The sequence below is a fragment of the Schistocerca serialis genome, chromosome 5 (genome assembly GCF_023864345.2).
Source record: "Schistocerca serialis cubense isolate TAMUIC-IGC-003099 chromosome 5, iqSchSeri2.2, whole genome shotgun sequence".
NCBI lineage: Eukaryota > Metazoa > Arthropoda > Insecta > Orthoptera > Acrididae > Schistocerca > Schistocerca serialis.
The window spans coordinates 221,536,322-221,608,410 of NC_064642.1; positions in this window are offsets into that span (position 1 = coordinate 221,536,322).

The following is a 72,089-nucleotide window of genomic DNA, read 5'->3' on the forward strand; positions in this document are numbered from 1 at the left end:
TGGACTATGACACGACATAAACATTAAGCGAAATTTAGCTCTCTTTTGCCCACTGTGTGTGTAACTTCCTCCTTTTCTAGCATAACGACAGAAGCAGTTTACAAAAATACCAGACACATGAGCAGCAGCCCTGAATGAACTGGTGGAAGCTATCATGGAGCAGATACCCGTGTTGTTGGAATCTACAGTGCAACAGGGGCAATAGGAGAATAGAACAGTGGGAAGCTGTTGGGGGGGGGGGGGGGGGAGGGGGGAGAGAAGGAATATTTGATTCAGAGGGATTCTATTTGTGTTTATCTGCTCTGCATAGTAACTAACAGTTCTTGATAAAACTTTACGTAGTTTTCGTGTTAGATTTCTTAGTGTTTTCTTGATCGTTTAGAACAGAAAGCGCCCTAAAACCGTCTTATGTTTGTTTCGCGGCCGTTAGCCACTAGTCACTTGAATCAGCAGTTGTCTTGTGACAGCCAGAGCGAGAGCACCAGCAGCAGCGAGTACGGTTTGTATAAAGCGTTTTTGTACTTATTTGCTGCGCTTAGCTTTTAAATAGTTTTTCTGGGAAAACCTAGCGTAGTTTTCGCGTCTCGTATTTCAGTGAGTGTTTCTTGATTATCAGAGTAGCTCATCAGAAGATTAACTTGGGAATTTGTCACCGTATAGAGTAGGGTAAACATAGTCATGTGTAGGGACTGTGGTTGTTGTGAGCGGACGCAAGGAGAATTGGCCACTCTTCGGGGGCAGGTGGAGGCTTTGTCTGTTAGGCTCATCGAGCTCGAGGCGCAGGCGTCGGCTCGTAGTGGCGTTGGGGCAACTGTGGTGAGACCTATGCCTACTTCGGTGGCCTTGGAATCACATGGAACCCCTGATGTCGCTGCGTCTTCCGGCAGTGAGCATCTTACCGGTCAGCCATCACTCCAGGGTGAATGGCGGACAGTGGTGGGCTCGCGCGTGCCTGGCCGAAAGGCGAAGGTGGGATCTGGCCGCGTGGCAGCTGCCTTACCCCTTTCCAACAGGTACGGGGTGCTTCCTAGTGGTGATGACATCGTTTCCGAGCCACCACAGGATGCCTCGCATGTTGGGCCAGTGGCCGATTCTCCGGCAAGGTCCCGACAGTCACAGAGGGCGGGCCTATTAGTTATAGGGAGCTCCAACGTTAGGCGGGTTATGGAGCCCCTCAGGAAAATAGCGGGTAGGTCGGGGAAGAATGTCAGTGTGCACTCGGTGTGCTTGCCGGGGGGTCTCGTCCGTAATGTGGAGGAGGCCCTTCCGGCAGCTATTGAACGCACTGGGTGTGACCGGCTGCAGATAGTAGCACATGTCGGAACGAATGACGCCTGCCGCTTGGGTTCTGAGGCCATCCTTGGTTCCTTCCGGCGGCTGGCTGATTTGGTGAAGACAACCAGCATCGCACGCGGAGTGCAAGCTGAGCTTAATATCTGCAGCATAGTGCCCAGAGTCGATCGCGGTCCTCTGGTTTGGAGCCGTGTGGAGGGTCTAAACCAGAGGCTCAGACGACTCTGCGACTATAATGGTTGCAAATTCATCGACCTCCGTTATTGGGTGGAGAACTGTAGGGCCCCCCTAGACAGGTCAGGCGTGCACTACACACCGGAAGCAGCTACTAGGGTAGCAGAGTACGTGTGGCGTGCACACGGGGGTTTTTTTAGGTTTGAGGGACCCCCCCTTGGGCGAAACGATAAAATACCTGACGGCTTACCAGAGAGGACATTATCATCGTTGATAAAGAACGTCCGTCCTCAGAGACCAAAAACAGGAAAAGTTAACGTAATATTGGTAAACTGCAGGAGTATCCAGGGCAAGGTTCCTGAATTAGTATCTCTTATTGAAGGAAATAGTGCGCATATAGTATTAGGAACGGAAAGTTGGATAAAACCGGAAGTGAACAGTAACGAAATCCTAGACACAGAATGGAATATATACTGCAAGGATAGGATAATCGCCAATGGTGGAGGAGTATTTATAGCAGTAAAGAATTCAATAATATCCAGTGAAGTTATTAGCGAATGCGAATGTGAAATAATCTGGGTTAAGTTAAGTATCAAAGGTGGGTCAGATATGATAGTCGGATGCTTCTATAGACCACCTGCATCAGCAACCGTAGAACGTCGTGAAGAAGTTTCGTGATCATACTATTGTAATAGGGGGAGACTTCAATCTACCAGGTATAGAATGGTATAGTCACAGAATCAGAACTGGAGCCAGGGACAGAGACTCTTGTGACATTATCCTGACTGCCTTGTCCGAGAATTACTTCGAGCAGATAGTTAGAGAACCAACTCGTGAAGCTAACGTTTTAGACCTCATAGCAACAAATAGACCGGAACTTTTCGACTCCGTGAATGTAGAAGAGGGTATCAGTGATCATAAGTCAGTGGTTGCATCAATGACTACAAGTGTAATAAGAAATGCCAAGAAAGGAAGGAAAATATATTTGCTTAACAAGAGTGATAGGGCACAAATCGCAGAATATCTGAGTGACCACCATCAAACGTTCATTTCTGAGGAAGAGGATGTGGAACAAAAATGGAAAAAATTCAGAAACATCGTCCAGTACGCCTTAGATAAGTTTGTACCGACTAAAGTCCAAAGCGAGGGGAAAGATCCACCGTGGTATAACAATCATGTACGAAAGGTACTACGGAAACAAAGAAAGCTTCATCATAGGTTTAAGAGTAGTCGAATCATAGCTGATAAGGAAAAGCTGAACGAAGCGAAAAAGAGCGTAAAGAGAGCAATGAGAGAAGCATTCAACGAATTCGAACATAAAACATTGGCAAACAATCTAAACAAGAACCCTAAAAAGTTTTGGTCATATGTAAAATCGGTAAGCGGATCTAAATCCCCTATTCAGTCACTCGTTGACCACGATGGCACCGAAACAGAGGACGACCGAAGAAAGGCAGAAATACTGAATTCAGTGTTCCGAAACTGTTTCACTGCGGAAAATCGTAACACGGTCCCTGACTTCAGCCGTCGCACGGACGCCAAAATGGAAAATATTGAAATAAACGATATAGGAATTGAAAAACAACTGCTATCACTTAGTAGCGGAAAAGCATCCGGACCAGACGAGATACCCTTAAGATTCTACAGTGATTATGCTAAAGAACTTGCCCCCTTTCTATCAGCAATTTATCGTAGATCGCTGGAAGAACGTAAAGTACCTAGCGACTGGAAGAAAGCGCAGGTCGTTCCCATTTTCAAGAAGGGTCATAAATCATATGCGAATAATTATAGGCCTATTTCGCTTACGTCAATCTGTTGTAGAATAATGGAACATGTTTTGTGTTCACGTATTATGACGTTCTTAGATAATACAAATCTCCTTCATCATAACCAACATGGATTCCGCAAACAGAGATCATGTGAAACTCAGCTCGCCCTATTTGCCCACGAAATTCACAGTGCCGTAGACACTGGCGAGCAGATTGATGCCGTATTCCTGGACTTCAGGAAGGCATTTGATACGGTTCCGCACTTACGTTTAGTGAAAAAATTACGAGCTTACGGAATATCGGACCAGGTTTGTGATTGGATTCAGGATTTCCTAGAAGAAAGAACACAACATGTCATTCTTAACGGTTCAAAATCTGCAGATGTAGAGGTAATTTCGGGAGTACCGCAGGGAAGCGTGATAGGACCTTTATTGTTTACAATATACATAAATGACTTAGTTGACAACATCGGTAGCTCCGTGAGGCTATTAGCAGATGACACGGTTGTCTACAAGAAAGTAGCAACATCAGAAGACTCGTACGTACTCCAGGAGGACCTGCAGAGGATTAATGCATGGTGCGACAGCTGGCAGCTTTCCCTAAACGTAGATAAATGTAATATAATGCGCATACATAGGGGCAGAAATCCATTCCAGTACGATTATGCCATAGGTGGTAAATCATTGGAAGCGGTAACGACCGTAAAATACTTAGGAGTTACTATCCGGAGCGATCTGAAGTGGAATGATCACATAAAACAAATAGTGGGAAAAGCAGGCGCCAGGTTGAGATTCATAGGAAGAATTCTAAGAAAATGTGACTCATCGACGAAAGAAGTAGCTTACAAAACGCTTGTTCGTCCGATTCTTGAGTATTGCTCATCAGTATGGGACCCTTACCAGGTTGGATTAATAGAAGAGATAGACATGATCCAGCGAAAAGCAGCGCGATTCGTCATGGGGACATTTAGTCAGCGCGAGAGCGTTACGGAGATGCTGAACAAGCTCCAGTGGCGGACACTTCAAGAAAGGCGTTACGCAATACGGAGAGGTTTATTATCGAAATTACGAGAGAGCACATTCCGGGAAGAGATCGGCAACATATTACTACCGCCCACATATATCTCGCGTAATGATCACAACGAAAAGATCCGAGAAATTAGAGCAAATACGGAGACTTACAAGCAGTCGTTCTTCCCACGCACAATTCGTGAATGGAACAGGGAAGGGGGGATCAGATAGTGGTACAATAAGTACCCTCCGCCACACACCGTAAGGTGGCTCGCGGAGTATAGATGTAGATGTAGATGTAGAAATAAAACCGTGTTGAGTCCACTCGCCCATTCTAACGACCCCGCAACATCTAATCTCAAAGCGACTTTTCTGGCGAAAATGATCGAGGATGTATCTGTTCTTATTACTGATAAATAGACTGACGACAAATTAGGAAACGGTCAGAAGAAACGTCCTTAAATACGGCTAGATATATAATCAGTGGAATCGTACTCTGACAGGTTTAGGAAGCTGAGCTCTCAAACATTTGAACTAATGCAGAATGCGAAGACCAATACTTTTATTCTCCACGGGGCAGAGAATAGTACTTATAAGGGGTATTTTTGCCGATATATTAAGGAGTGTCAGAACGGAGAACCCAAGTGACTTCTCTGCTGCCATTAGGACTGGAGGAGATCGACATTGCTACACTAAGAGAGAGTGATCACAGTGTTTTTTCTGCTGAAGTGAAGTGTTTTAGATGTGAGCGTACGGGCCACATCAGAAAACATTGTCATCAGCCCGAATGATATGAACGTTGGGAGGCAGGTCACAAAGTGCGCAAGTGTTGGAAGAAAACACAGGATACGCAACGTCCTAATTATTGGTTTTTGAACAGCCTCATCCGTCGGACGACATTCCCTGTAGAACAAAATACTGCTGAAAAGTTTGCAGAGAGATGTTATGCTGCTTGCTAGGTAAAGTAAATGGTTGGGAACATACATTTCTAGTGGATACAGGGTCACATGTCAGTAGCCAATCTGGTAATCTTGGGCAAAAAGAGACTGAGGTCGTCATGACACAGGTTACGTGGAGTAGGTGAAATTGACGTGAAGTAATTGTGGAGAACGCAACTCAGTTTTATCGTGGGAAATATGTGTTTTCGAGAGCACGTACGTATATTGCCGCTTGTTAACGAGGGGTTCGCCTATCATAAAGGTGGTACCCAACAAATAGTGGACACAGGCGTTGAAGTCCAGTTTGCAGGATATGATATGTCAAAGTACAGGGAAGTTCTTCTCGGTTACACTAGATACGCACCTACCTAATCGTTTATTATATGCTGTAGAGCCACTGGAAACTAATGAAGAATTGAATAAGTAACATCGTTTCTTACACAGAAGTATAGCATGCGTCAGTGACGACACTGGAGATTTTACGGTTCCTGTCAGTCAGGATAATTTTGGTAGGGACCAAGTGAGTGTGCCATTTTGCTAATTTGGATGTTTTAGACGAAGATGATGTGGATAGGTCAAGTGAGGACCTCTGCCTCAAGCTAACTGTCAATGCATTAGCATTATCTGAGAGAGTGAAACATTTACAAAAGAATAATAGGTAAGCAAATGAAGCTTTGTTACTGTAGTTCATGGATTTGTATAATCTGAGTGGTCTGATACTAGTAACATCACTCCCGCAACACACAGAATACGAACAGGGAATAATGCTCCGTTGTACAAAACCCACATCGCGTTCCAAGATGTATGCAACTGATAATAGAAGAATATATCGACCAACAGCTAACTGCCACGGGGGCACCCGTAATTCAGGTCCTGAAGAAGTGTCCAGATGACACTAAAAAATACAGATTTTGCTATGTCTACCGATATCTCAATGCACAAACAATCATTGATGCATATCCACTACCAAGAGATTCTTGACAACTTGCGCCAATGTAACTATTTCTCCACAATCCATTTAAAGAATTAATATAATCAACTGGAAGTAGCACCATAGGACCGGCAAAAGGCAATTTTTCGTTTCCTGGAGTCATATTCAATTTTGTCAAATGCCATACAAACTCAGGAATGCACCTGCCACGTTTCAGAGATTGCGAGGAAGTGGACACAGGAGTTCAAAATTTTTCTCCCCCAAAGACAGTTAAACAGTTGCAAAGTTTCATCCATCTCTGTAATTATCATTGTCAATTCGTGAAGTAGTTTGCCATAATTTACAGAACATTTCTTATGAAAAGGAGCAAAATATGGAAAGTCTGCTGAATGGCTTTCAAGCAAGCACTGAAATCGGATCCAGTTTTGATATTTCCCAACTTTGAAAAAGAATTCATTCAATTTTGTGATGAAAGTAATATGGCTCTTGTGTGTGTCTTGGACAGAATATAAAAGGTAAAGTGCAGCCTGTGGCGTGTGCATCCCAACAGCTGAACAAAGCAGAGCAAAATCTTTCCTCTACTGCAAAAGAGTTGTTAGCAGTAATCTACAGTGTAATGTACTTCTGCTGCCCTTTATATGACCAAAAGTTTAAAGCAGTGACAGAGCATGATGCTATCAAATAGCTATTTAGATTGAAATATCCTTGCAGCAATGTGGGTACTCCGCTGATATGAATTTGATTATGAGGTACTACATAAGCTATGAGAAACCATTCCAAAGAAACGGTTTGAGTAGTAAAACTGCAGTTGTGTGAAAACTCGGCAGGAGCGTTGATGGACGGCGAAAAGCTCAAGCTGATGATGCTCACTATCAAGAATCCACATCACTACCTCGTTATGTGATGCAGGTTCCTATGTAGAATAACAAAGTGCAGACAACGAGTGGCAGAACCGGCACCTTTCCAGAACAATAGTGAGATGTCAATCAACATATAAGGAACTGAATACCTTATGTGAAACGGGCTGACTTTAGCCGCTGACCAATTCTTTTACAACGTCTACCAGAATCGTCTAAATCATTTAATATGACTGGGATTGACATTTTACGCCCAATCACCAGCAGAAAACAACGCATATTGACTATAATTAACCATATCTCACATTATACAGTAATTGTGGCAATTCCTGACCAAAAAGCAAGTACAGTTGCTAAAGTGTTAGTAAATAATTGGTTGCTCTCATTTGGCATTTAGCTTTACCAACCGAGGTACCAATTTCATGTACTATCTTATGAAACAACTGTTTCGATTACACTGAATTAGGAGGCTGTAAACAAACCCGTTCCACCATCAAGCCAATGGGAGAGCAGAAATAATTCATCACACGATTTCGATTATGTTGAGCTATTACGTTAATAGTAATCATGAAAATTGGGGTGTATGTTTAAATTTTGTAACTGAAGCATATAATTCGATAGTCCATATAACTACCAGTTATTCACCATATGACGTAATACAGGGTGTGATCAATAAGTAGTAGGACTGAATTTCTGTAGCGATAACATGGTGTTGAAGGAGGAGGGGGCGGTCGCGTTTCAAGATGGAGAAAAATCTCGAGCAGCACTATGCCATCAGATTCTGCTCGAAACTTGAGAAAACCGGAATGGAGGCCCTCATAATGACGAAGGACTCCTACGGGGATTCTGCCCTGAGCTGCTCAACAGTGTTCTAGTGACACAATCTGTTCTTGGAGGGGCAGGAGCTCGTCGAAGACGATTAGCGAGCCAGTTGCCCATCAAGGATTGATGAAAATATGACCAAAGTGAAGGCGTCCTGGACTGCGACCAGTACTTAAACATTCGTCTGATGGATGATGAGCTGGGACTTTCATATGGTACCATCCGAAAATCTGCAACCGAGGATTTGGTCATGCGAAAGGTATGCGCCAAGTTTGTACCAAAAATCCTGAGTGGTGAACAAAAACTGAATCATGTGCAAATTCCCCAGGAAATTCTGAACTGTGTTCAAATTTTGTTCACACTGTGATTACCAGTGATGAATCGTCGTGTTTTGAGTGCAACCCGGAGACCAAACGCCAGAGCACTGAGTGGAACACCACCAATTCCCTGCATCTGAAGAAATCCAAAATGAGTAAGTCAAGAGTCAAAACCATGGTCATCGGCGTTTTTGACCATCATGGTGTGATGCAACGGGAATTTGAGCCCCCTGAACAAACTTTGAATGCCAAATTTTATGTGCAAGTGCTTCAAAGGTTGTGCAAACGTATCCTCCAAGTGGGGCCAGACATCGTCACTTGTTGGAAACTGCACCATGACAACGCGCCGTGCCACTACATACTACAGGTGTGGGAATGCTTGGCCAAGCACAGGGTTGCACGTTGCCCCATCCTTTCTACTGTCCAGATCTGTCGCCAGCGGACTTCCTCCTCATTCCCCGGCTCAAGCGAGACCTCCACGGACAGCTATCTGGTTCCGAAGAAGACGTCTAAAACGCCTCGACGGCGTCTCTAAAGAGGATCGCGGAAAGCGAGTTCCAGAAGGCGTACGTGCAGTGGGAATCGCGTTATGCGCGTTGTACCAAAGCACAAGGCTGCTACTTCGAGGAAGACTAACGATTTGTACCACTTAGTTCAATAAAAAAATTTAAACTAATTCAGTCCTTCTACTTATTGATTACATCCTGTACATGGGAGAAAGATACCTCCGCCTTTCGAAATGATTAAACTAAAAATTAGATATTATGTCGAATTAGTAATAAAATTTGGTAAGAAATTAGAAACAATTTGTAACAAATAAAAGAGCAAATATGAAACTCTTAGAACGACAAGAGCAGATACAACAACATATAGGGAGGCTACCACAATAAGGGATTGGCCAGTGGGAATCAGTAACGAATCCATCTACACCAAAAAGCAAATTGAAGAAATATCTGAGCCGATACCATGGAATATAACAAGTAGCAGAAATGACGTCACCTGTCAGTGTCGAAGTACAAATAACATCGAAGACTGATTATTTATGTGGAACTTGTTAAGCTGTTTACGAGGGCAGTTCAATAAGTAATGCAACACATTTTTTTTCTCGGCCAATTTTGGTTGAAAAAACCGGAAATTTCTTGTGGAATATTTTCAAACATTCCCGCTTCCTCTCGTATAGTTTCATTGACTTCCGACAGGTGGCAGCGTAGTACGGAGCTGTTAAAATGGCGTCTGTAACGGATGTGCGTTGCAAACAACGGGCAGTGATCGAGTTTCTTTTGGCGGAAAACCAGGGCATCTCTGATATTCATAGGCGCTTGCAGAATGTCTACGGTGATCTGGCAGTGGACAAAAGCACGGTGAGTCGTTGGGCAAAGCGTGTGTCATCATCGCCGCAAGGTCAAGCAAGACTGTCTGATCTCCCGCGTGCGGGCCGGCCGTGCACAGCTGTGACTCCTGCAATGGCGGAGCGTGCGAACACACTCGTTCGAGATGATCGACGGATCACCATCAAACAACTCAGTGCTCAACTTGACATCTCTGTTAGTAGTGCTGTCACAATTGTTCACTAGTTGGGATATTCAAAGGTTTGTTCCCGCTGGGTCCCTCGTTGTCTAACCGAACACCATAAAGAGCAAAGGAGAACCATCTGTGCGGAACTGCTTCCTCGTCATGTGGCTGAGGGTGACAATTTCTTGTCAAAGATTGTTACAGGTGATGAAACATGATTTCATCACTTCGAACCTGAAACAAAACGGCAATCAATGGAGTGGCGCCACACCCACTCCCCTACCAAGAAAAAGTTTAAAGCCATACCCTCAGCTGGTAAAGTCATGGTTACAGTCTTCTGGGACGCTGAAGGGGTTATTCTGTTCGATGTCCTTCCCCATGGTGAAATGATCAACTCTGAAGTGTATTGTGCTACTCTTCAGAAATTTAAGAAACGACTTCAGCGTGTTCGTAGGCACAAAAATCTGAACGAACTTCTCCTTCTTCATGACAACGCAAGACCTCGCACAAGTCTTCGCACCCGAGAGGAGCTCACAAAACTTCAGTGGACTGTTCTTCCTCATGCACCCTACAGCCCCGATCTCGCACCGTCGGATTTCCATATGTTTGGCCCAATGAAGGACGCAATCCGTGGGAGGCACTACGCGGATGATGAAGAAGTTATTGATGCAGTACGACGTTGGCTCCGACATCGACCAGTGGAATGGTACTGTGCAGGCATACAGGCCCTCATTTCAAGGTGGCGTAAGGCCGTAGCATTGAATGGAGATTACGTTGAAAAATAGTGTTGTGTAGCTAAAAGATTGGGGAATAATTTGGTGTATTTCAATGCCGAATAAAACAACCCCTGTTTCAGAAAAAAAATGTGTTGCATTACTTATTGAACTGCCCTCGTAAGAGAGCTGCCGATGCATAGCCACAGATTACAATGGCCACTGCAGTACAGAATGCGAACCCGCATGGAACAAAGAAGAAACAGACAACCTGAGAACATAGTACATCTAAAACACCATAAGCCATTAGGCCATGCAGATAAATAGGATTTAACATTGTTGTTTGTCTGTATTATACTTAACTTGAATGGATTATTACGAAGTCATGTGGTTTTAATTTGTTCCATTTGTAATATGTTTTAAAGTGTGTGTTTATTAGTCATTGTCAGGAATCGATACAATGTAGTTTTGTACATGAAAGTTGTATAGTTTGTCTGGGTAATCTCGTCCTCTGAAGGGAGGGAGAGATAGTGATAGACGTTCCTTTCTCTTAAGTCGCATACTGTACTGGAGTCCTGAAAGAGTGTCGTGTCATGGTGATGCTGCATCTAGCAGAAGGCGAGTAAGAACTGGTGTTATGGGTCCAGCCTCTTGGATCTTTAGTAATGTTCTCCAGGCAACCAGACATCATGCTGAAAACCCATCTGTCGGTGCTTTTACTTACTTTCAGTGCATGGGAGGTTAGGAATGAAGTGCATAGATCGCAAGATGCATTTGAGGAGCTGCATCAAGAAGTACAGGTAGAGGGACTATTAACTACAATAGAAAGGGATTACTGAGGTTTACAACTCCCGTATGAAACACTAAGGCAATAACTTAGGCAGTTAATGGACTTGGTAACACGACTCCTGGTACATAAGAGGGGCTCGCTTGATGCTAGTGGAAAACTACTAAAAACAGGTGTTTGGCCCTGGTGACAGTGAAGACATCCGAAATTTGAACGACATAATAGAGCAAATACAGGAACTAGCGGAGGCTAATAGATCCACAGCGCAATGGAATAACACTCAGCTGTCGAACATGGAAAAGCGTATGCTAAACAATAACAGGACAGTACGAGAATTAACTGCCGAACTATTGCAAAATATATGAGATTATCAGCTCACAGCACATTTCTTAGAAAAAATATGTTGAATTTAGGAGACTGTATACCAAAAAGTGAATGTGGCAATCTATCTGTAATTTATGGTTTATGAGAACGAAATTCTTGTGGTTCTCAGAAATAACGTACTTCAGTATGTGTCATCATAGTTCGTGACATTGTTTCTGACTTAGTTGCGGTTTCTTGTAAGCATATTATGAAGTTAAGAAATACCTAAAGGAAGAGTGGGGAATGCTATCAGCTACATCGTAGGATGACATTTCCGGTATCAGAGATCCGCGGTTCGTTGACTAACACATTTAACTTGATTTGCCACATGTAGCAAAGCTGATATGAAACTTCCTTGGCAGATTAAAACTGTGTGTCAGACCGAGACTCGAACTCGGGAACTTTGCCTTTCGCTTGCAAGTGCTCTACCAACTGAGCTACCCAAGCACGACTCACCCCCTGTCTTCACAGCTTTAATTCTGTCAGTATCTCATCTCCTACATTCCAAACTTCACAGAAGCTCTCCTGCGAACCTTGCAGTACTAGCACTGCTGGAAGAAAAGATATTGCAAAGTTCGCAAGAGAGCTTCGGTGAAGTTTGGAAGGTAGGAGATGAGGTACCGGCAGAATTATAGCTGTGAGGAGGGGGCGTGAGTTGTGCTTGGGTAGCTCAGTTGTAGAGCACTTGCCCGCGAAAGGCAAAGGTCGCGAGTTCGAGTCTCGATCCGGCACACAGTTTTAACCTGCCAGGAAGTTTCACATCAGCGCACACTCCGCTGCAGAGTGAATATTTCGTTCTAGAAAGCTGGTATGAATTCAAGGGAATTTTCAAGCCTGCGGATACTTATCGAAGATAGCTGTGGAATTGGATCCACGGTTTGACTGCCAAAATTTTCATCTCTGTCACTCCGTATGATGATTTTGTAGTATAGCTTTAAGTTACATTTCATCCTATTCCGTCGTAGAATAGTTTACAAAGTCCATTTGGTTTAATGTCAATCGAATTAAAGTTAAATCAAAATTATCTTCTTCAGCTATATCTCTTTGGTTAATTGGTGCTTCTGTTTCTATGTTATTGCGCCTATCAGTTCGGACAGGCTAATGTTCTTGTTTAAAGGCTGAGCAGATCGTTATGCTTCTACAACATTACGCAAAGCTTAGGCCATATGTCACAGTATTCCTTACGAATGTTATGTCTGGTAGTATTTATTATGACGTGAATTTATCACGTCCAGAATCATACGGACGTCGCCAGTAACTAACAATCCACAATCCAGCACAAATTTAAGCTGATTTACTCAACGATCCATCAACTAGATTATGATTAGAATGTAACAGTTATTACTATAATGCTGTACTTTCTCCTGCAGTTAATGTGAATACGTTCCTATCCACGATTATGAGGGCTAATCTATATATTGATGTAAATGTAATACGTATTCACTATGACCACTGACTGACACATAGCAAAATACACCACATAAGGTTATTTCGTTGTTATTCTTACCAAACATACGCGCCGGCCTGAGTGGGCGAGCGGTTCTAGCCGTTACAGTCTGGAGCCGCGCGACCGCTACGGTCGCAGGTTTCGCAGGTTCGAATCCTGCCTCGGGCATGGATGTGTGTGTTGTCCTTAGGTTAGTTAGGTTTCAGTAGTTCTAAGTTCTAGGCGACTGATGACCTCAGCAGTTAAGTCCCATGGTGCTCAGAGCCGTTTGAAACAAACACAGGCAAAGACACTACCAAAACATTAAACAGAATTACTTTATATGTACCCTGTATTTCCAAAAGATGGCGATAAGTTACAAGTGAATGTGTTGTGAGCATGCTGCATTGTGATCCCCGCCTGAAGAATGCCTGTAGGCGGCATGTTATCACTTCAATGTTCACTTGTAACGATAATATTAGCACGAAAATATCGAAAGTACGCCTGCATAAGGATGAAATTTTTGCCAACATAGCCCACAGTTACATAGAAATATCTCAGTATTAGTTTCGTAGCGCTCGGTCAAGTGCTCGTTGAGGTAACACTCTTCATTTCCATTAGAGTAGTAAAACCCATACTCAATGTAAAAGTTTCCCATAAACATACTGAGAAGTATCTATTTTCAGGCTTCGTGGGCCGATGTTTGCAGGCCCGTCCTCTACAGGGTTGTGACTCAAATGTTCAAATGTGTGTGGATTCATAAGGGACCAAACTGATGAGGTCATCAGTCCCTAGACTTACACACTACTTCAACTAACTTATGCTAAGAACAACAAACACACCCATGCCCGATGGAGAACTCGAACCTCCGGCGGGAGGACCCGCACAGGGTTGTGACTCGTCGGCTTTATTAGAAAAATAAAACAAGCCTAGCCAGCTCCGAGTGGTGTATAGCAGGCGGTGTCTTCGTCCTCGCCGTGCATGACGTAGGGCCGTTGCTGTATCTCCATGCGCAAAACAAATAGCCGCCAGGGGTGACCACTTTATTTCCCGCAGCCGAAATTGAATTGGCCCCCGCCCCTCGCCCCCTCCCTTTCCATGCGCCATAAACAGGCGACTATCGGCGGCAGGTATCTGCGAAGACGCTCCATATTAGCCGCTGCGTGACGTCAGCCCTCGCCCATGCGAGCTATCGTATCGCTCGCGTCGTCGTCTACTATCGACTATCAACGCCTGCCGCATGGACCGCACCGCCAATAAATTTTACTACTCTGCCTGCTCGTAAATACGCAATAAATCGCCGCTATATTTCCATTAACTTCTGTGAGAAATTTTTTGCCGCTGCCGTCAGCTGCGAGGTTAATTTCGCGACGGAAATTTTCCCGTCCTGATGCATGTGTACGACGAAACCAATTATCGGCGTAAAGAAAACAGAAAAAAATGAAGCAAGGGGGAAAGGTAACAAAGTAGGCCGGTCAAAATATCAGACAAACACACACACTCACTCACTCACATACACACGTATATACTGTGGTGTTCTAAATTTACTGGTTTCATTAAATTTCTTGATAGCTGTATCGAGCTAGAAATCGTGTGAATTTATAGTTCGTTGAAAAAATAGTTGGCTGTTTGCCTTGTCTTTCATATTATAGGGTTCCTTTTTTCAATGTTTTCAAGTGGACCTGGTACAGTTCTTCATGTGATGCGGTTCCAAGTACTAAGTAATGTGACTTCTTATGCATCTTAAAGTAACTGTCAAATCTGTGCAGTAATTTCCTCCACTGTTATACGGACAGTGTACCATTTTTCCGCTCACCGAATACTAACATTTTGACAAATCACTTCGAAAATGTGAGACCCGCATCCTATTATGCCTTAAATGTAGTTGTCGAATAAAGAATTCCTTAGAATCCTGCCTTTACTGTTTGGTATCGCACTTCTGATTTTGAGAGCGTGTCAAAATTTGCACGGTTGTCGCAGTGATGACGTTTTTTATCTTGTGCGTGAGACATGCCCTAACAGACTCATACTCTCACTAACCACGTAACTGTTGCACTAATACCACAAAAACTGATAGTGAAGGCCTCTTGAAATCAGAAACAGTTTGCCTTAAACACTGACTCTGTTATATTTTCAATTCATAGAAAATATTCCTAAGATATCATATCTTCATCACATCCAACCAGCATTCACATGACGCATAGCTTCACTAGGCTTAGCCACTGCCTTTAGGCTGAGCAGGTCGCTGTAAGAAATTACACGTTTTCTCTTATTCACACAGAAGTAACTTGACTCAAACAGTTGTTACTCTTCGCTCCCTCAGACTCGACTGCCACATCGGTATGCGCCAAAACGCATACACGCCAAGATGGTTGTGCATCTCGGCGACCTCTGTTGGCTCCTGTCCGTCAAAAACGAGTAAGGTAATGTTTCTACACATAGGAACTTCATCCAAATCTGTAGCCTTACAAAACAAGAAAGCTTCAGTAAGCACGTTGTATGAAAACGTTCTCTAATTTTTGGCAGAAGTGTAGCAACATGTTGAGACAGAACATTCAAAAGAAAGGTAAGGAATGCCTCAAAGATTATTCTTCTGCCATTAGTCCCGATGTCTTTTTGATAAAACCTTCTCTATTAACATTGATTCAGTACTTTGTCTTCTTTAGCTTTTTGTTGTACTACGGCTACACAGAGTACTGAGATACTGATCAGCAGTGGTTAATGTTCCTTCGAGCTCATATTTCTGTCATTATCTTGTTCTCATCTACTCACCTTTTTACCTAACAACGTGATTGTACGGCTGCTTTGCACAGACTGGCTATGGTGATCCATTCCTGCACAGACCACTGGAAAGTGCTCTGCATTTCTTTAGGACAAAGAACATAATACATTAAACAACAAATAAAATAGAAAAATCAGTTGAGTTTGGCAGGTAATTAATCTGCAAAATATTTTTCACAGTGATTGGAAGTTCGTAACATGAAATTAAATTCATAGATCCTCATAAATTATCTTGGAGAATTTTAAATTTATAATTATATCAGTTATGTTATGCAATCAAAATGAAATGATAAGTTCAAGAGGAAAGAAAGGCATTACAAGAATCCATTTCATGACATACCTGTAGAAAGCGATGTTTTGGATTAACAAATCGAACGTAAGGAAGAGAAACACCAAAAGTGGAATGTAAACTTAAGAGTTACATACAGTCTTTGAAAATTTACCGTCAGAAGTATCATGTCACTAGGATGACTACGGAATCTCAATATCTCAGGCCGTCCAAAATATTCGAATAAAATTGACACGACATTTGATGTAATGATATGTATGAGAATGTCAGATATAAATTTTTTTAAAAAATAGTGGAAATTAGTGAATCCTCACAAATAAAATCAAATAGCAAGATGGTAAAACAAAAGTTTTAGTTTGTCAGAATGGCAAATGTAAATACACCAAGAAAATCAATAGATGTGATGTAGATGTACAGCCAAACAAATGGTTACAATTTCAGAAAAATTGGATAATTTATTCAAGAGAAAGATTTTCACAAATTGAGCAAGTCAGTAACGTGCTGGTCCATCTCTGGCCCTCAGGTAAGCAGTTACTCGGCTTGGCATTGATTGACAGAATCGTTGGATGTAATTCTGAGGGATATCGTGCCAGATTCTACGCAACTGGCGCGTTAGATCGTATAATTCCAAGTTCGAATGATGGTCGTGCCAGTTGTTCTCAAACTTCCTCAGTACGTGAAAGATCCGTCGAACTTATTGGCCAAGGTAGGGTTTGGCAAGCACGAAGAAACTGTCACCGTTTGCGAACGGGTATTACCTTCATGAAATGTAAGTCCCGGATGACAGTAAGATGCGCCGTAGAATATTGTGACGTACCGCTATCGTGTAAGGAAAGCGCGGATAACAACCAAAGGGGTCCTGCTATGAAAAGAAATGACGCCCCAGACCATCACTCCTGGTTGTCGGGCCGTACGGCCAGCGACAGTCAGACTGCTATACCATCGCTTTCCAGGGCCCCTCCAGACATGTCTTTGGCCTGGAAGCTCATTGACTGGAGTATTATTGTCTTCAGTGTTCGGTCCCACATAGAGACTATGCTACGATAACCACTGAAGACGAGCCTGGAGACGTCCCAAAGAGACGTGAGTTGCCAGTTTTGGGGCAGTGAGTGGCTGACCCATCATGTGGCAGTGAGTGGCTGACCCCTCATGTGGTAGTGTGGAAACGTGCTCACGTACTGGATCTGGATCTGGATCATGACTGAGTGGACGAATATGCTTTTCTTCTTGACAGAAAGCATTAGCCTTTTAAATCAAAAGAATATCTGAAAAAAGACCAAAATACGAGTCAGATTGTGGTTGCATCTTTGTTTCTGGTAGCGTCCTGTTTCATGTGCATACTAATTTGTTGTGATTTGATGACAAATTACGCTGTGAGTCCTTTTCTCTTACACATTTCTTACCATTTCTAGACGCCAGACCACTGAAGGTAAATTAACAGTTACTGGAAACTGATTCTAAGATGACTTCATTGTCCATAAAACACGAAAAATAAGTAATAGTTATGCATCTCTTAGACACGCTTGGTCTGGGTGTGACATTAATTGTTTATCAGTTAATCTGTTTGGTCCCTTAATGCAGCTATCTGATACATGGAAAATTTTGAGTGAACAACTTAGTGAAATATAACTACAGTGAAAATGTAAGTTCCTTGCCTGTTCCGGGCTAACTGGATGGGGAGATGTTCAAAAAAATGGCTCTGAGCACTATGCGACTTAACTTCTGAGATCATCAGTCGCCTAGATGGTTCAAATGGCTCTGAGCACTATGGGACTTAACTTCTGAGATCATCAGTCGCCTAGATGGTTCAAATGGCTCTGAGCACTATGGGACTCAACTGCTGAGGTCATTAGTCCCCTAGAACTTAGAACTAGTTAAACCTAACTAACCTAAGGACATCACAAACATCCATGCCCGAGGCAGGATTCGAACCTGCGACCGTAGCGGTCCTGCGGTTCCAGACTGCAGCGCCTTTAACCGCACGGCCACTTCGGCCGCCCTCAGTCGCCTTGAACTTAGAACTAATTAAACCTAACTATCCTAAGGACATCACACACATCAATTCCCGAGGCAGGATTCGAACCTGCGATCGTAGCAGTCGCGCGGTTCCGGACTGAAGCGCCTAGAACCGCTCGGCCACCGCGGCCGGCAAAAGACTAAGTGACTAAGTATGTGTCATTACTGTCACATATCGCCACGCGGTATTGATTCATGTCTGAAATTATTTCGGGGTTTCTTTTGCGCGCAGGAGGCGATCAAGTAAGGGTAACGCCTGCTTCGTGTTTTTGTAGTCCGAGCCGGGCCTCTCACAGCCCTGAGCGAAGGGCACTGTGTTGCCATGCCATCCACAGAGAACAATGGAGCAAGACTTTTTTGCTCTTCTCTTGGGATATCAAAAGGCGAGACACCGGTACGCCTCCTGACCATTGTGGGATGGTGCATTGATTTCACCCAAACATTTGGTGGATCCAGTCGAACTGAGTAGGCCCGCCATAGTGCTTGGTACAAAAAAAGTCGACCTCTCGAGACTGGTCCATCCTACTACAATCCTTTTATTGGTTAAGGTTCATTTGTATGCCATTTCTACAACGTTCCTATTTTTTCATGAAATTATCGGTATTCTCATCCATCACGTTGGCAACAGCATCTACATGATTCTCTTTTTAATAAAGTAAAGAGTTAAGGAGACATATGTTTCGTGGTCTTTTGCTCGCTGCCGTTATGAGTCATTTATCTTCTAACCACTGTTTGGTGTTGATGGATGCATTGTTTGTCGATTTTTGAGAATGTAAGCCTGACAGTATTACCCATTTTCTGAGCAGCTGGCTACTTGCTCACTCTGCCACGCAACTTGTGTTGCTTACTTCGGTTATAATTTGTCGTATCTTGTTAAATCGTTAACTTTGATTTCGCGAGCTACCCAAATTAGCAGATCGTGGGACACTTTGTCCACACAGACTTCCACACTTTGTGGAACCTCCCACAGTTGTAGTGTCTTTTTGTAATTTGATATGAGCTTTAGTGGTCTTTGTTCCCTTTTTTGTCATTTTTGTTAGTCGTTAGACGAAATAAGGTGTGGGATGCGTCACCAATAGCCTCTCCCACACAAATGTCAACCTCTCCGGCACGTGGTATCCCCTGCTACGCTAACGAGGCTCTGGCGACCGAGTTTCTCCCGGGATAAGGAGAACCCTCTACTAAGCCAACGACCTTCTAGAGGGCGGATGAGCTGGTAGAGCAAGGGCACCCTCTTGTCCTTGGAGTGAGAAATCACTCCTAAAGACGGAAGAATCACCAAGGGTTGTCAACGGCATAGGATGCTGAAGGCAACGGGAAACCACAGCATTAAAGATCCAATGGATATCCCCAGGAAAACTCATCATGGCAGGGTTCAATGTCAAATTATCCGGAGTTTCAACTCCCCCACTCGGATCTCCGGGGGAGGAGAGCCTTGAACAATGCCACAAGTAAATACAAAAATAATGCAACAATAGCAACTTGGAATGTAAGATCATTATACCAACCAGGCAAAGTAAATAATGTTATACAAGAAATGAAACGCCTAAAAATTAACATTTTGGGTGTAAGTGAAACAAGATGGCCTGACTCAGGAGAAATGACCATTGACAACATGAAAGTATATTACTCGGGAAATTCTGATAGCCAGCACAGGAATGGGGTAGGAATAATTTTAGATGAGTATGCTAGTAAATCTGTCAAAAGCATTTTACCAATCTCAGATAGAGTAATCAGTCTACATTTACAAACGAAACAAACAAATATTAATTTAATCCAAATCTATGCTCCAACAGCCGACAAAGACCAAGAAGAAATAGGAAAATTTTATGAAGAATTAACACAAGCAATAGGAACCTCAAAAAGCAGAGACATTATTATCATCATGGGAGATTTTAATGCCAAAATAGGTGAAGGAAGTGAAGGTGATCTTATTGGACCTTTTGGTTTAGGAACAAGAAATGAAAGAGGAGATTTGCTGTCACAATTTTGCCAGGAAAACAATCTGTCTATTACAAACACATTTTTTAAACTCCCTAAACGAAGACTTTATACTTGGAAATCACCAAGAGACTGTAATGAAGAAGTTTGCAGAAATCAAATTGATTTCATACTTATAAACAAGAGGTACAAAAATTCTATTCATGGTGTGAAAACATATCCAGGAGCTGATATATTTTCTGATCATAACCTTTTAGTAGCAAAGTTCCATGTGAAACTGAAAGCCATACAAAAGAAACAAAAGAAGGACTATATAAATACAACTATTCTAAGAGACCCCTTGACTAAACAAAAGACTTCTGAAGAGATTAATAAGGAATTAGTTAGGATAAAGAATAATCAAACAGAAGACATTGATGGCAAATGGGAACTTATAAAAGACACATTAAATAATGCATGTAAAAACACAATGGCGACCAAACACGACAACATGAAAAAGAAGTGGATGACAGAGAAGATATTACAATTGATGGAACAAAGAAGAATACTCAAAAATAGAGATGAAAGTGAGTATAAAAGATTACATGCAGAAATACGAAAAGAAACACGGCGAGCAAAAGAAGAATGGTACAAGGAACAATGCTCTGAAATTGAGAGTTATGAAACAAGACATGATAGTTTCAACTTACACAAAAAAGTTAAAGATTTAGCTGGACTTAATAAAAAGAAAAGTACAAGTTTATTGTTAGATAAAAATGACAAAATAATTCCTGATGTTAAAGGTAAACTGGACAGGTGGACAGAATATGTCAAAGAACTATTTGAAGATACAAGAAAAGATCAAAAATTTTATGATAACATGATCGGAGAACGAGGACCAAGCATATCGAAAGAAGAAATATTACATGTTATCAACAAATCAAAGACAGGAAAAGCCCCTGGACCGGATAAGATACCAAATGACATCCTGAAACTCATAGGAATAGACCATATAGATATATTTGTACAATTGTTTAATGATATTTATAATTCGGGAATTATTCCTAGGGATTGGTTGACATCTACCTTTGTTACATTACCCAAAAAGGCTAATGCCAAAACTTGTAATGATCACCGTACAATAAGCTTAATGAGTCACACCTTAAAGATATTTCTAAAAGTTATACACCAACGAATATACAAAAAAGTAGAAGAAGGTATAAGTGAAACACAATTCGGTTTTAGAAGTTCCCTCGGTACAAGAGAAGCATTGTTTGCTTTTAACATATTAGCGCAACGATGTATGGAGGTTAACCAGCCACTATATGTGTGCTTCCTGGATTATAATAAAGCATTTGACAAAGTTCGTCATGATCATCTCATAGAATTGTTAGAAAAGAAAACACTTGATAAGAAAGACATCCGCATTATATATAACCTCTACTACAATCAAACCGCAACCGTGAAGGTAGAAAATGAGTTATCGAATGATATAGAAATAAAGAGGGGTGTGAGACAAGGTTGCGTTCTCTCACCCTTATTGTTTAATATGTATTCAGAAGACATAATCCAGGCAGCTCTATCAGATGAAATAGCTGGCATTAAAGTGAATGGGCTAAACATTAACAATGTTAGGTTTGCTGATGACACTGCACTACTAGCTGGAAACCTCAAAGATCTACAATTACTTCTTGACAAAGTCGCACAAAAAAGTGAAGAATTTGGCTTGACTCTTAACGTAAGCAAGACTAAGTTCATGGTGATATCTAAACACACCAACAAGAACATCTTACAATCAATAGGGAAAGAGTCGATCAAGTACGTAAATTTAAATATCTCGGAACACTTGTAAATGAGGAGATTGAAAGCTCAGAAGAAATTAAATCGAGAATAGGACAGGCCAGAAGTATCTTTAATAAGATGAAAAATGCATTCTGTTCGAGAGACATTTGTTTAAACACAAAAATGAGGTTGCTAAGATGCTATGTATTCTCAAAATTATTATACGGAATGGAAGCGTGGACATTGAAAAAGAAGGACATGAACAGTTTAGAAGATTTTGAAATGTGGGCATATAGAAGAATACTTAGAATTAGTTGGGTGTCGAGGATTACTAATCAAGATGTCCTAAGAAGAATGGGAAAGGAAAAAGAATTAATTAAAATTATTAAAGTAAGGAAGCTACAATATTTAGGCCATGTTATTAGGGGAGTAAATTACAAAATATTGCAAATAATACTAGAAGGGAAAATTTGTGGGAAGAGAACGAGGGGTAGAAGACGGACATCCTGGATTGACAATTTAAAAAATTGGTACAACTGTTCAACGTCAGAACTCCTTAGATCAGCCAAATCAAGATCAGAAATTGCCATGATGACAGCCAACCTTCTTAGAGGAGACGGCACATGAAGAAAGAAGACGAAATAAATGTCGACCAGTCTCAATCTTGAGTAAGATTCCAAGCTTCCTTAAGATGACGTACAATATTTACATGATTAGGCGACCCACTAATAACAAGCCAATAATTAGGATATCCTGGGATACACCTAAGCTTGTTGTTCTCACTGTGACGGTGTTATCGTTGTGCATAGTAGCAAAAACTCAGTGACCAGTAATGCACTATGAATTCAAAGAAGAGATCGGTCACTGCACTCTCTCCTCTTATACGATCAAAGATTTGTTTTGTAACGAACACAGGGCTGGGACCCAACTTTCCACAATTCACTGACTGATATCAAACAAACAATAACGTAACTTTGTATGTGTGCGATGTTTTTAAGTCATCTGCAACACCTATGCTAGGAGTGCTAAAATCATGGCCCGCAGGCCATATGTGGCCAAAGCATGTAAGCAGGTATGAAACTGGCCAGAAAGACCATAAAAGTCCGATTATGCAAAGTTACGATAAAAAGAATATTTTCGTTATGGAACTGCCACCACACGATGCGCTTGTCTCACTTGTCAATAGCACTTTTTTGGTATTGTTAGTGTTAAATATCTTACGTGTGGCGCGAAGATACCTTTGTTCTTCCAACGTGGCCCAGGTAAGCTAAAATGTTCGACACTCCTGATCTAGGTAATGCAAGCAGTGACAGGGAGTGGATCAGGCATCCTATGAATCCAGAAAGTCATGGGGATGAGCAGATGAGCTGGATTGCTGCCCAAGTTACAACTAGTCCATCACAACCAGGCAAGTAATATGCAGTCAACCACAGTCTCAATTCTACAGCTAGATTCCGTATTAATGCTGACACTAGCCGTCGTCAGGCCGCCGTACAACCACCAATGCTGCATTCTGTCGCCAGTGGTGCGCCATGCTGCGACCTCTCGCAGCACAGCGCAACGCCGAATATATGACGGAAGCCTGTCTCCTACGACAACGCACCTGGCAGAGGAATATAATAATACTACTAGCTCAGACGAGAAAATTATTGGGCATCCTGCATTCTACCAGCACATTCTCCTGGTCAGTTACTGGTCGAGTATACTTGTACAAGAAGTCTAGAATGAGCAGCAGCGTCTATTATTCGGAGCTGCTGACCTGCACGTCGACAGCTCGTGTTGACACTTCTGGGTTGCGAAGGAAATCCACTAGGGCTAAGTCGCTCAGTGGTTACCATTGTTTGACACACCAGCAGTCTGCGAGTCTTCAGAGCTCATGTCGCGTAGCGTGCATATTTCTGTTAATCGCCATAAGCTGCGAGCAGGTGGCGTATACTCGCCACTGGCTTTATTGCGCGGAGCTAACGCTGTGCTGCGTCAGCAGGATCGCCAACACCACCAGCTGCTGCAGCCCTGCTTCAGAATTCCATCTCACACTGAGTGTGGGACACGGGCCATACCACGGCAAAGACCACCGTACTGACGTATGAAGTCATCGACCAGTAAATAAATTAGAAATTTCTCTTGCGTTCCTAATTTCGTGACCATTGCAACAGGGGCAGGAGTCTTGTACCTTGAAATACTTTCCAGACTTGAACCTGTAGCCATCCCTGAAATCGAAATTTAATACATTTTCTAATTCCATTCTTAAGTGATGACATTCCCTTCTTATGCACTGGAGTCTTCTCCTGAAATTTTATTTTCTCAGTGTTGGCACCACTAAGGTCGGCATGGACAGAAACTCTGGCACCATGACATAGTTATGACGTACACCATCTTATCACAGGTCATCTCTAAACTAAGAATCGTCCCCACAATAACAGCTATGGCAGCAGTTGTTACTGACGAAGACGATGGAGAATTTCTTTGATAGCTCGGGATTTTACTCGGATCTGAAGTGACAAATAAACCAGAGTGTCTTACACTACTATAATGTGTTCTCCAGATGGTTGTATGTCTTCTGTAGCGCTTGACTGAATTCAGGCGTTTTCTTTTCGAAGCCTGTAGAGGAAACAGCGCTCATTGATTGACAAAGCTTATCAGAAAAGCGCTTACACATCGAATTCCTCTATTTAAGCAGTTTGTGTGAGTTATGTAGAGACACAAACCGACTAGGCAGCCACTTAACAAAGTTGTTTCGGTGGAACACGGAATTCCGGTATGAGCAATAAACAGTTCGTTTTTTTCTACTGTGATGGATGGAGGTAAGCAAGAGTGGTCCCCCTTCAGTCTTATATCAATGACGAAGACATTCTGTCTCAGTTGAAGCACTGCTTACTCTTTACACTTTCTTTGTCACTTTATTTACAGACATCACTCAAGAGAGGGCACTAAACTGAGATAAAACCGGCTACCAGAAGCATAAGTCAGTACGTATACATTCGACATGTATCTTCACAAGGCTTTCTAGGAGTACGGCTATTGTTGAATCTCTGTGGAACGTTTTAACGTGTATTTTATTGTTTTCTTCTTCAGATTCATAAAACAACAAAAAAATCTCTCACCTGAACAAGATTGTTGCAGATCAGAGAAGAGACGTCTATTTACACCAACACTAGAAGGGGAAGTAATCTACATGTGGTGAGTTGCAGTACCCCACATTACACTGCGTAGCTAGCTGTAACAGCTGATCCTCCAGTCGGAAGATCTTCAAAGCTAAGTTCTGCTATACACTACGACAGGTATTTTCACTAACCTTGCTAACATACAACTTATGAAATGCTCTGTGTATATAACAAGTAACTTGTTACGTTTTCACGTGGAGTCTCAGGCCAGGAAATCCACAACACCACTGCCACCACGATGGCAGATACCGAAAGTGAGGGCAGCCTACAGCTTCTACCACCAACACCTTGACTGGCGCCACCATCACCATCATCACCACCACCAGCACGTGCAACGCCACACACAACTCAACTGTAAGTCACATCCTAAATCGCTTCTCTTTAAGCCTGCAAGGAAGCCTCCTCTGAAATGAAGTTTGCAGTAATGTGTAGAGTTCTTAAGGGAAGAGTAACTTATGATACCATCCAAAATATTGGCTTCAAGATCACTCATTATTCTATGAGGCACCTTGTTCAAGGCTAAATTAGTGAAATTATTTCTCACTCACATTCAACTTAGTAAAATGTTAATTAGTACTCCTCTGTTAATTTCAGTCTAAAAGGAAGATCAGGTAGAAACACCGAATATTTATTTATGAGGAGTGGAGGTAGGGTTTATTACTAAAAGTATGGATTTATGTGAGTCATTTATGAGCATATCTCAAAAAAAATTTACACATATCCATCGAAATTTCACGTGCAAGGTTGTATAATTCCTTTAAATTTCATTACATGGTTAAATGTTAACATTTTAGGTACGGTCCAGTAGGCAGTTGGTCAAGTTACTTTCCTTTACCAAGTGAAATTGGAGGTTAGTGTGCTACACCCAACATTCAGAATAATGAACATATCTTTCTATGGTCACTAATGTCTGCTATCAAAACGAGTATTAAAAAACACTCAGTGTACGTCAAGTAATAAGGATATCCATGATATCTCTAAGGAGTTTGCACACACTGGCATCACCTTCCCAATAAAGGAAAGAGATATAGCTTAACATGAGCGGATAAAACCACGATATGTCTTTTTGATTTCAAGATATTAGCAAAGAAGAAAGGAACTGAAGACATTTTGCTTTAAAGTCACTGTACTTTTGACATACAAAGTCACGAAGTAACACGTTAAGCTTGTGCTGCAATTCTCCTCTGCAATGGACGGCTGTAAACGTCGCTTCTTTGGCGGTTTTAATCAGTCCTGAGGCTGCGAACGCACGCACTGCACTCCACTGGTTACTCTTACTGGCGCTGTGTGTGTACCCTGTGAGCATTTGGAGCTTCAGAACTGATTAAAACCGCCAAAGAAGCGACAGCTACAGTTGTCCACTACAGTGTGCAACTACACGAGAGCGCTAATTTGCTCTGTATTTCAAGAGCCATGTGACAGCACTATACAAATACGAAGTATGTCTACATCGCCTTCACTTCAACTATCTGCGCACGAACATGCAGTGCCCATTAGTGATAGGTGCTTAAATCCTTTCACATGATGTTCTGCTTCGCAATCACTCTTTAGACTGTCCAATGTCAGACCTATTTCCCTGACTCTGAAAACAGTGTGGTAAAAGTTACTCACTTTAAGAAAGAGGACCTTGCCCATTCGTACTATACGCAGACATGGAGAGCATACTAGTTGCAATGCAGACCTGTGAAAGCAATCCTAATTCTTCACATCGAACTCCGCTCCAGAAAAAATAACACACTGAAGCGCTTACCAGACTGTCTGCTCATTTGATGAGAGTCACTCATGCTTCCACTCAAATCGTGATGAAAGACCTGTAAAATGGCTTCTCAAAGAGCTAATGCACCACTTTACAGACGTCCAAGCACTGTATAACACTACTATTCCCCCGAAAATGCCATATGGAGAAGAGATACCGCACCAAAGCGCAAAAACCAGGATTTAAAGAAAGACAGCCAACATTGCCATGTTACAGGAAAGTTTCACAGAGCTGCCCATGAAAATACGGACGAGCTTAGCAATTACTGTCGTACATTACAGTATATTTCCACAATATTTGTGAATACGGTGGTGATTTCGACGCAAAAGATATAGATATAGCATTCGCTTCCTCAATGTGGGGAAGAGACTAGAAGTATCACATTGAGGTTTACGGTGTTATGACCTGGGAGTATTTAGTTAAATGTAAGAAAATAAATGGAACAACTCCGTCGGCGCTTCTCGGCAGACACCCACCGCTGTGTGGTGCCAGGTGCCACAAGGCGATGCAAACCCGAATATTTGTAAACAGAAGCAGCTGCCTTCCGGTTACGACTTGACCGCCTGCCAAAGCTACAGGCTGTAGGTAATACTTGTTAATACGCCAAATAGGTGGAGGACTGAGGTCAAACTAGTGACAGGAGAAAGCCAGCTCTGGATTGGCTTCTAGATGGAAATTAAGGGGCTATATTGATGGTATATTCCAGAAAAATAATAAAGAGGGTCATGTGCAGCCGGATAGAAGCGGGAAGAGTTTCTCAGGAAATATACAAAGTGTCAGCTATTTGCAGTAATGCACAGTCATAGGGTCAGCGTTGTAGTCAGTGGTAATGGAATAAGCAGAGTATCAACGAAGGCGCCGGCAGTTTGGACTACAGCAGTTACGAGAAGACAGTACTACTTTGGACGATGCAACAGTAACTGATTGATGAGTAGCAATTCTACAACTTTCTTACACATGTCAAATTGAATAGTGTTGAACGGAGTCTTTGTTTCAATTAGCAATGTAGTGGATTTCATTTGCTGCTAGGAAAAATTAGCTGAATGGTACTTGTCTTCTGTGAGGTAGGCTATGGGACCAGTGGTATAATTATTAGGCCAAGCAGTCAATGAGGTAGTAGTGAGGCAAAGTGACCATTGGTTCAGTAGGCGACAGGACAAGTGGCAACAATTGCCCTTGTCTCAAACCAGATATCCTAGGTCAAGAATTTTATCTTGCTTACAACAAAAAGCTAATTGACTCTTGTATTTTTAAAGTGGGATGCCCTCGTTAAACTTAAAACGTTCGTACCAGATGTAATCCACGTACATACTCTGCTGGAAATTGAAATAAGAACACCGTGAAGTCATTGTCCCAGGAAGGGGAAACTTTATTGACACATTCCTGGGGTCAGATACATCACATGATCACACTGACAGAACCACAGGCACATAGACACAGGCAACAGAGCATGCACAATGTCGGCACTAGTACAGTGTATATCCACCTTTCGCAGCAATGCAGGCTGCTATTCTCCCATGGAGACGATCGTAGAGATGCTGGATGTAGTCCTGTGGAACGGCTTGCCATGCCATTTCCACCTGGCGCCTCAGTTGGACCAGCGTTCGTGCTGGACGTGCAGACCGCGTGAGACGACGCTTCATCCAGTCCCAAACATGCTCAATGGGGGACAGATCCGGAGATCTTGCTGGCCAGGGTAGTTGACTTACACCTTCTAGAGCACGTTGGGTGGCACGGGATACATGCGGATGTGCATTGTCCTGTTGGAACAGCAAGTTCCCTTGCCGGTCTAGGAATGGTAGAACGATGGGTTCGATGACGGTTTGGATGTACCGTGCACTATTCAGTGTCCCCTCGACGATCACCAGTGGTGTACGGCCAGTGTAGGAGATCGCTCCCCACACCATGATGCCGGGTGTTGGCCCTGTGTGCCTCGGTCGTATGCAGTCCTGATTGTGGCGCTCACCTGCACGGCGCCAAACACGCATACGACCATCATTGGCACCAAGGCAGAAGCGACTCTCATCGCTGAAGACAACACGTCTCCATTCGTCCCTCCATTCACGCCTGTCGCGACACCACTGGAGGCGGGCTGCACGATGTTGGGGCGTGAGCGGAAGACGGCCTAACGGTGTGCGGGACCGTAGCCCAGCTTCATGGAGACGGTTGCGAATGGTCCTCGCCGATACCCCAGGAGCAACAGTATCCCTAATTTGCTGGGAAGTGGCGGTGCGGTCCCCTACGGCACTGCGTAGGATCCTACGGTCTTGGCGTGCATCCGTGCGTCGCTGCGGTCCGGTCCCAGGTCGACGGGCACGTGCACCTTCCGCCGACCACTGGCGACAACATCGATGTACTGTGGAGACCTCACGCCCCACGTGTTGAGCAATTCGGCGGTACGTCCAGCCGGCCTCCCGCATGCTCACTATACGCCCTCGCTCAAAGTCCGTCAACTGCACATACGGTTCACGTCCACGCTGTCGCGGCATGCTACCAGTGTTAAAGACTGCGATGGAGCTCCGTATGCCACGGCAAACTGGCTGACAATGACGGCGGCGGTGCACAAATGCTGCGCAGCTAGCGCCATTCGACGGCCAACACCGCGGTTCCTGGTGTGTCCGCTGTGCCGTGCGTGTGATCATTGCTTGTACAGCCCTCTCGCAGTGTCCGGAGCAAGTATGGTGGGTCTGACACACCGGTGTCAATGTGTTCTTTTTTCCATTTCCAGGAGTGTATATTAGTTGGACCGACACTTTGCATATAGATGTATCTAATGAGACATTAAGCTCTTTTACGAGTTCACTGCGTCTTGCTGCTTTTGCAGATTACCCTCCCTGCCAGAGATCCTCCTTCTCTGTTCCCCAGCTTTGACCCCAAAACAACTAAAGAGTTTCTACTCATTCTCAGCCCGATTCTAAACGTTATTTAGGGGAAAACACAACTAACAACGTGACCATCAACGTCCAGATTGCGTCACACAGGACACAGAATCTATGTCGGTCGCTTGGACCTGCACTGGAATTCGACATAAAATTTTGTTGTCAGGTGTGTGGGGTGTGTATGTTACGGCAGGAACATAAGAGAAAAAACATTATTTGTGTCACTGAATAGTACTGGAAGAAGCAGAAGTCCAAACGCATAGCAGCAACCAATTGAAGACTGGAGAATCCAGGAGATTTACAACCAAACGAGTAGTAGCGCCCAAGAAGCAGGTGACCAAAGGAACCTAGCAGAATGAATGAATCACACCATGTCAAGACAGCAGGACACACAAGATAGTTCATCGAAACAAAGTATAAGATCTTTTGTGACTGTGCCGGCCGAAGCGGCCGTGCGGTTAAAGGCGCTGCAGTCTGGAACCGCAAGACCGCTACGGTCGCAGGTTCGAATCCTGCCTCGGGCAAGGATGTTTGTGATGTCCTTAGGTTAGTTAGGTTTAACTAGTCCTTAGTTCTAGGGGACTAATGACCTCAGCAGTTGAGTCCCATAGTGCTCAGAGCCATTTGAACCATTTTTTTTTTTGTGACTGTCTGAAACGGCGTCCTGTTGTAGTGATAATAATGGTATAAGTGCTAAGCAGGTGTTAGTATTGTTTCCATAATATATGAAGATAACACATGGAAACCGCTGGAGTTCATTAGGAATATGAATGCCGTAGTTGAGGTAGTTGAAGTGCAGACAAATAGTAATTACTTGGATACATCAAGTCAAATATTACAGGAGGTGCAATGGCTAAGTTGATACTCAGAGATAATATGAGTAGCTGGCCAGATGTGAGAAGTATATTAGATGAGAACTATTCTGATAAATGTGTGACTGATTTTTATGCGTATAGAGTGTTTCAAGCTAGACAATATTCAAAGGAATGAAAGCCTCATGGGGAATAGGATAGATGATCTATTCAAATCATTCAGTGTTGCTCTAATGATAGTATCAGAAAGAGTATAATAAGAAGGCACTATAAAATTGGTTTATACACTGGAACTAGCATGCTTTATTTCAGGGACTGACAAATAACAGAATACAGACCATCGTATGTGCATGGGCAAGAACATTTAGAGACGCTGTTGAGGTAGCGCTGCAAGAGGAAAGTAATAGTTTCACAGAAAGAGACCAATCAAGAGACTGTGGGAACATGCTGTCAGGGTATATGGGTCGAATTTGGGCCACATGCGAGAAAGAATGTTAAGTGTGCCATAATGTAGGTTAAGAGGATTGGGTGGAAATACTGTGTATTCACGCTGAGTTCAGGGGTATTGAATTTCAGATTATGGTAAAAATGTTGGGACCTGCATGGAAGTTTTGCCTAACATAGCTGATGGTTTGCACAGTTTGCACAGTTTCATCCCTGGTGGAAGGGGAAGCACTTAGACACCATACAAGGTCTCTAAGGATCAACTTCCGTGATAATACACTCCTGGAAATTGAAATAAGAACACCGTGAATTCATTGTCCCAGGAAGGGGAAACTTTATTGACACATTCCTGGGGTCAGATACATCACATGATCACACTGACAGAACCACAGGCACATAGACACAGGCAACAGAGCATGCACAATGTCGGCACTAGTACAGTGTATATCCACCTTTCGCAGCAATGCAGGCTGCTATTCTCCCATGGAGACGATCGTAGAGATGATGGATGTAGTCCTGTGGAACGGCTTGCCATGAAATTTCCACCTGGCGCCTCAGTTGGACCAGCGTTCGTGCTGGACGTGCAGACCGCGTGAGACGACGCTTCATCCAGTCCCAAACATGCTCAATGGGGGACAGATCCGGAGATCTTGCTGGCCAGGGTAGTTGACTTACACCTTCTAGAGCACGTTGGGTGGCACGGGATACATGCGGACGTGCATTGTCCTGTTGGAACAGCAAGTTCCCTTGCCGGTCTAGGAATGGTAGAACGATGGGTTCGATGACGGTTTGGATGTACCGTGCACTATTCAGTGTCCCCTCGACGATCACCAGTGGTGTACGGTCAGTGTAGGAGATCGCTCCCCACACCATGATGCCGGGTGTATGCCCTGTGTGCCTCGGTCGTATGCAGTCCTGATTGTGGCGCTCACCTGCACGGCGCCAAACACGCATACGACCATCATTGGCACCAAGGCAGAAGCGACTCTCATCGCTGAAGACGACACGTCTCCATTCGTCCCTCCATTCACGCCTGTCGCGACACCACTGGAGGCGGGCTGCACGATGTTGAGGCGTGAGCGGAAGACGACCTAACGGTGTGCGGGACCGTAGCCCAGCTTCATGGAGACGGTTGCGAATGGTCCTCGCCGATACCCCAGGAGCAACAGTATCCCTAATTTGCTGGGAAGTGGCGGTGCGGTCCCCTACGGCACTGCATAGGATCCTACGGTCTTGGCGTGCATCCGTGCGTCGCTGCGGTCCGGTCCCAGGTCGACGGGCACGTGCACCTTCCGCCGACCACTGGCGACAACATCGATGTACTGTGGAGACCTCACGCCCCACGTGTTGAGCAATTCGGCGGTACGTCCACCCGGCCTCCCGCATGCCCACTATACGCCCTCGCTCAAAGTCCGTCAACTGCACATACGGTTCACGTCCACGCTGTCGTGGCATGCTACCAGTGTTAAAGACTGCGATGGAGCTCCGTATGCCACGGCAAACTGGCTGACACTGACGGCGGCGGTGCACAAATGCTGCGCAGCTAGCGCCATTCGACGGCCAACACCGCGGTTCCTGGTGTGTCCGCTGTGCCGTGCGTGTGATCATTGCTTGTACAGCCCTCTCGCAGTGTCCGGAGCAAGTATGGTGGGTCTGACACACCGGTGTCAATGTGTTCTTTTTTCCATTTCCAGGAGTGTATTTCTGATGGTATTGGGAAGCTAATGCAGTTGAGCATGGTAAGGAATTTAATGGTAAATATATCACGTGTACTAGAGCTTTTGAAGATTGAAGAGGAGTTAGATAAATCAGGGCGCTTTCTACGGAGGAATGTTGTATTAGAATTGGTGGTTAGCAGTTAGTCCCCATCAGGACAGATAACTATGGTGTCACGATCAGAAAGTTGTCCAATGGGCTGGTGGTCACCGATTTGGAGAATTAAAGGAAGATAATTTGGGGAGAGCAAATACGGATCCTATACTTAAGCAATCCGCCATCTTTGTTGCAATAGTACACTTGGAAACAGCAGTGAGATAGCAACAGGACAATTATTCTTAGAGTATGACGCTCTGTTTACTACTCATAGGTGTTTTCCTGAGACCCTGTGACACAGAATATAATCTCAACTAGAAATGTACTGCCCGTGTATCATAAACCATAGATTATACCAGATTACCAGCAACTAGTAACTGAAGAATTTTTGTAAGCAACAGATACTAGGTGGCATTATTGATGACGTGGCAGTCCCTTGAGAGCAACAATGGTGATCATTTTCAAGTACAACATGTATTGGACAAAGAAATATTTTTTTGTTGTGATTTTTGGTACCTTAATAAGTGCGCAGTTACAATACTTATCTAATCCTGAATGTAACAGAAAATTTAGATAATCTGGTGAAATGTAAATGTTTTTCTACAATGGATCTGTGGAGAGTTTGTCATAAGTTAGAAGCAGCATTAGAGGTCCAGTCAAAAATGCCATATACGAGGTGCGGCTAGAAAAAAACCGGACTGATGCTGGAAAAAACATTTATTTACAATTATTTACAATTTCATGTTATCTCCTTCAATGTACTCCCCTACTCGGTCTCTACACCGCTCCATACGAATTTTCCACTATTCATAGCAATGCTGCAGATCGTTTTCGGTAAGTCCATACATTACTTCCGTCGCTTTTTCTTTTACTGCTTCAACAGTCTCAAATCTAGTTCCTTTCAAAGCTGACTTGACTTTAGGGAAAAGAAAAAAGTCACAGGGAGCCAAATCAGGTGAGTAGGGTGGATGATCTAAGATGGGAATGTTGTGTTTTGCCAAAAACCTCTTCACTGACAACGCACTGTGAGCTGGGGCATTGTCTTGGTGAAGGATCCATGACTTTTTTCTCCACAAATCGTTCTGTTTTCTCCGTATTCGCTCACGTAGGGTAGCCAGGACGCTAATGTAGTAATGCTGATTCACTGTTTGTCCCTCTGGTACCCAATCAATGTGCACAATCCCTTTGATGTAAAAAAAAAACAATCATCATTGCCTTGAATATCGATTTTGACATTCGTGCTTTTTTTGTCGTGGAGAACCAGGAGTTTTCCAATGCATCGATTGGCGTTTAGTTTCGGGATCGTAAGTAAAAAACCACGATTCATCGCAAGTAATAACCTTTTGTAAGAAGGCGTGCTTTCAATGTTTTCCAGGATGTCAGAACAAATCATTCTTCGGCGTTCCTTCAGTTCAATTGTGAGACACTTTGGAACCATTTTTGAACACACTTTGTTCATGTTGAAACTTTCATGAAGAATCTGCCTAACACTTTCCTTGTCAACTCCTGTTAACTCAGACACTGCTCTGATTGTTAAACGGCGATCTTGTCGAACAAGTTTACCGATTTTTTCAATGTTTGTATCAGTTTTTGCTGACAATGGTCTGCCAGTGCGAGTGTCATCACTGGTGTCTTCGCGGCCATCTTTAAATCGTTTAAACCACTCAAACACTTGTGTTCGCGATAAACAATCATCGCCGTACACTTGTTGTAACATTACAAACGTTTCACTTGCAGATTTTCCTAGTTTGAAACAAAATTTGATGTTAACACGCTGTTCTTTCTGTACACTCAACATTTTCCGACGCACAGACAAAACGTCAACTACTTAAAACAGACGCCACGGGCAGACTGAGTGCAGGAGGCAGATGAAACTCGAGCAGTAGGCGGAGCGAGAGTCACGTGACAGGCCACGCGACTTTCAGCCTTATTGCATTCTTTTTATTGTTTCACCAGTACTAGTCCGGTTTTTTTCTAGCCACACCTCGTACACTCCCTTAAGGATATTAGCAGTATCAGTGAATGTCATTCACTTTGCATAATGCACCAGCTACATTTCAGCGTCTCTTAGATGGACTTCCGTGGGGACTGAAACCAAGGTACTGTATAGTGTATTTTGATGACGTAATTGTCTTTGCAAATGACATTGAAGAGCAAGTGGTGTGACTAAATAACTGTTTAAGCGTTTACCCGTGGTGCACCTATCACTCAGTATAGAAAAATATCGACCATGTTAGATTAGTACAGAATTTACATCATGTAATTAGTAATGAGGTAGTGTGAACAGACACCAGGTTAATAAAAGCTAGAAGAGATTTTAAAGCACTGGATATGCAGATGGAGCTGCAATCTTCCATAGGTCTAGAAAATTATTACTGGAAGTCTGTGCCAAATGTCACAGGAATAGCATGACCACTTCCATATGGAAGAAAGGAAATAAAATTCACTGGTCGTTAGTGTACAAAGATGTGATCCGTCTATTGAAGGAATTATTAGAAACTGGACTGATATTACTTATTCCAAATATTGAGAAAGAATTTGTGTTGTCATGAAATTTAAGTGCTGTGTCTTTGGCTGTAAATTGAGTCAGGAGATAGATGGGGCAGAACATCCAGCTGTCTATGGCTCACTTCAGTTAAAACAATCAGAAATTAACTGCTGTATAGTGGGGAAAGAGGCACTGACCCTCACATTTCTCATAATGTACTTTTGGCATTATTTATATAATAGGATATCTGAAGTCATAATTGATCACACAGCCTTGAAATGGCCGTTAAGTCTAAAAGATCCATCGAGCAGTTTAACGTGCTGGCAAAGAAAATCAATGAATTTCATTTTGAGACAACAGATTCAAAAATGCTGATGGACTCAGATAAATAGTTAATCTACTCCAGTGAGTAGGGTCCACCTCCACATAATTGCTGATGGTGCAAGCAACTGACGAAAATTTTAAGCTAGTTGCAATGCAACCATAATTCATTTCACATGACAGACTTTTATGTAAGTAAACAAAAATCAGACGTTCTTTTGTTACACCGGCTGTGTTGAGAGATAAAGTACTAAAGTAGTTGCTCAACCAAGTGTCATCAGATAATGGGTGTCACTGAAAAGAACGACTGGTAGCCAAACAGTTTTGGTGGCACACATGTAAGCAGGATGTGGAACATATGCAATGATCTGTGTATGATGTGTGAAATATGCCAAGTGAAGTCAGTGACATATGCTGCTGGAGAGATTAATAGAAGCCAGTAGACCACCCGAGATGACTGGTGTTCACAATTTAGTTACCTTTTGGCGTTGGCAATAAATCGATATTTGTTAGCAATATCACATCAGTTTTCACGCCACACATACATGATAGCTATTTCACATAAAAAAATCCAAGACATTGGCTCTACCCATCGTGAATAATTGGTTATTAAAGTTCACTGGTCTAGGGATCTCAATTACAGGCCAAGGCACTAACTTCTTTTCAGACGTGATGAAGAAAGTTTCTCATCTGTTGCATATTTGTAGCTTAAGAATAAGTGTGTTGCACCTACAAGAGAATGGAAAAACAGAATGGATTCACTTCATGACAGGAAAGATGTTTTGTCACAGTGTCAACAGTGATTGTATTGATTAGAATATGCTGCTACCTTATGTTGTTGTGGTTTAAAATTCGGAAATTCACTACAGTATTTGTCTGCACTGTATGATGTAGTATATGGACAGAAGATCAAGTCTATAGCCAAGTGCTGGATAGGCCTCAAGGGGACCAATGACAGGGCTTGCTTTGCATCGCCTCCACGTTCACCCGGCCCAACGCCATGCGATGTACGTTCCTCCGCTACCAGCAGACCTCCCTGAATTAATAAACCGGATTGAAGCAGCTGTTGCTACAATCACTGAAGTCACACTTATCAACGTTTGGGAGGAACTTGGCTATAGACTTGATGTGTGCCGTGTGACAAATGGTGCTCACATTGAATATTTATAAGGTTCTTGGTAAAACTGTTTGAGTTGCTCTTTCATTTGAGATATCATTTATAACTGTAAGTTTAATATAATAAATATTATAAAGCGTTAAAACCCGATATTCATTTATAAACACCCTGTATACACAGAATCAAACAGAAGTAATGCAGGAGTCGTTCTAACAACGAGTAAGAAATCAAGAATATGGATAAGCTACTATGAATAGTATAGAAAACGCATTACAATGGAGAAGACAGCTACAAAGCCAACATGTACCACAGCAGTGTAAGTTTATATGCCAAGTAACACCAAAAATGATGAAGAGATTGAAAGAATGTATGAGAAGACAAAATAAATTATTCAAATAGTTAAGGTAGAGGAAAACTTAACTGTGATGTGCTATTGGAAGTCGGCACTGAAATGGGGACGAGATGGAAAGTATTAGGTGAGTGCAGACCTGAGGGAAAGGAAAATAAGAGGAAGCCCTCTGATAGAGTTTTGTGCAGAGTATGGTTTAATCATCGCGTTCACTTGTTTAAGAACCATTAAAGAAGGTTGTAGAAGAAGGATGGTTTCAGATTACTTGGCCTCTATGATGCTAACACAGAGTTCAGAACCAGATATTAAACTGCAAGGCATTTCCAGGGGTACATATGGACTCTACCCGTAATCTATTGGTAATGAACAGTAAATCAAACCTCAAGAATTGACAAAAAGGTAGAAAATTAAGAATATGTGCCCTGGATAAACTAAAAGAACCCGTAACTAATGAGAGTTTCAAAATGAGTTTTAGCCAAGAGTCGGCTGAGACATGGGAACGAAATATACGAGACAAATGGGTAACTTTGAGAAATGAAATAGTGATGGCTGGAGAGTATCAAATAGGTAGAAAGAAAAGACACAATACAAATCCTTGGATATCACAAGACATGTTGACCTAAATTGATGAAAGGAGAAATTATAAATACGAAGCAAATGAAGCAACCGAAAGCGAATACAAGCATCTAAAAACGAGATTGACTGGAAGTACAAAACTGCTAAGCATGAGTGGCTAGAGGGCAAATCTAAGTCAATAGAAGTGTGTGTAATTAGGGGAAATGTAGATACCGTCTAGGCAAAAAAGGCCTTTAGAGTAAAGAGAAGCAACTGTATGAATATCAAGAGCTTAAATGGAAGCTAGTCTTAAGCAAAGAAGGGAAATACGAAACGTGAACTAGTATATAGACGGTCTGTACAATGTAAATGAACTGGATGGCAAGACCAATAGACTAGTACAGTTAGTAGGTTGAAACGGAGGTGGTTTGCACTTATTACTTGTAAATGAAAAAGCTTGCACAGGATGTAGTAGCGTGGAGAGTTGCATCAAAACCGTCTTCGGACTGAAGAGCACAACAATACCTAGTGTTCAGATTACCTCAGCAGTAAATGTGGAACAACAGCGGTCCACATTTGTCGTATTCGACCCTTTCAGTGTTCACTAGGGATTTTGCCATGATTACAGGCAACAGTCCAAAAAAAAAGTAGGTACCTAACGAAAAATGGCACTGCAGGCTCATCTATCCACTCCTGAGCAGTCTACATGGCACCTCTCCATGCGCATTACCAATAAGACTTAGGTCGCTGTAAAGGAGGAGAGAGGATAATTAGAGCAGCAAGAAATAACAAATGCTCTATGCTACTCCTGCGTTCCCTAAATTCGGAAATTCAGGAAAATTTGTACATATTAGAGTAAAATGTAGCTTCGTTTAAGTAAGGAGGATTAAAAAAGTTCACGACGAGGTTCCCATTAGCACGTCGCAATGCTCGTACCTGGTGCTGTATTGCTTGAATGTGCAGGTTCTGTTCTGCACCATTCCACTCATTTCTGAGATGACTACTAGCTCATCCAGAGAACTGCGTGTAGTGGAATCTAGGGTACGGAAGCATGATGCAGCTGTGTAGTGCAGCCACTGCAGCTGATTCTAGGAAAATGCCAGCATCGACTGGCAAGGAGAATGACACAGATATCTATAGATCAATACGAGGAACATATTTCGGACTCAAAAAGTTAATGTATGCCATGAATTCCATGTATTTAAAGGTGATTATGCAGGTCGTAGATTTAGATGGAACTCTAAAGAGAGAAAGTAAGTTACAGTCTGCATACAAGGTAGCATTGGAGAGATTGTGGTAGCTGAATGGTTTTGGTGTGTAGTGATTGTTGCAAGTGACATATTACGGTTAAGCAGTTAGAAAGCGGTGCTTGATATCTAAGTTGACAGCAGAAGAGCTTCGCCGATACCAGAGAGAACAGATTACTACATGGCTCTCCATGGTAGCAGAAACTCTCATGGACACAATATTTCTCGAGGAAACAGATGCAAGAGGATGCCCAAAGGACATCCAACTGCCCATTTGTATTTTCAGAAAGTAGTCTCTAACCCAATTACAAGTAACACCAGCTGCAATGACAAGTACGCTCACAGGGGTCAGAGAATTTGCACTTACAGGACAGCGGGATACTGCTAAACTTAGCTGAAATAATGCCAGAAAAGAACCTAAACTATCTGAATAATATCCTAGAGACAACTACGCCTAGTTCTTTCGATAAAGTAGTGAACGTGCAGACTGGGTGGAGCAATGCAACCAGGTTCCCGCAGAGTCAACAGTTGACCATCGGGTACGAGCAATGCTTCATCAGTGGAGAGAAGGCCACGAACTCGAAGTCGAGGTCCTTACCTACCAACACAATGTATCACATGGCGACATAATGTTGTTTCAGTAGTTCCCAGGTTCAGGGGCAACCTGAAAGTCGGAGGACCAAATTCTCCCAATGGTGCGAGGAATTGCTGTGGCATCAGCCACGAGTAATAATATCCAGCCAGATCAATGGTGTGCAGATTCACCACCTACACCTACTTTAGTTTTTCGGGACGGAAGCCTATTACATTCTTTCAGCCCAATACTGGGTCACGTCTAGGACTTATTTCTTGTCCAGTCGCAAATCGCCGATGTCGTATCTAGAGGGGCTGGTGTTCCATGTCTTTCACAGCAACACAATCGCACTTTCCATCATCCAATGTTGTTTTCACAGATGCCAACTGTGTTCCAAAGCGGTTCAGAGTCCTCCATGTTTTCAACTTTGTTGTGGAGCCGTCAGGTACTAACTGTGATGATGGATAGTCAGGAGGTTGTTCTACAATGGCCGTGTAGTATTTCAAGAATGTCGATGATCGTTGTTTGGTCTGAGTCTCTCTGTGAATTCATGAGATGCTCTTCGGGAGATGAGACTCACGAGTCCAGCAGCTCTGTAAAGTTTTGGTACAATTATGGGTTGAATACACCCTGTTGTTATTCAACGTGTATGATTAAGACTTACGTCGACTTTCTTCACGCTGGTTGATCTGGTCCATACCAGGTAGAGGTATTCAGCTGTAGAGAAGCATAGTGCTTGTGCAGTGGTTCTCAGTATAGTGCGTTTTGCTACCCATTTACTGTTTATGAGTTTCCGCAAGATGTTATATCTGGGTCCAGCTTCTGTCGGATATTTTCACTGCAGTGTCTATATGTCAGAGATCTGTTCAACGTCTCGCTGTGACAGGTTGGTTTATCTGTGTGTTCCAGAGTGGTATTATTCAAGGAAACATTGAGTTCTAACTTAGCTTGCCGAGATCAAAGATGGAGAGGTCTCTGTTTTCTCCAGCTACTGCTCTACAGTCTCGTAAGTCCTGCTCTATTCTGTGACTTCCAGGTCGTCGGCACCACGTACAAAACCTTGCAGCCGGTTAATGAAATGAAGCTGCCATTGCATTCGGCAATACAGCAGTCTACCGTAGGGGTGAGCAGTGTTACCACATGCCACGAGCACAACACCGCGCCCCCACAGTCACCTATGTGAAGGGAAAGGGCTCTTTCCCAGTACATTCCAAGCAGAGCTAGTAAATCAGCTCTCAGTTCAACTATTAGCACCACATATTCTTTGACTTTTGACTTCGCATGCGCTGCAGCCAGTCCCCACACCAGCCTCGAGTCCAGTGTGTGACCAAACAGCTCCAACCTCACCGAGCAATGTTATCTGCTAGACGAAGACTTTGATCTATGAAACACGAGGATCCAGGTTGGAACTGGTATTTCCTAGAGGAGGCGATTGCGCTCTGAAAATAGCTTCGGCAACTGGAGTCTTTGCCCAATGTGCGTGTCTGCAGAAGAGGGGCCTCTCCTTCGCTGTCATCATTTAACGTTCCAACCGATTCCAAGGATCCAGGGTCAATGCGAGGCGTCTGTACAACTATTAGCGGCCGCCTGGGGTGTCTGCAAGCGTGTCTGCAAGTATGGGTGTAAGGTTGCAGGGCGCCAACCTGACTCCAGTCTTGCACCGGCAAGTCTCCACACACTCTCAGCTGTTGTTAAGCTGAGGCGGCACAACACTACCTTATTGTCCACATCCACCTGAGCACAGTCATCGATCTTCTGTATGGATGCAGTCTTCTGTTAAGAACTTTGTTATTGGGTAGGAATTCTTCACGCTCGACACAGTATTAGAGGAATCCATCCAACAGATCCCACACACGTCTAGGGCAGAAGTGGCCATCCAGCAAGTACTAGTGTCGTCGTTGACTGCTGCCCTGACGGAGCAATACAGACATAGAGCATACTTATTTCCCTACAATCTATTTAAGTGATGATGACTATGTTACGGGATTAGCTGATTTTCAGATATATAAATCTATTCCTAACATCACAACAGCTCTATAAAGTGATGGCGCCTCCTTTCTTATCACACAAAGTAAAGGCTGTATTACCACAAAAACGAAGAAAAAAGGAGGAAAACAGCGGAGATGAGGTACTTAAGGAGAGCAAATGACTACACAAGACGATCGGAGACCTTAGAATGTTATAAAATATTTTCAATATGAATGGAAACATTCAAAAGTTTCATGAAAACTGGAGGCAATAACACATGAGAATGGCGGCCTGCAAGTTTACAGCCAGACTAGCCGATACGACAGATAGCCACAGGTAGCTGGCAGGAGCGCACAGATGCCTCACATTGACCAAGAACCCTTGGAATCGGCTGGAATGTCAAGTGGTGACAGTGAGGTAGATGCCTCATCTGCAGACACGCACATTGGGCAGAGATTCCTGTTTCCAATGCTATCGTCAGAGTTCTTGACCCCCACACATCGATTAAAGAGATGAATAGTAGGAAATAGATAATCTGTACTCATTATAGACAGAATATATCCCATCTTAGAATACGGCTGTTCCCACTTCACCTCAGTGAACTGCACCTTCGTATTGATCCGTGTTTGTCCATTGGGATTACAGACTCACGTTCTCCATTAATTGCTAGGTCAACAGTCATACATTTACAGGCACTCGAGGCTATCTTGGACACAAAAGCAAAAAGAGATGCAGAAGCCATGCTGAAAGCAAGAAAAAATCTGGTAAGAGGAATATTATGTAAGAAACGTGAATGCTTTGCTATGAGGTTCAGTACGTAAATATTTGCTACTAACTTGCATGAAGTGTGTGACTCCCAGGTGAGAGAGATACCTGTTGGAATAGATAATTGTGCTGGCCGCGGTGGTCTAACGGTTCCAGACGCTCAGTCCGGAACTGAGGTCGCAGGTTCGAATCCTGCCTCGGACATGGATGTGTGTGATGTCCTTAGGTTAGTTAGGTTTAAGTAGTTCTAAGTTCTAGGGGACTGATGACCACAGATGTTAAGTCCCATAGTGCTCAGAGCCATTTGAGTAGATAATTGTGATGAAAGGAGATGCCATTATTTATTTACATGTTTCCCCTCTTTTAGCCGTCATAGCTCGTTCCCTGCTGAAGACTCAACCCCACACTCAAATAATATGTAGATTAGGTTTCCATGATCTGAACGCCACACCAGTTGTGACGTGACAACTTTATTCTTCTGTAGGCTGTACAACAGTAAATAAATATGCCTCTCTCATTTACATAACCTACATTTTTAGACAACATAGTTGCTTGGAGATAACAGCGATTGGTTTACTTACAATCAATTATTCAAAATGAGAGTATGATTGTGACTGTCATTTTGAATAATTGTACATAACCTACATCCCCTACCTTTCTATAACACACATTTAGCTGCTAAGAAGGTGGGGAGAATGACAGCAAGTCGAATGGGGTCTAATTCCAGTTTTTCTGGCTAGAAGTAGCCGTCACCAAAACAATTTTTTCTTCGTTGGACTGAAATGCTTCAAGCCGAAACATAGACTCCTGAAGTATGCGGTAGATGCTGCCTGGCTTATATGTACACGTGCCGATAATACATCCAATCAGAAAGTCTCACTCCACGTGACCAAACCTTGTGGTCTACACTATGCGGCCTCTCTGATTGCGCAGATTTCAGAACTGATTCAAAACCAGCCCATCAGATAGTTTCCCACCAACTGATATCACACTGACCTTATTGTGACTTTCAATGGTGGGAATCCCTCAGATTGGACGTTTGTGAACTGGCTGTGATACTCTACCATTCATATTGCTATCCAGATAGTTGAAAATGGAAACCTGTCCCAAAGCTTTATTCCGCAATAAAGCTTTTTAACGGAATTTCCTCTCGGCTTTGTATAATGTTGTATTGTATTGAATGTATTGTATGTTAACCAGGGACCAAGAAACGACGGAGAAGCTCCGTCCCCGCCGCAGCCACAGTGGTCCACAACCCCACGACGACCACCGCAGTCCACTTCACCCCTCCGCCGCCCCACACCGAATCCAGGGTTATTGTGTGGTTCGGCCCCCGGTGGACCCCCCAGAGAACGTCTCACACCAGACGAGTGTAGCCCCTATGTTTGCGTGGTAGAGTTATGGTGGTGTACGCGTACGTGGAGAACTTGTTTGCGCAGCAATCGCCGACCTAGTGTAACTGAGGCGGACTAAGGGGTACAAGCCCGCATTCGGCGAGACAGATGGAAAACCGCCTAAAAACCATCCACAGACTGGCCGTTTCACCAGACCTCGACACACATCCGCCGGGCGACATCAATGATAAGATTCGATGATAACATTGCAATCCTCTGTGAAAGTGAGGCAGAGCTCGAGGACTGTCAAATGGAATGAAAAGTATACTCATCTCAGGATATGGGTTGGTAATGGTACCCTCCTCCACATGGAAAAATGCTTACGATCATTTGCAACAGAAACGAATTGGCTACAAACTTGTTATAAAAATTGGGGACGACTTAGGAGGTGACATCCATGTATTATGCTACATCGGAGTCAGTATATCGTAATGCTGGACGATGCAAGGAAGCCGTAAGAACCAAAGTAACACAGCTACAGCCCTGCCACTGATTCGATCTCGAATAAAAGTCGTAAGTTAGGGTGGCTGAATATTTCAGGAGTCACCCTCATTCTGCCGCTGGTATTGTCAAGAGAAGGTGAATTTCAGATAAAGTTTCACGTAAAACGCTACTGACGGCAGAGGAATCAGTAATGCTCTACGGTACAAAAATGGTAAAGGCAATGGGAATGTTGGCATTAAGGACACATAGCGTGAGTTCTAAGGATATGTGAGCTGTTTTCTATCCTACACGTCGTAGGTAATAGTTTATGACACTCCCCAGTGACTTGGAAGCCGGTGAAACATGTAGGCGTTTTCTGTAATCGATGACACGGAGCTCACAAACTGGACGGTTAATCACAAGCAAAGTCCGGAGCAAAGGGAGCGTGCGAAGACAGTCTAGGGAGCAATATTGAAAAAAAATGTCAGTACAGACCAGATCAACCACTTTGCTATCAAATGACACGTGCCAACGGCTTGAGAGAATACTTAGAAACTGCCGGACCAACGCGGAGCCCCGTCATTTACTGACATTCTTCATCAGTGGACAGGCTGATATGACAGGCCCACGGCCTCGGGTCTCACCATGGGAGCGAGCTGTGTATAAGCTACTAAGCCTGAGTATCTCTGACCTTTCCCGCATACTGACAATCTGGCTGCGAGGGGAATCCAATTCACTGTTGGATTTTAAAACCTATACGTGTAGACGTCTGTGACATTATGACGTCTCCATTGGCGAAAGTCAGTCCCACATTTGGATATAGGGGAGTGAACTACAAATACTGGGGGTTGGGGTGGGGGTGTGAGGGGGGGCAGTGACGATGAGAAAAAGTCTGAGAAAACAACGGAAGGGTGACATTCTGTAATCATACACAAGGTAAAACGTAAAAAGCAGTGATTGAGGTAGGTATGCAGGAAAATCTGAAAAGGGAGATGTGAAGGCTCGATCGAGACATTCGAATATTCCGTGGAATAAAATGGAAAGAAGATGATCGTCTCAGCTAATCAATAGCAACAGAATATAAATGACGGACTATGGCAAAAATGAGCAGCTGCACAGAGTTCAGTGATAGGATTACTTTAATCAGAAACAAAACGAAACCAATGCCAAAAGCTATAATTCATGTATGTATGCCGACATCACAGGCAGTAGCAGATGAAATAGAGTATGTGAAGGAATGGGTGGGTTGTTCAGCTTTTAAGGAGATGACAAGGGTATTATTACAATGGAGAAAAAGAGTAGAATGCAGAGTTACGGCAATACAGACGCTGTTCTGGGAATGAGAAAAGGAACTTTAACCCTTACTTGTTCATTCAAAAGCCGCTACAAGAGCAGATGCATATAACAAATGGCCGACGACATTGGACATAAATGTACCTCTCAGATGAAAATACTGACACAGGAGGGGATATCGTGGCTCGACACTTTAAACCAGCCTGATAACTGATAGTCCCCAAAAAAGGAAGCATTGTGTCGAAGAAATTGTATGAATAATTCGAGAAATATATGCAGAATTAACAACTAAGATCGACCCACTTCTTGCCATTGCACGAGACAAATGACAGTTAAAAATTGTAATGGAAAATCTTAGAGCGAAGTACTAGAACTGTTTTCAACAAACTGTTGTGGATTAAAGAGTAAGTTGTATTGTAACGCATCACTGCTCATTAAACAAAAATGCAGAGCGCATCAGCGGTCTGAGAGAAGCATTCGGAAACAAAGTAACCAGACGGATGATCCCATTATTTGCAATGCATATTTCTTGCTGAAGTGAAACTCGTCGCGCGTGACACCGGTAACATGATTTGTGGCATACCCTCATAAATATTCAGCCGCATTTGCACAAAAAATGACCCGCGCAGGTATAAATGAGGGCGAAAACGCTGCCTAAAAATTGCTCTAGCGACCCACTAACTCGTCAGTGGGCTGATGGTCATCAGGAGATCTGGCAAATTGCATAACGATACTTATCAGTACCAGATATCTAGGACCAGTATTTAAAATAACTTTTCTGTCCATAATTGACATCTCTAATCAGTTCTATAGGTAAAGTGATGCTTCCAGTAAACCATAGTCAGGAGCTGGGTGGGGCGAGGGGAGGGGGGGGAGGGGGGAGATCGGAAAACGTCATAAAAACAAAAACATGAAGTGCGAGAGATCTTATATTTTTTTTTCTTCCACGGATCAAAATGCAGTAATGACAAAAACATAAAGATTATAATAAAAATAATAAATGAAAGCCTACTGTTCTTTGTCCTCCTTCCTAATATAACAGTTTACTAACTACGTACAATTTTACTCCTGTACTTCTTGCTTTATTCATTCCAAAATGGTATTCAAATATCTATGTACGTATACGTAAAATATGCCACCATTATTTGGTAACTTTCATTCTAATATACTTATCAGTCCGTTAATGTTATCCGGTCAATACCCCACTATTTAGACTACCATTTACTTTCATTACTAATATGCTTGTAATATTACTGATGTGATAAAAAAAACTAGTTCGAAAATAACTTAGCGTTAGTCATTAGAGTAAACGAAATTTATTGGAAGCAAAGTAACTTAACTGTAAAACCAGAGGCGCAAACACGTGACTGAGTCTATTGGACTGATTTTTGGTGGAGTACAGCCTTTCTTCGCCATGATGCTAGGAGAGAGGGTCATACATCCATCACCTCAGCAGCCTTTTACCACCAGGAAGGATGTTCAGTACTCATCTGGTAGCAACCTGAGGTCGAGTGGACCTGGGGCCACTTTGCAGGGTCTTGAATGAGAATGAGGAAAAATCCCCGCCCCTGCCCGGCACTGAATACGGGGCCTCCTGGGCCAGAGTCTTTGCTCTGCTTGCTAGACCACCACGGCCTTTAGTAAGCAAGGAATATGACAAATTCAGTTTTTAGCCACACAGAGCCGTGTATCGCGTTTTCAGGTTCGGCAAGAAAGGAAGAATGAATTGATTGTTGGTGTTAATAATGACCATCCTCCTTTACTCCTCTGCATTACTGCAGATGACGTATCACTCAGCACATTTGTTCTGTGCATGCAGTACACGTGGGGCTCTTAGTTTTTTTCCACTGCACTGTGTGCAATACGAAGGTTCTGTTATAGTTCACTAACCTGTTGTCTTCAAGTTGATGTCCCCAGCGCAGAAAACAGCATGCAGGTCGTAGGTTCTGTATCTTGAGGCTGAAACTGACTTTTAGCGAGGTTCTGTTCTGAAATAATGTATCACTTCTTTGGAACGCCTCTCGCATATTTTAATATAGCCACACGAAAAGACTACATGATCTTAATACAACACCTTCTGATACAGCAGAGTACATGATCAAACACAATGTTTACGAAAATGTATCTTTATACTATTTGTGGCACGTGTCTGTGCCTCACGACTACCGGAGTGAATCTTTTAATACTGAATACAGGCAAACACATCCTGCCACAGACAACTCAACTGCCTAATCCAGAGTGACGAACCGGAACTTAAATAAAAATTGTAAACACATTCTACGACAGACAACATGTCTGATCTCGACTGCCTAATCCAGAGTGACGAACAGCCCGAAAGACTTCGCGCGTCATACCAGAAAAGGAGTGACCCGAACGCTTCCGAAGTGCTTCGTCTCCAATTTCGTCAGCGTTTTGTTTTTATTTAAATTGTTTTTAATAATTCTAAAATGAGTGATTGATAGTCAGCTGTTGAGAGATATTTATATTAAGAAGTGAAGTTATTCCAATGAGTAGTTTAACTAACAATAATAACTATACTATAACGTTTTGGCGCCCTTGGTCCAAACACAGCAGCCAATCACAGAGCAGTAGCATAATGCAGGTGGTCTTTCTCGCGAGAATGGTACCGAATCTAACATCTGGCACAGGTACCTCACACCACATTTCGTCATCTATATGCTTCTTGCATCTGCACTGCTCTGGGAACAGCTTCTTGGAGCCTAACGTGATGGCTGATTAAGCCAGAAATATTACACATCCACTTCCTTCGGAGATTTCCAAAAATTGGGATGTTCTCGAAGACAACACACAATTTTGGAAATATATAAATAAATGGATTCAAAATTAGATACAACTGTAAACTAATAGGTAATCTTTCAAGAGCCAAGCTATCACACTATCCCCATTTTGATATCAACACGTAAACATGGAGATGGCTTTTACATATTTACCCTATCATTATTAGTAAACTCTTCCAAAATCTGTGAATAAGATAATTATATGATGACTACAATAAATTCAAAACAGTAACACCCTACACCACAAACATTATCAACATGAAGTTACCTCTACTGATCACACAATAATTTGAACAAGAAGTCAACATTTTAAAAACAGCATATCATTATATGATTACACAAAACATATGAGAGATAAGAGAATATTAAAAGGAAATCACAAAAAACAGAATAAAAATCAGCTCATAGCTGTCTTTCAAAATCACCAGAGAAAGTTATGAAGTTACCTAAACACATAGCACCTTGGAAAATAATCACCTATTATCGACTCATTGCCGTCCTTTAAGAGACAGAAAAAAAATTACACTGTTACATAAATTACATAAAAATTGAAATATATATATTATTAACAGCTTACTGCCGTCTTTTAGAGGACACTTTACTAACACTTTGTCAAACTGACATCCACTTAAAAAATACGGAGAATGAAAAGAAAGAACTGCAATTCACTAATGGACGTACACTTTGAAATAGCACTTCACTCTCACCATTACAGGAACAAACACATGGAATCCACAACAGCAACTTGAGATTCCGTTGTCCATGCCGTGGTCTAACATTGCATAGTTCAGCCTCAATTGGTGCTGGGTGTGACAAGTGACTGTCCATTCTCAGTCTCCAACTCCAGCGTACCGGACTGGTACAATTCATGTAACAATACAAAATACCTTATATTAGATTTCTAATAGAACTTAAATAAACCCTGATATAAATTTCTGATTGTACCATACAATGAATATGTACCAAAATAGACTCAAAAAGTAAACATTATTCTTTGTTTAATGCAGTGCCACTGTTTGTAAACAGTGACTGCTAACATATGGCTAAGGCGCTGCCCGTAACAACGTAAGGTCAGTGTCCATTCACAACATGTGACGTACTTGCCGATTCATTCATACAGACGACAGCTGGTGTCGTGCACTTTAAATCTAGCAGACGGCGCTGCGCCGTGTAACTCTTTAGTTACGCAGACTTATTTGGCTGCTACACCTCTCATATTGTTGTTACTTCAACAGTTTCTTAATCATTAATAGGCACACAGTTGCGATTCACAGATATTGAGAGCACGTTTCAGAATAAATCTCTTAAAGAAAATTTCGGATGCCAGAAACGTTGCGTCACTCAACAGTAAGAGTTACCATAACTTTCTCTTATCATAAATCTTGTTACTACTTACACAGTCAGTGGAACCGTATTCATATGTACACATATGTAATCATTTCATAACATTACAGCGGCAATATTCGTATGTTAAGCATTATGTGACTTCATTTCGTAGGGGCTGACTGAACTGTTCATCGCTAGCATTTTACTCTTCATACTCCATATTATAAACCAGTGAACTACTCTCCATACCTTATATAATGTGGCCTTATCTTTAAATCGTTAATGTATTGTCTGGGTCCCTTGAGATTTTCGTGTTTGTGTTCTGTCTTACTCATGTCAATAATAATATGTCTATTCCCTTGTACTTCATAACCAGTTGGCGGAAACCACTTCTCCAATGAATAACCTCCTGAATAATTGGCCGACTCACGCGTCGCCCTAAACCTACACTTCCTCACACTACATTATAATGGGCCGACTTACACGTCAACGAATAATTCTCCGCTCCTCTCTAATCATCTACAATTGGCCGACTTACGTGTCGCCTAAAAATAATACTCCTCCACAACATAAACCTCTTTGGCAGGACCATCCCTTGCCTCTAAACACATACACAATTACCACAGCGGAAACTATGTCGCTGGCAATTCCTACTTAAGAATATAGTATTTACCTCCATAAAGCTTAACACAACCTTTGCAGTAGTAATCTCCTGACCTCGTTTTCTGCCACCAAATCTTATTCTTTTGTAATGTTCGTCACAGTCACTTACCCGGTTTGGCGTCGTCCTCTTCTTCTGCGACTGCCAGCTTGTCTTTAGAAAACTTATTCTACTTCATGTCTGATACAATTAAAGCCCATGTTTCACTTATCTGCTACATTCGTCAGATTTTTCAAACATAATGCGTAGTATTGTTCTTGCTGGTTCTTTAAAATTCAAAAATGAATCGTTCCAGTGTGTACTTTGTGATAGATGTTTAAAATGTCATTTAAAGCTGTTCTGGTGTTTCTTAATGCAACGTAATACCGCGTTCTCTTGTTTGTGCATCTGTGATCCCATGCTTTCGTGTAATGAAACTTCCTGTTCACATATATTCCGTCAATTCCTGTTTTTAACCCGTGCAGTGCAGACGTTTATCCTGCTGGGTTACTATGCTGTCAATTATTGGGTTTGTTGTCACAGTTCATGTAAAACTTTTGTCATAGCCATGGATAGAGAAGAATGTTAAAGAAGACAGAATACAGTTCAGAATGAAAGAAGAGGAAGAACGAACAACATGAACGAAAATGAAGTAATGCTGTTAGTTAACTCGGGTACCTGTTAGTCGTCATCTACCTAGCAATCGAAAGAACGCTATAGCCCCCTGAAAGTAACTAATGTTCAAAGTATTTTTTGATGTGTACAATACTGTAGAGTCCTTTGCTTACTCCCGTTTTGTGTTAGCTTCTTCCACAGCATTGGAGTGTGGTATCCTAATTATTTTGTATGGCCCTTCAATCAGTTCTTGAAATTTCTTAATTTCTGACTTTATCTTAGAAGACCTGGTTCCTGTCTTGATCAATACCAATTCGTCAGTTTGATATTTCCTTTTCTTAGCCTGCCTGTTGTATTTGCTTTGTTTTTTATCTGGTTTCTCTGTAGTCCTGCTTAGAGCTATGTCCGTTTTTTTCAGTAACTGAGACGTCTTCCCTCCTGTCAATAGTTCATGAGGAGGTATTTCTGTGGTAGAGTGAGGCAACTCATTTATAACTGTCTCAAACTCTTCCACATAATCTACCCACGTGTGATACTTTTTAGAACAGTAAGCCCTAAACAGTCTGTTTATTCCCTTCATCATCCGTTCGCTCATATTATTTAAGAAAGCTTTTGCAAATTCCTTGTATGTAGTACATGTGTTACTGACCCCTGTTCCCCATGATTTTACGTCTCCTTGAAATCTGCTTGCCACAGCTTTTATTCTTTGTTTTTCTGTTAGGTTTTCAGGAAGTGTACCCCCAAACTGTTTAATAAAATCAACTGGATGTATGTTACCTCTACTAGAGAAAGGATGGTGAACAATAGTGGAATTTGTTACATCACTAACATGCACACACAGTTTATCCTTGCTTTTATCTGGAATAAGATTAACTACTTCCCTAATTTCTTTCAATTCACCTTGAATTGCATCTGTGGTACCTCTACAATGAGCACCTATTTGTGAAACCTTACGACTAAGTACTTGCTGCTCTTTTTTGATATTTTCTAACTCACTTAAAAGCTGGTCATGTTTATCACTACATTCTTTAGCAGCCTTGACTTGGTCCTTTATTACTTGACTAACATTACTATTTATTGTTGATATTACACAATCCTGAGCCTCCATATCATCACTCAGCTTTTTTAACTTTGATAGTATTATTTATGTCAAGCTAATATAATTCTTATTTCTTACCCCATTCTTTTGTTTCCCCTACCTATTTTACTGGAACAAGCTTTAGTTTTAGCTACAAGTTTCGATATTTTAGTTCTAAAGCCTTAAACTGCTATTGATTTGAATTATTCCTGCATATGCTTTCTCTATTTTCTTTCCTAATTCCTCTTCAGTTTCTTTTTGCCCATTATCTATTTTCCTTTCAGTTTCTTTTTTCCCTGCTATAATTTCCTCTTTTTGTTCTATTAAAAGTAATTTTTGCTCTCCTATAAATAATTGCAGCATTGACATTATAGATTGATTTTGATCTTGCTCGACTCCTTTATCCTGACTATTACTCTCAGTTGGCAAGGTGTCAGCAGAATCAGTTCTGCGACTTTAATCTACCTGACTCCACTGTCGGCTCATTTGTAATGTCGACGTCAGATTCTGTGTCTCTGATGTCGTCACCCAAATTTACCACGTCATTCTGGTCAGGAGCGACAATATCTACGTTCTTAGTGCAATCATTTAACATAGAATCAACATTTTCAGAAACATTATTAATCTCATTATAATCTGAACTTTGCAACTGAGCTGCTAAATCATCTACAATGTTATTTATTTGCAAGTCTTGTGGCTGATCTGAAGGATCATTGCCATCCATATTTACTTAATCTCTTTCCCTACTTATAAGAAGAAATCTCCTTTCCCTTTTGTCATAAATTTTATACTTTATAAAATTTATGAATTTTAACCAAATATGTTTAAATGAATCAATTTTAGAGTATACTTTAAGATTTTGCAACTATTGAACTGCCCTTAAAATAAATTAAATTGTTGTGCCAGAGGAACACTTACTCTTAGATGCTATTCTGTGTGCTGCCGTCGAGAAGTTCCTTCTCTGCTCCCGCTGCTTAAGCTGGCGCGACGTACTACTTGCCGGACTGCTGAAACACCCAGTTCAGCAAGCCGGCCGCTGTGGTCTAGCGGTTCTAGGCGCGCAGTCCGGAACCGCGCGACTGCTACGGTCGCAGGTTCGAATCCTGCCTCGGGCATGGATGTGTGTGATGTCCTTAGGTTAGTTCGGTTTAAGTAGTTCTAAGTTCTAGGGGACTAATGACCACAGTAGTTAAGTCCCATTGTGCTCAGAGCCATTTGAACCATTTTTTCGAACCAGTTCAGCAACGCTGCTACAGCTATGTCTCGGCGCTGCTGCTGGCTGCCAAGGCGTGTATTTGCTGCGTGAACTGCGCCTGCCCACACTGCTACTGCTGCCTCCCCGCGTTGCGCTGCGTCGCCTCGTAGTAGGACGAAAACTTCTCGATGAATTAGTAACGTAATCCTATGGATTGCGCACACGTATTTGAATTTGACTATTGCACATCAACACATCAAGTATCACTCTCAACATACGTTATGTTCTCGTGAACTAAAAAAAAAATTTGTCTGTCGCATCAACAATCAAAGTTCAACCAAAGTTCAAAAGAGAGTTCAAATACAGTTCAAAGACATTTGAAACAGTTCCTACACAGTTCTGTCGTAATTTAGTAGCAAATTAGTCACTTTCGATGTTATGAATTTTTACTAACATTTTTAACAGTATTTGCGAATAATCAAGCCTCATATCTCCAAAGCACTCAAACATCGAAGATTTCCCCGCAAGGGATGCTATGTACGGCAAGAAAGGAAGAATGAATTGATTGCTGGTGTTAATAACGACCATCCTCCTTTACCCCCTCTGCATTACTGCAGATGACGTGTCACTGAGCACATTTGTTCTGTGCATGCAGTACGCGTGAGGCGCCTAGTTGTTTCCACTGCACTGTGTGGAATACGAAGGTTCTGTTACAGTTCACTAACCTACTGTCTTCAAGTTGATGTCCCCAGCGCAGAAAACAGCATGCAGGTCGTAGGTTCTGTATCTTGAGGCTGAAACTGACTTTTAGCGAGGTTCTGTTCTGAAATAATGTATCACTTCTTTGGAACGCCTCTCGCATATTTTAATATAGCCACACGAGAAGACTACATGATCTTAACACAACAACTTCTGATACAGCAAAGTACTTGATCAAACACAATGTGTACGAAAATGTATCCTTACATTGTGCCTCATAACTACCGGAGTGAATCTTTTAATACTGAATACAGGCAAACACATCCTGCCACAGACAACATGACTGTACATCTGGACTGCCTAATCCAGAGTGACGAGCAGGAACTTAAATAAAAATTGTAAACACGTTCTACGACAGACAACATGTCTGATCTTCTCGACTGCCTAATTCAGAGTGACGAACAGCCCGAAAGACTTCGCGCGTCATACCGGAAAAGGTGTGACCCGAACGCTTCCGAAGTGCTTCGTCTGCGATTTCGTCAGCCTTTTGTTTTTATTTAAATTGTTTTTAATAATTCTAAAATGAGTGATTGATAGTCAGCTGTTGAGAGATATTTATATTAAGAAGTGAAGTTATTCCAATGAGTAGTTTAACTAACAATAATAACTATACTTTAACGTTTTGGCGCCCTTGCTCCAAACACAGCAGCCAATCACAGAGCAGTAGCATTATGCAGGTGGTCTTTCTCGCGGGAATGGTACCGTATGTAACATCTGTCACTGGTACCTCAATTTCGTCATCTATATACTTCTTGCATCTCTACTGATCGGGAAACAGGTTCTTGGAGCCTAATATGATGGCTGACTAAGCCAGAAATGTTACAATAGTCATTAAAGTTCAGTCTAGGAAGGCAGCTTACTTCAGGTATAGTCTCGGATTGCATGCGATAATTGAAACTTTTATTTATTTACTTACATTTTTTGTGTTTACACAATCAAGCTGATGTCTTTTGCAAACGTCATACATAGGCTGAGTAGATCATTATAGGTAGCATTTACTTACAGTAATGGTACATGCATTTGACTTAGTATTCTAATTATATTATGTGTTATAATAGAAGACAAGTAGATTAGAATTCACTGAATGAATATAAACAATTATTTACTAAGAATATACTGTTAGATATTTACGTTGGACAAAGGTTTCACTACAGGACTCTCTGGACTTTAGCCCTTGCATTAACCAAGTGGTTCATTTATGTAACACTAACATTCTGTTCAGGAGCAGGTCTGCCGCACAACCCCACAGTTCAAAACCATAAATACGAAATGGATAAACTGTTCCATACTAAACAGTTTTTAGTGTTTGGATTGGCACTATTTTGGCCAACTGACGCATAAGATGCAGGCTACTGCTGATTTTCTCACACACGGAAGTAATGTGTTTTATCCCACGGAGAATTTTGTGCAGGTGAACACCAAGAAATTTAATGTTATCTGTTTCTGCTGACGCAATACCTCAAATATTGTTTATCTCTGCATCATGAGAACCAGTTGTTTTAAAAGTTAGAAACTGATGTTGGTGTTTAGGCTCTGATGTAGAAAATATGTGGTTACTTCCTACACACCTTAGTTGCAACTGAGTGTAATGTCTCCAAGTCTTTTTCATAAAATAAGAGGGAGGTGTTGTGGTGTCACCGTAAGGCACCTCACTTGCTAGGCTGTAGGCTTCAAATCGTCCCCGGTCCTTCAGTACACATGGGACCCGCGAGTCGCCACTGTCAACGCTAGCAGACCGAGCGCCGCCACTCGGCTGGTCTTACGAGACAAGCTAGCGCACTTGCCAATTCTACAGCCGACTTTAATAGGAATGGTTCACTTGTTATAGCTTTAGAGACCTCATCTGCTGAGACGCTAGGTAGCATTGCCTTCAGCTAAGTCAGTAGCTACGACCTAGCCAGGCGCCACATACAGTTTATGCATTGACAATTGATCTATATGTGTGAAGCAATCAGAATTGTAAAGACGTATTCACAATTCAGTGTATAACTGCACTTGTAAATATTATTGTACAAAGTCAAGAGTCATATTGCGTGACTCAGTCGGGTCACCCTTTTCCCATGAGGCCTATAGGTCTGCCTCGTGCTTAAAAAGAATGGCGACGAGTCTGCTGCTAATTGGTTAGCTGCGATAAAAAGATAAAAAGTGTGTTTTTCTTGACTTCTAACGAACCATACTGTTGGTCGGATTATGGACTCAGGACAGACGAGAGAATGTGTGTGACAGTGGTTTGTGTTGCTCCCATACTGCCCAGTTGAGTTTGCCCTGCTTTCATGTGTACAATGGCTACGCCAAAATCACCAGATGTTCTGTCAGAATTTTACCGCTTGCAGAATCAGCAAACGCAGACGTTACTTGATGCACTTGGACAGCTCGTCCAAGGTCAGCGTGCGGCACAACAAGGTGCCGCCGCCAGCGCGCTACCACTATTGCAGCCCCAGCACGCTGTCGGACCTCCATTTCGAGCCTCTGATTCTGCATTGGAAAGCTGGACGGATTGGTCGCGACAATTCATCTCGCCACCTACAGGATTCAAGGTAACGAGCGGCAGCCTTTTCTCTTAGCGTGTGTCGGAGTGTCCACACATCGTGTGACAGTCAAGTTGTTTCCCCGACGAGAAATAGCTACTTTGTCATACGAAGAGATTGTCAACATTGGATGCCTATTACAAACAGACTACTAATGTTGTAGCAAAGAGGTTGCAAGTTTTCCGGACAAGACTTGCGATGGGACAGACGTCGGGACTGGGTGGCAAATTTACAAGGCCTCACTCGCGATTGCGCCTTTGAATGTTAATGTGGCCTCACACTCGGATACCATGGTACGTGACGTCATTGCACAGAATGTTTCTGACACACGTATCAGGGAACAGATTTTGAAACTTGCCAAGCCCTCCCTTGCCCAAGTGATCGACATATTGGATCGAGAAGACACACTGGATTTGAGTCAGGAGTCGTTTGAAACTTCCCCAGCAGTGTGTCAGATTAGCAAGCTTGCAGCGCACGCTGCGCAACGCCGTAGACGGCCCTTGTGCTCGGGCGCGCCTGTGCCGTCTTGCTCTACGCCAGGTGTGCCACGCCGGCAGGCAAATGCTGTTTTCAAGTCATGCTCGCGGTGTGTTATTAAACATACGTGCAAAACTTGCCCATCACGGCAGGCTGTTATTTTTGCAACAAAAAGGGACTTGATCAATCTGTTTGTCAAAGAAAGCCCAAATCGGAATCTCATTCATTCCAGGAACGTTGCTTCTTGTAGGAATCGGAATCGAACTAAGACTACTGTGGCTCGGGAGTCTTCTCCAATGGAAATTCATAGTGCACGTTACACACCGACCAGCGACACACTACCGGATAGTGATTGTGGTCGTTCTAGCAATAGTGCGCGTAGACATAGGCGGAAGTCCCGCCCCACTGCTTGTGATTTCGTGTCTGTGTCTGTCAATGTTGCACGTGACAGTAGACTGTGCCGTAAGAAAGTCCATAAACTTTTAGTGGACTTGGACGTTCACGGCAAAGTGATTCCTTTCCAGCTCGATACAGCAGCTGCAGTTTCTTTAATAAATCAAGACACTTACAAACTATTGGGCAAACCCACTTTGCGTGGCGCAAACGTTACGTTGACTAGCTATTCAGAATAGAAGCTCCCTGTAATAGTTCAATGCAGCCTACTTGCCACGTACAGAGGACTAACAAAACTTTTGTCTTTTTACGTACTTCGTTCTACTTCTTCGGTGAACATGTTTGGTTTGAATTCTTTTTATTTGTTTAACTTGTCCGTTTCGGATAATGTCCTGTTAGTGAATAGATTGGGCCTTCGGACAGTGTTTCACTTCTCTGTGCTGCAATTTCCGACATCTTTGCACCGGACCTGGGTTGATTCAAGAATTATTGAGCACATTTAGAACTTAAAGTAAACGCGTAACCGAAATTTTTCAGAGCACGCACGGTGCCCCACGCACTGCGTGATGAGGTCACAAAAACATTACACGCTTTGGAAGCCCAAGGTTTAATTGAACATATTCAGGATTCAAATGGCTCAAATGGCTCTGAGCACTATGGGACTTAACTACTGTGGTCATCAGTCCCCTAGAACTTAGAACTACTTAAACCTAACTAACCTAAGGACATCACACACATCCATACCCGAGGCAGGATTCGAACCTGCGACCGTAGCAGTCGCGCGGTTCCGGACTGCGCGCCTAGAACCGCTAGACCACCGCGGCCGGCTATTCAGGATTCCCTCTGGGCATCGCGCTTAGTCATTTTGCCGAAACCTTCAGGAAAATTGAGTCTTTGTGTGGCTTCAAGGCAACTGTGAATCCGCAGGTAGTGATTGCGACATTTCCTATGCCACGTACTCAAGGTCTTTTTGATAAACTACGTCCGGGCACATATTTTTCGAAGTTGGACCTCTACGATGCGTACTTGGAAATACCGGTGGACGAAGAATCCCAACGTGTATTGGTAGTTAACGTGCATCTAGGTTTATACAAGTTTCGATGTCTGCCATTCGGGTGCGCATCGGCCCCTGCACTGTTCCAACAATACGAGCGGTTCTTGGCGCTACAGTCTGGAACCGCACGACCGCTACGGTCGCAGGTTCGAATCCTGCCTCGGGCGTGGATGTGTGTGATGTACTTAGGTTAGTTAGGTTTAAGTAGTTCTAAGTTATAGTGGACTGATGACCTCAGATGTTAAGTCCCATAGTGCTCAGAGCCATTTGAACCATTTTTTTTTTTTCATCTTGACGATATAGTGATCTCGGCTAGGACGGAGGAAGAACATTTAGCTAATCTACGGATCTTATATCTGATCTGCGACAGAACGGTCTTCGCTTACGGAAGGACAAATGGCTGTGAGCACTATGGGACTTAACTGCTGTGGTCATCAGTCCCCTAGAACGTAGAACTACTTAAATCTAACTAACCTAAGGACATCACACACACCCATGCCCGAGGCAGGATTCGAACCTGCGATCGTAGCGGTCACGCGGTTCCAGACTGTAGCGCCTAGAAGGACAAATGTGTATTCTTTGCCAGTGACTTGCTATACCTGGGACATGTACTTAATGCCCAAGGCATACATCCCAGTCCCAAGCACCTACGTGCCATATGAGACTTACCATCGCCGACGAACGTGAAGCAGCAACAGAGCATACTCGGCAAGATAAACTATTATCATAGGTATATATCGCTTGCGTCTTCCGTTTTCGCTCCGCTTCATCGGTTGAGGCGTAAAGGTGTTCCATTTGTATGGCGTGTTCGCATTCCGCTGGTTGAAATCGGTGTAGCTTTCTAATATTTGTCTCACCCCATTCGATCCCCAGAAACCTCTTCTGTTAATCGTGGATGCATCTGATATCGGGATCGGTGCTGTGCTTGCGCATAAAGATGGTTGGCGCGATAGACCTATTGCTTTTGCGTCAAAATTGCTCTCCTCTGCACGAAGAAATTATTCGCAGATCGAGAAGGTAGCGTTATCTCTCACATTTTGTGTGACGAAGTTTCATGACTTCTTATATGGTCGTCACTTTACAATAATTACCGTCATCGACTGACACCGCTATTTCATCGGAACAAACCTGTACCTCCGCGTACGGCGCAGAAACTTATAAGGTGGTCTATTTTCCTCTCGTAGTACCGCTAGGATAGTTGATATCAGTCCACTGGGTTGGGTGGTTTGTGGGAAGAGACCAAACTGCGAGGTCATCAGTCTCGTCGGATCAGGGAAGGACGGGGAAGGAAGTCGGCCGTGCCCTTTCAGAGGAACCATCCCGTCATTTGCCTGGAGCGATTTAGGGAAATCACGGAAAACCTAAATCAGGACGGCCGGACGCGGGATTGAACCGTCGTCCTCCCGAATGCGAGTCCAGTGTGCTAACCACTGCGCCACCTCGCTCGGTATATATCAGTCCACTGCTAAGCACGGAAACGCCGATGCATTGTCCCGTTTACCTGTTGCTGAGGATAAAGCATTCGATTCTTCCGAACTTGCTCTTATGTTCATCGACGCTGAAACCGACGATGTGGTCGAATCTTTTCCGATACATTTTCATCGTGTAGCCACAGCCACAACTGCCAACCCTGTCCTTTCTATTGTTCTGCGATGTGTTACAACGCAATAGCTGTTGACAAAGTGAGGGATCTTTGACCCGTTGGTTCGCCGATTTTTTGCTCACAAACAAACGTTTTGTTCGGAGTGATGTGTTGTTGCGTACTGATAATGATCAATCGAGGGTAGTAGTGCCCTGTTATTTACAGTTCTCTGTTTTAAATCTTCTCCATCAAGGACAGTGGGGCATAGTGGGACGAAACAACTTCCTCGCCGACACTGTACTTGGTTCCGAATCGATGCAGCTATTACAAATATTTGCTCTTCTTGCTCTGTTTGTGCAGAACAAAAATCAGCACCAGCGCAGAAATTCTTTCCATGATCTAAAGCCACATTCCATTGGCAGCGCCTACATATAGATTTTGCTGACCCTTTCTGGAATGCTCGATGGTTGGTTGTAATTGATTCTTATAGTAATTTTCCTTTTGTTGTCCGGATATCTTCCACGACATCATCGGCCACCATCCAAGCACTACCTGCTATTTTTTGTAGTGAAGGTATTCCACAAGCAATTGTCTCCGACAATGGGCCACAATTCATGTCCGTAGAGTTTCAATCATTTTTCAAAACCAATGGTATTCAACATCTGACGTCAGCGCTGTTTTCGCCACAGTCAACGGTGCAGCTGAAAGGTTAGTCAGGACTTTCAAATCACAGATGTTAAAGTTATGAGACTCACGTTCTCGGGAGGACGCATTGTTGCTCTTCTTATCCTCGTATCGCTATCAATCCCGAGATGGCCGCTCACAGGCTGAATTGCTCCATGGCCGTTCTCATCGGACTTTGATGACGTTATTACATCCACCGTCTCGTGTTACTTTGCCACGGCGGACTCCTAATTTTGCTCCTGGCGACGTTATTTGTTATCGCCAATATCGTGGGTCTAAACTTCAAGGGCACATTCTTCGCTGCCTCGGCCGCGCTCTGTATGTGGTTTTGGGTGCCTCTGGTGAGGTGCTCAGGCATCTCAATCAGTTGCACCTCTGAGGTCGCAAGGAATCTGCCGCTCGCCCTCTGCTATCAGCTACAGTGCCGTTCGGTCAGCGCCCCTGAGAACCATCTACTGGCTCGCCTCATCCCCCGGTGCTACGGACGATTCCTACCATTCTGTCACACGATGACACGCCGGGCCAGACGCATGGTATCGCGCTGGAGGTGCACGCAGTAATCGCTGTGGCAGCCTCGCGCCTCTCTGGGTCAAGAGAAAATCGGTCCGCGTGAACACACTCCAGAAATTAGGTCGTCTTCGCCCGTCGGGCGCCCCGACCCGGTGGAGGTCGACCACTCAGCCCCTCCCACAGCTATAAGGGCGCCAACACCTTATGTTGGCGTGCACCCTGGGGGAGGTTTACAGGCGTTTCTCCCCGCGGTCCGATTGGCGGGGTGCGGGTGGCACAGCCTTGCCTGCACTTCGGCTCCCCACCTCCTCGCATACGACAGCATGGGGTCCTCCCTCAGGCAGTCGCAAGCCGTATTCCACGGACGTTCACCGATATGCGGGGGAGGAATGTGGCGGCACCGCAAGGCACCACATTTGCTTCAAATCGGCCGCGGCCCCTTCAGTACACTTCGGACCCGCGAGTCACCATTGTCGGCGCTAGCAGACCGAGCGCCGCCACTCGGCTGGTCTTACGAGACAGCCTACCCGACTGGCCAGGTCTACAGCCAACTTGAATAGGAATAGTTCACTTGTTATAGCTTCAGAGATGTCATTTGCATAAACGTGAGTTAGCATAGCCTTCAGCTAAGTCAGTAGCTACGACCTAGCCAGGCGCCACATACAGTTTATGCATTGACAATTGATCTATATGTGTGAAGCAATCAGAACTGTAAAGAAGTATTCGCAGTTCAGTGTATAACTGCACTTGTAAATATTATTGTACAAAGTCAAGATCGCCGGCCGAAGTGGCCGTGTGGTTAAAGGAGCTGCAGTCTGGAACCGCAAGACCGCTACGGTCGCTGGTTCGAATCCTGCCTCGGGCATGGATGTTTGTGATGTCCTTAGGTTAGTTAGGTTTAACTAGTTCTAAGTTCTAGGGGACTAATGACCTCAGCAGTTGAGTCCCATAGTGCTCAGAGCCATTTGAGCCAAAGTCAAGATCGACGTTCACCGCTGATGCTGAATTAAAGCTAAGAATTTAATTGTAGTCTTGTCTATTAACTTTTTAATCACCTAAGATATTCCAGATACATCCCGTCAAATATAGTTCATTGATCCTCACGTCAGCCTACGTGATCAACGCGTGCAGTTAATGTCCACACCTCGTGATCAGACTGAGCCAAATTGCGTGACTCAGTCGGGTCACCCTTTTCCATGTGATCCATAGTTCCACCTCATACATAAGAGGTGTCATCAGCATAGGTTACTAGATGTGAGTTGAAGATCTGTCAGGTCATTGACATAAATCAAGAAGAGAAAGGGACCAAGGATCGATTCCTGCGGTACCACCTGGATTACTGTATCTCTAGAAGATTGGAAATCTGTTACCTTGTTATTCATTTTACATGAAAATTTCATACATTGTTAGCGATTTGTCAAATACATGGTCAGTATTAGTACAGATGAGTCCATGATGTTGTAATCCTTCAATTTATTACTGAACAATCCATGGAGTCGAAGGCTTTGAAATGATCTAAGACTATCCCAGGAGTTTTCACATCTTGGTGTAGGAGAGTGTACACTTTATGGAGAGATTCAGCAACTGCAGTAGTTAGTTGTGCACCGACCTTTCCTAAGGCCGTGCTGTGTTTGTTAGCAGTTTGTTGTTTGTAAAATGACCAGAGAAGTGAGAAACTATAGCCATTTATAAAAACCTTACTAAAGGTACGGATCAATGATATTATGCTGTAGTTACTTCTTTTGCAGTGGTTTAACAATGCTTATTTTTAAATGGTTCAAATGGCTCTGAGCACTATGGGACTTAACATCTGTGGTCATCAGTCCCCTAGAACTTAGAACTACTTAAACCTAACTAACCTAAGGACATCACACACATCCATGCCCGAGGCAGGATTCGAACCTGCGACCGTAGCAGCCACGCGGCTCCGGACTGAGCGCCTAGAACCGCTAGACCATCGCGGCCGGCACTTATTTTTAAAGTACTAGGGTAAGTGCTTTCTCTAACACTACAGTTTATGGTGTAACAATTTCTTTTATGCATTTTTTTTAACTACGACAGTCGACATATCATCCCATCCAGCTGAGTACTTGGTCTTTAATGTAACGATTGTCTTTCTGAAGTCATTTTCTTTAACCTCGTTATATTCGAAACTCATTGCTGCGGGGTTGCACTTCGGTATCTCTTGGTACAGTTCTAAAGCGTGTGTTGGATTTCCTGTTGGTGATACGAAATGTTCATGGAAAAGGTTACATAACGCTTTGGGTTCTTTTATAATATTACCATCCTGTATAGTGCATAAGAGTTACTGTCCTTATCTGTGGAGGTTTTCGATACTTATTGATTAGTTTCCATGAGGTCTTCCTTACATTTGTAGATTGTGAGATTTAATTATTGTTTTCTTGTTTTCTAAGGTTAAAAAGCTCTGCTTTAAAGATTTTCTTATCTGTGTGATATTTTTTGTTTGAGAATGTACAGTCTTGTTGATTTGTACAGGTCATCCAGGTCATGAATATTTTGCCTGAGCTTAACAAGGCTGAATGAAAGTCTGAGTTTGTTATTTCTTCAAGTCTGTCTGTTTATTGCCCCTGTCTGCATTTCTTTTATGGGACAACGGGAATCAGTGTCTTCATAAGATGTTACAAAACTCATCCCATTTGTTATCTGATCTTTCCATATGATAGATTCGATCCCGCTTCTCTGCAACTGGTTTAATTTTCACAGAGTTGATATTAGTACTGCTCAAAACTCTATCTGTTGTGCAAGATGGTCTCAGTAATGAAAGTCTGTGTCAATAAACTTAGTAGTGTCTTAAGAAGTTTTGTTAATTATTGCACAATCTATCCTGGTAGAACTAAAATCTGAGACTCTAGTATCTATGGTAAATATATTTTGAAGATTGTATGAAGTTAATTCATCTACAAGTTTCATGAAACTTCCTGGCAGATTACAACTGTGTGCTCGACCGAGACTCGAACTCGGGACCTTTGCCTTTCGCGGGCAAGTGCTCTACTTGCCGGCGAAAGGCAAAGGTCCCGACTTCGAGTCTCGGTCGGGCACACAGTTTTAATCTGCCAGGAAGTTTCATATCAGCACACACTCCGCTGCAGAGTGAAAACCTCATTCTGGATACAAGTTTCATGTTAGCAATGCTGTTGGAGTTTATATCAATGTTAAGGTTTCCAAGGATAGTGAGGTCATTGGGACCAGTTTGCCTACTTATGGTACTGAAGATGTTGAGAAAATGGATTGCATCTGCACAAGGTGGTCTGTATATTCCTATTGTTTTGTGTTTTCCTACCTTGACTCCATGCTATTTTAGTCCAATTGAAATACCATTTACTTCTAATATCCCCTCTTTACTGTATTGCTCAATAAATGTAAGTTTCTTACACATAATATGTTCTCTCACAATGATTTCCACACCTTTATGCTGTTAACTACAATAACTGTTTACCAGTACATAACCATTTAGTTTATAAAAGTTAATTTCATTACATTTTAGACCGTGTTCAGTTAATACTACCACCTGTGGCGAGTGCTCATTCACAAATACCTGTAGTATAGTGAGTTTCCTCCTAAGGTACCGCACATTCAGATGAATCATGCTAAGTGATGGCTGAATTTCTTCTCTGTTTGTACGTATGTGGATGTTGTGTTCCGTGAGAGTGGAACCAAAATTATCTTCACTGTTGTACTTATCTTCTACATGTGTGATTACACTGAGGGCACAGGGTTCACATATATCTAGTTTGCCTGGTTGATCACTGCTGTAATGGTTCTTTCCTCTAAAAAAGCTTCAGGTTTATAATCTAGTGCTATTAGTTCCTTCTTGTTGGTGACGGGGGCACAGACTACTTTTATTTCATTCACTAACCTTAATTTTCTCTTCCTGTTCAAGTGTAGCCCATGCTGGGTATGTTCATCTCTGTTCATTTTGCTTACATCTATTAGTTTCACCTTACTGAATTTTCACAAAGTTTTTGTAGCACTGAATTTTGAGGTTTTATTTCTCTATTGACACAACGCCACTCTGGAAGGTTACATGGTACTAGGGGCTATACAATACTGTCTTGTGGAAGGACCCTTTTGGTTTATAATCGACGTGGCAACCCTACTTTTGTAAGTACAAGTATGGGTCTTCTATTCTGTCTACAGATTTTTATCCTAGGTAACGATTCCATGAACTGAGCTGTTGGTTTGAACGATTCAATTTATTACGGGAGAAACGTATCTAGATGCATTAGTTAGCACATCCACGTATTTCTTTTCACCACTGTCACTTGTGCGGACCACTAACGCTCTAGGCGGATGCTTGTTGAGAGCTACGAAACCTGTAACTTCATGTTGTGCACGTGCGTAATATTCACAGCGAATATAACGTTTGCGTAAGAGGTGGTGCTAGATATAGAAATACAAGTACGTTTCAGCTGCATGCCGATCATGTGATAATTGCTGCATGCTTTCTGACACTTACAAGGGTCATACACATTTATTGAAAACAATTATAACAATGCCTTTGATTTATTGATTTTATTGCAAACTGGATAGAAAATGCAATTCCAACGATAAATCCGTTACACTGAGAAAGAGTTAGTGTGAAAACATCGAAAGATTTAAAAAATAATAAAAAGAGAAACAGGACTCATCTGCAATGTGGCGCTACGGAAACCCAGTCCCATGTAACAATTAAGTTTGCAAGGTGTAGAGTTGATGTTTTTATAGCAAACCGCAAATAAGTCCACGTACTGTACAGAAAGCAATCAATGTAGCAACACTTTACTTGACCATCAAATAAAACAAATACGAACACTCTAAAAATCAAACACGAACAGATCTTCCTCTGAGATACGACATCCCATAACATTACGCATGCGTAATTGTGCAGCAGTTGAAACAGAATCCAGGTTGGTTTTGACACATTATGCACACGTATGGCGTAGCCATACACTTGCCCCGTGTCGCACACGTTGTACTTCCCTTCCTCATAAGTTGCTTCTTTCCTTCAGTTGCGTCCTGCTTTTGCACACCGTGTATGTCTTTACAATATTTGTTACGCACGCCTTATGTAGTGTCCATTGGTGGAAGTACTCCCCTTAATTATTTGCATTCTACAATCATACAACGTTATTTTGTGCCCTGAGTATTTGTTATATGAGTAGTGTGAATTGAACATTGCCGTGTCAGCAACACGGAGAAACAGTTTCGTTGGCCAGCGGATAGTCTTCCGTTCACATAAATAATACGGCGTATGGTCCTGCCTATCGGTCCCAGACATACAACTGTTATATTTGATAATTGACAGTGGTTTCGAGACTATTTGCTGGCGTAAATTTTGCGCACGTACCATTGTATTAGGATATTCTGTGGAAATCTAGTAGACCACTCGTCTATCCTTCCATTTGCCGATAATTGCGTCGTCCGAATATCGCGCGACAGTGTGTCGTTTCCCCAGTTTTACGCATACCACGTCGTTAGAGGTATTTCTCCTATTTACCGTTAGTATCCCGGTGCAATGTGTTTTTGCATTCAACAGTAAAAATTGTCCATGTAAACGTGATGGCCAACATGCAGCCTCTCTTCCATCAAATGTAATACTATCCTTTCGACATGCCCTTTTCCCCTCATATCACCACACATGCCCGTGTACACGGCACATTTATTTATGAAACCGTCTGGATTATTTAGCATGTTCAATTTGATGCCATATTTATTCCTTTTGTTCTCTATATATATTCTAAATGACAATTGTACCCTCCAAAGAATCATTGATTCATCTAAAGATAGATCCCTACCTAGATAATACACCTTGACACATTCTGTTATTAAAATAATTCAATATAGGAAGTACCTTACATAGTCGATCATCTGGATTCGGGTCCCCTGACTCTGGATTTTTCGTAAAATGCAGTGAGCGTAAGATGATCAAATATGTCTCTGCCCACACTCATCGCTATTACTCTATATTCGAACAGTGGGTCTTTCTTCAAGTAATCTTGTAATCGGGCATATTTGACATTACCCATATGTAATGAAATACACAGGAAGACTAGTATTTCTGCTGTACTTACAGGTTTCCAATTACTAATGCTAGAGCTCTTTTCCACTCGCAAATTTATTTCGTGCGTTACCGTTCGTTACATCAACTACGAGTTGCACCATGTCATCTGTAACCAGGAGCATAAAGAAACCCGTTGGCGTATTGCCAGCAGGCTTTATCTGCAAACATTCTGCTTTTGTAGACGGATGATACTGCATCCCATGTGGTTCTTCATGCCAAGTCGCAACTGCTTTGTTTACTTCTGCAAGCGTGGGTTCTTTATCGTCGGCGATTTCATCATCATCGTCCGTAGTGTCCGATTCCGAACTGTCGCGAAACATATTTGACAGTTCTGCTTCCACACTGTCATCACTATGGTATGTTTCTGCAGTCTCGAAATTCCAGCCACCCTCCTGTGTTCGTCCTCTCTCAACTCAACATCACTATCTTCTAACACAATCAATAACTCAAGGTCAGTTTATTGCTCACTCTTCCTACTCTTTTTTGGGTTAGAAGCCCCTGGTGTCGATTGATTCGCCGCCATTGCAAACAATGCACAACACAGACGACTAAAGACGAAAACACACAACTGCAGACAGCAAAACGTTACGTAATATTTCGTTGGTTGCCTGTACTATCATGAGTGCACAGCCGCGCTAAATAAACTGAGTACTCAGCTAGTGAACGCGCCGCTTATAAGCGTTACCCGCACTGGCTTGCTGATCGCAGAAACGCTTGTAAGTTTCAGCCGCAGCGAACGTGTTAAAAGGCTTCTGCTAGACCTTCTTGATTTAATATCTCAGATAATTCGTATCACCCTTTTGGAAAACTTTGTACATCTACATATACGCTCTCCAAAGCGCCTTACGATGTATAGTAAAGAATACTTCTGATACCACTATCTGTTTCCCGTCCCTGGTCGATTCCCCATTTGCCCGTGCATTGTACGAATTCTGTATGGGAGTAAGTAATATGACGCCTGGCTCTTCCTAGAACTCGCTCTCTCCAAAGTTGAACAATAGTCCTCCGTGATGCACAATGCCTCGCTTAGCCTTTGTACTTGCTTTTGTATTCCGTGATTACTTATGAAAATGTCTGCCCTTTCGGCGTTCGTGTGAAAGCTGAAAGCAGGAATCCTGTTACTATCATCCGTGGTGAAACTGTTACTGAACACTGAATTCAGTATTTCGGCTTTCTCTCATTTATCTTTCTTTTCAGCGCCAGCTTGGCAACTGAAGATCTGAGTGGATGATTTCAGTCCACTTACTGACTTTCCTTCTTAGAGTTTCTAAATCCGTCATATGGCAAAATTTTATTTTCAAATTCATTGGACACTTTTCACATTGCTTTCGTTTTATTTTTTTGTGTCAGGTAGGCTTTGACTTTGCTTTAACCTGTGAGGAAGTTCTCTTTACTTTCGCAGCAGCTTTATAGCATGTCTATTAAATCACCTTACGTCTTTTCCATCCTTAAATATCTTGCTCAGGACATACTGGTATAAGGTGTATTGAACAATGCTTTCGAATTTTACTTACTTGTGCTCCACATATTCGTTATCAGAGCTGAATATTCGCTGTTGACAACCCATACATTCTTCAGTTTGTGTCCTGTCACTATTACTAAGCGAAAATATATTCCTCCTTTTGTGAAAATTCCTTGCGACACGGGTTCTCACTTATGCTCTCGCAGCCTTACGACCATTCTTGATTTTTGAAGTGAGTTCATCACTCATCGCTTGGAGGGATTCTCTAATATAAAAAAAGCTCATACGCGTGCAACAAATGCTCTTCTATGGCAGGGCTTCCTGTTGTATTGAACTTACGGTCTATCAATGAAGGCCCCACCATTCCCTAGCCGATAGTGGACTCGAGAAACTCACCACCGGGACCGTCGCAGCACAGTCTCATCCTCTTGTTTAGGCGTTCAATTCGACTCCATAACACAAGCCCTCAATAGGCTTCGGGTAAAGCTCTGCAAGTGATGAGTCGTGTTTGCAGTATGCGTGCTACACTAGCCGTCTTCAGCAATCCAAGCGTCATTCATGGCGACACGAGCTATGATTTGCACCCGGCTGCACGCACTGGATTCAGTAGCTGTCGCGGCAGAGCCTTTGACACACTCGGATGAGATGTCTTGACAGACATATTGTGTATACTCTGGATTTCTCTCCCAGCCTCTCTGAAGGCACAACAGACGAAATATTAAGAGCTGTTCAAGTTACATTTTACGAATACAACATGTTTCAAACAAACAAAGAGAGAAGACATTCGTTTTCTAATCAAGTAGGTGCTCGCAGCAATGTATGTGATACAGTAACAGATAGCGGAGCGCTGCAACATACAAAACACTGGGATGTGCCACAGGGGCTCTCCCACAGTTACCAGAATGTGGTACTAATAAATATTAATACACAAATCGAGATAACTTGTAGTTGGCGCCTAAATCTGCGGACTGAGAGAAACCTCGCGACGTAACATTCTCCTTCCCAGTGCACATTGTAGGATACAGGACATATGTAATGAATTTTTGCAGAATTAAGTCATCCAAACCGCCATCACTAGATCCAGAAATGGTAAGATGGAATGAGGAACTGGCTAGACTAAGGAAGCGCCGCTCCAGAAACAAATCTGCAGCACCATGAGCCGACGTGGAGGATGGGCTCGACGACATAAGGCAGCACGCTGAACCAACGTTGCATGACAGCGCTCACCGCACATCCTAGCCCGCCCGATTCTCAGTTCCTGAACGGTTACAGCAACGCGGATACTTTGGCGAACGGCATACGTGATTTCTGGCACGAATCAGTATTGGCCATCCTATCAGGCTGGGTATGCATGGAAGTAGCGAGTCATCTGGTAGTCAATCGTCACATAAGGCTGCTACCACTCTACGGTCATCCTGAGAGCACCACGTATTAATGGGATCCAGCTGTCACCTTATGGGCCAGGGTGAGACTGAGGTCTTCTCAGCCTGAGAACCACTAGGACATACGGTTGTGTGTTTATTTTTTAAGATGTAGTGATGAGGCGTAATGGGTCATTAGGATTGTGTGTCACATGAAGGATGCAAAGATTAAATTGAAGATGAGTGGTATGTTGTTACGGCTGAGAATAGTTGAAGATAATAATACGTGGAAAAGGGAAATGTGAAACCCAAGGGTGAAAATACCGCTTCCGTTCTCTTATTATTACACGACCGTTTTCGGGCTCTTATAAGTCCATCTTCAAGTGTCGTAACTTCGCGCCGTGGCCCCTGAACGCCGCGGTGGACGTGTACTAGAAGCGGTGTGCAACATATGAGCGCAACTCCCTGTTCTGCGCTCATAGGTAGCACACCGCGCCTAGTACACGTCCACTGCGGCGCTCGGGGATCACAGGACGAAGTTACGACACTTGAAGATGGGCTTAAAAGAGCCCGAAACCGGTCGAGTGATATTACAACTGAAGTGGTATTTTTAAAATCTGGTATAACGCTCAGTTGCGGATGTTTCTCCAACCGGACTGTTTGTGGTAATGTGAAGATTCATAACGTTACAGGGTATATTGTTGTAGAGTGCCTCCCAGATTACCATAGTATAGTGTTGTATGGTGCCTCCCACATTACCATACCCTATTCACACTGAATGTTTGAAGCAGATGGTGATGGGCTGAAGGAGAGTTATGGACTCATCAGTGAGCCAGCTCATCAGCAGGCATTGCCATCCGCCTCTCAGTAGCGTCCAGACGGTTACTGCATCCAGGGACTCATTGACGCACACTGTATAAGACTTCTGCAGCTTGAAAGCCACAAAAAACTCGTTTTGCGTCCCCCCCCCCCTCACCCCCCTCCCACTCGGAGGTTGGCGGAGTCCTCCCTCGGGCATGGGTATGTGTGTGTTATCCTTAGGGTAAGTTACTTTAAGTCAGATTAAGTGGTGTGTAAGCTTAGCGACCGATGACCACAGCAGTTTGGACCCACAGATCTTGCCACCAATTTCCAAATTTTTCCAAACTCGTTTTGGAGCGAATCAATTCCGCTCATCCAGCAGGCTGGTCATCTGACGAAGCAGAAAGTCATCGAGTAGTAAACCGTCATAATTGCGGCCTGCACTGTGGGATTACCATCGCTCTGGCGTCATCATGACGGGAACGCACGCCGAGGGGGTCTAATCGCCTCCTAATGGGCTGAGGTTGGAGCTGAGACCCTATAATCCAAAAATTTTGGAACACGTATTATGTTCGAGTATAATGACTTTTCTGGAGACTAGGAATCTACTCTGTAGGAATCAGCATGGGTTTCGAAAAAGACGGTCGTGTGAAACCCAGCTCGCGCTATTCGTCCACGAGACACAGAGGGCCATAGACACGGGTTCACAGGTAGATGCCGTGTTTCTTGACTTCCGCAAGGCGTTCGATACAGTTCCCCACAGTCGTTTAATGAACAAAGTAAGAGCATATGGACTATCAGACGTGTGATTGGATTGAAGAGTTCCTAGATAACAGAATGCAGCATGTCATTCTCAATGGAGAGAAGTCTTCCGAAGTAAGAGTGATTTCAGGTGTGCCGCAGGGGAGTGTCCTAGCACCGTTGCTATTCACAATATACATAAATGACCTTGTGGATGACATCGGAAGTTCACTGAGGCTTTTTGCAGATGATGCTGTGGTGTATCGAGAGGTTGTAACAATGGAAAAATGTACTGAAATGCAGGAGGAAATGCATGGTGCAGGGAATGGCAATTGAATCTCAATGTAGACAAGTGTAATGTGCTGCGAATACATAGAAAGATAGATCCCTTATCATTTAGCTACAAAATAGCAGGTCAGCAACTGGAAGCAGTTAATTCCATAAATTATCTAGGAATACGCATTAGGAGTGATTTAAAATGGAATGATCATATAAAGTTGATCGCCGGTAAAGCAGATGCCAGACTGAGGTTCATTGGAAGAATCCTAAGGAAATGCAATCCGAAAACAAAGCAAGTAGTTTACAGTACGCTTGTTCGCCCACTGTTTGAATACTGCTCAGCAGTGAGCCGGCCGAAGTGGCCGTGCGGTTAAAGGCGCTGCAGTCTGGAACCGCAAGACCGCTACGGTCGCAGGTTCGAATCCTGCCTCGGGCATGGATGTTTGTGATGTCCTTAGGTTAGTTAGGTTTAACTAGTTCTAAGTTCTAGGGGACTAATGACCTCAGCAGTTGAGTCGCATAGTGCTCAGAGCCATTTGAACCATTTTTTTGCTCAGCAGTGTGAGATCCGTACCAGATAGGGTTGGTAAAAGAAATAGAGAAGATCCAACGGAGAGCAGCGCGCTTCGTTACAGGATCATTTGGTAATCGCGAAAGCGTTACGGAGATGATAAACTCCAGTGG